At 41.8% G+C, this 53,786-nt stretch overlaps 1 long non-coding RNA gene across 1 annotated transcript; it reads right to left on the bottom strand.

Annotated features, from left to right (window-relative positions):
* Positions 1–11,793: 11,793 nt before the first annotated feature.
* On the bottom strand, positions 11,794–50,932 carry LOC134586581 (uncharacterized). The gene is made up of 4 exons (XR_010086580.1): positions 50,827–50,932; positions 26,619–26,706; positions 14,153–14,177; positions 11,794–11,868 (listed from the first exon to the last, which is right to left on the bottom strand). It is a non-coding gene; the product is annotated as an uncharacterized LOC134586581 (long non-coding RNA).
* Positions 50,933–53,786: the final 2,854 nt, after the last annotated feature.

Raw genomic sequence — 53,786 nt, 5'->3', positions numbered from 1 at the left:
ATGAAAAATTTTGTTTTTTTTTACAGTTTTTGCAATAATAATGTGTGCACAATTAGTGCAGGTTAAGGAAAGTAATTAAAAATAAATTAATTTAGTTGTTCTGATTTACAGAATATATAATGTGTCTGGGATTTTAAGTTTTTTTTTGGTAGTTACAGGTCACAAAGCACAAGGAGTAAATTAAACTTTTAATGTGGAGCGATTTTATAATTTGGTATGTTTGTCTTGTAAGCCTAATAGCCACAAAAGAAAACAAAATTGCCACACAAAAGTATATATTTATATAAAGTAGCTATTTACCTAAGGTTGTTTTGACACTTTCTACATAGCCATTTCACCGCCAGCCTCTGGAGTCAAATTGTATTTTTTGGGGGTTTTGGCACACAAACTTATAACAAAGAACTTCTCATGTGTATTTTGTAAAGTTGGTGTGTGCTATTCCTGTACAAAGTTTTATTTTGTATTCAGTTACATCTGCTGAGTAAAATGACACCCCCATTGTATGTCTTTGGCACTATTGTGTGAAGCTACAGTGCCATATAGGAGACCTGTCCTTTTCAGTATTCACAGTCGAATTTTGAGAGACGGATTTAATGAGCCTATGCTTCCATTTGGGGTATTATAGTAGTTTGACTGTTCAAAAAAACAAAACACAAAGGCCTACCATTTGTAAAAGTAGACACTCCAGGGTATCTCATAAGGTGCATATTGTGCCTTAACATGCCCCCATTATTTCACCAATATATGACAAAGTATGTGGTAAAAAATAATTTTGTGCATTTTTTACATACGGATTGCATTTTTGCTGGGCATTTTGTATATTTCATATGTGCCACTAAGTTCAAACCCCCCAAATTATGCTCAGCTAAGTCTTCTGAGTAAAAGGACACCCCCATTGTATGTCTTTGGCACTATTTCGTGAAGCTACAGTGCCATACAGGAGACCTGCCCTTTTCAGTATTCACAGTAGAGTTTTGAGAGACGGATTTAATGAGCCTATGCTTCCATTTGGGGTATTACAATAGTTTGACTGTTCATAAAAACCCCACAAAGGCCTACCATTTGTAAAAGTAGACACTCCAGGGTATCTCATAAGGTGCATATTGTGCCTTAACATGCCCCCATTTTTTTACCATTACATGCCAAAGTATGTGGTAAAAAATTATTTTGGGCATTTTTTTACATACGTGTGCATTTTTGCTGGGCATTTTGTATATTTCATATGTGCCACTAAGTTCAAAACCCCCAAATTATGCTCAGCTAAGTCTTCTGAGTAAAAAGACACCCCCAATGAATGTCTTTTGCACTATTTTGTGAAGCTATAGTGCCATATAGGAGACCAAGCCATATCAGTTTTTACCGAACTTTGAATTTTGACGCTGGGCCTATGTGCAATTTCCAAGCATCTTCACAGGTTTTCAATTCAAACTACCCCACAAAGGCCTACCATTTCTTAAAGTAGACACCCCAGGGTATTTCAAAAGGCATATTTTGAACCGTAGTGGTAATAAGCATTTCTTCTGCCTTTTTGTCACACAAAGTGAGTTTGCACAGTATATTTTGCAAACCTTATGTGTACTATCACTGTATAATACTTCATATGTTGCTCTGCTGAGTACAAAAATACCCCCGTATGTACCTTTGCCAGGTATATGTGGACATCGGAGGGGCACATTTGGAACACAGCCATTCCATTTTTTTTCAAACTTTACATTTTTACGCTGTGCCCATGTCCCATTATAGAGTTTTTTTACCAGGCTATATATATATAATCCAAATACCCATAAAGCCATACCATTTCTTAAAGAAGACATCCCAGGGTATTTCAAAAGGCATATTTTGAACCTTAGCGTGGGATCATTTTTCCGCTAGCTTGTACCAGGTGTAGTGGTAATAAGCGTTTTTTCTGCCTTTTTGACACACAAAGTGAGTTTGCACAGTATATTTTGCAAACCCTAATGTGTACTACCACTGTATAATACTTCATATGTTGCTCAGCTATGTCTGCTGAGTACAAAAATACCCCTATATGTACCTTTGCCAGGTATATGTGGACATCAGAGGGGCACATTTGGGACACAGCCATTCCATATTTTTTCAAACTTTACATTTTTACGCTGTGCCCATGTCCCATTTTAGAGTATTTTACCAAGCTATATAATCCAAATACCCATAAAGCCATACCATTTCTTAAAGAAGACATCCCAGGGTATTTCAAAAGGCATATTTTGAACCTTAGCGTGGGATCATTTTTCCGCTAGCTTGTACCAGGTGTAGTGGTAATGAGCGTTATTAAATGTATTTTTTTACTTTTTAAAACTTTTTTTTACTTTTTAAAACAATTTTTTAAACTTTTGTTTTGCGATTGCGGCGATCTGGGGTTAATTTTAACGGGTGACAGACGAGGTCCGTCACTCGTCGTTAAGGCAATCCTCTGAGTGACGGACCTCGTCCGTCACTCGTCGTTAAGGGGTTCATTAATTCATTTGAGAATGCACTAGGTTTTTAGAAATGTAAACATGTTTACCAAAAAAGAAAGAAGAAAACTATTAAAATAAAAAGTGATTTTTTTTTTTATTTAAAATACATTCTTTATTTTAAATACATTATTACATACATTAGTTTAAAATTTGGGGAAGATTTCAGTCACATATATTCCATGTTGGTGAATTGAAAGTACATTTGAGGGAATTGGAGAGAAGTTATAATGTTCAGATAGTGCGGTTTACAGACACACCGAGAGGTGGGATGGTCATAGCTCAGACAGTATGGTGTTTAGAATGAATCCAGAACTGGTGCCAGCATAATGATCAGCTTGTGTGAGTTTTAGAAGGTGTTTAACCCCTTAAGGACCAAGCTTCTGGAATAAAAGGGAATGATGACATGTCACACATGTCATGTGTCCATAAGGGGTTAAAGATGAAGAGAACATAGTGCTAAGTTTGTTTGGGTTTTAGAAGGCGTGATGTTCCACAGATGTGGACAGCGCTACGGAATTTGTTGGCCCTATATAAATAATAAAATAATAATAGAACATGCAGAATGGGGGAAGTAAGCAAACCTTTCAGCTATTGTGGGTTATGGAAGTTGTGTAGAGCTGGGCACAGATGTAGAGAAGTGAAGTGACCAAAAGAAGATGTCAAGAGCTGGAGTGAGAATAATGCTTTGGTAATGTATTTTTATCCTGCTAGTTTTAGGTCCTGATTTTTCCCAATATATCATCAATGTATAGCGTGTATGTTAACTCTAAGTAAGTCTCAGCACGGGAGTCTTCAACCATCCTGATTTACTACTGCCATCCCACAGTCTATTTTCCTGCTCAGTTGATTGTTAGTAATCAATAATCTATTAATAATGAGTTGTAAATAATGTAATCCACCTAGCATATTTATAGATAGATAGACAGAGACAGACAGACAAATATATAGACAGACAGACAGGTAGCTAGACAGATAGATCGATAGATAGATAGATAGATAGACAGAGACAGACAGACAAATATATAGACAGACAGACAGGTAGCTAGACAGATAGATCGATAGATAGATAGATAGACAGAGACAGACAGACAAATATATAGACAGACAGAAAGATAGGTAGCTAGACAGATAGATAGATAGATAAATAGATAGATAGATAGACAGAGACAGACAGACAGATAGGTAGCTAGACAGATAGATAGATAGATAGATAGATAGACATAATTTACATTTCTATACATTTATCCCCTTAAGGACACACCTGCTGAAATAAAATAATTCATGACGGAATATTCTGTCATGTGTCCTTAAGGGGTGCTAAATATGACATAACGTCTAAGATCCATAAAAATCAGCTTCCCGATTCTAGCTTCATGTTTTTTTTCTGGATCAGCTCACAGGAATGGAACAGTAGACAGTATTAGCTCTCTGAATGCCGCCAGCAGCCGGAATGGAACAGTAGACAGTATTAGCTCTCTGAATGCCGCCAGCAGCCGGAATGGAACAGTAGACAGTATTAGCTCTCTGAATGCAGCCAGCAGCCGGAATGGAACAGTAGACAGTATTAGCTCTCTGAATGCAGCCAGCAGCCGGAATGGAACAGTAGACAGTATTAGCTTCCTGAATGCAGCCAGCAGCCGGAATGGAACAGTAGACAGTATTAGCTTTATGAATCCAGCCAGCAGCCGGAATGGGACAGTAGACAGTATTAGCTTCCTGAATGCAGCCAGCAGCCGGAATGGGACAGTAGACAGTATTAGCTTCCTGAATGCAGCCAGCAGCCGGAATGGAACAGTAGACAGTATTAGCTTTCTGAATGTTGCTACCATAAGGTTCTAGGTCTTCTTTAGCCTATAAAAACACAGAGAATAGTGTAAGTAATTAACACATTAAATATAGATATTAACTAGGATAGTGTACATTTTTTTCTTTACCCGGTATAGACAAGGGCATTGATATGATAAGTCAATACATAAATATATGGGAAGTCATACACTATATGACACAAATAAAGAAAAACACGAGCACACAGTAAAGGGAAAAATAATATTAAAAAATTACATAAAAGCAAAGGCGAGGTATGTGTCGCTACCCCCAAGGAAGGGAAAATTAAATAAAACTGCACTACACTCACTACAAGGCTACTCGTTCGCCGGATATCTCTTTTTTTTTTTTTTTTTTTTATTCCATTAAATTATTTTGAGTGCAGTACTGCTTTCTTCTGAGTATCTTTTTCATCTATAATCAAATTTGATTTGTAGTACACTTGCACAAGGTGAAAAAAATAAGTTTTTGTTCAAAACGATTCATAACAAAAAAATAAAGTGTCAGGCAATTTGGGTTTTGTCCATTCGTGCAATAGTTTCAGGAAGAACGATTCAGATGAAGCAAAATTTAGCAAAAATGCAAAATTCAGCGTGTGACGTTCCTTGCATATTGTATGATACGATATATTCTATCTTCCAAACTATTTGATGTATTACATGCACGTAGTACTCGCCTGATATTATTTTCAAGTTATGTTCAGTTATTCCGAATGCCATGTTCTTTCTGCTCATACCTGTTATCTGCAATGCTAACTTATTCTGTTGGGGCATTGTAAGCTTAGTTGTAATTCCATGCACAACAAAATGAAAGAATAAAAAAAAAATGTGCCTATCAGTGTTCTACAAAATATAAATCGTTTATATATATTTTACAATACACTGATCACAGGCACATTTTAACACAATTTGGTTCACGGATGAAGTGAGAAGAAGAAACTAATAGAGGGTGAGAAAGGAGGAGCAATAAAAATACAATATTTATTAAATATATAATATATAAATATCTAAATATAGATTGTTTTACTGCACCTTATTTTTGGTAATTTCTCACTGGATCTGTAAATAAAATCAGTCTTTCATGACGGTCCCCTAATCATTAATCATCTTTTTTTCCATCAATCGTATTGTTTTGGCAGCGCACATGGGACTGAACAGCTCTTTCATTGTCAGTTTTATTTGTTTAGTGATTCGTTCATATGAAGATTTGGAATATGGAATTTTAGACCATTGGCCGATCGACCATAATTCAGCCAATGAATTCAAATTTACCTATAGGACCCTGTTAAACTTTCAACCTGCCTTGTAAAACAGGTAGGGATGGCTCCATGGGACTCCTAGCAGCATAACCACTGCAGTCTGCTGTGGCCATTATTGTTCTTGTTATAAAATGGTGCAAATTAAGGAGGGCTAATTGAGTCTGGACCTAGCCCCCAGCAAGCAAAGGTATGTTCTGGTTTTACTGTGTATAGAGAACAGGCCTTTTGTATATCTTTCCTGGTCTCTTTACTTCTTTACTGTGCGCATACCTGCTAACAGGCTTCTTAAATTATACTCTAAGCACCAAAAACAACTTTAGCTTCATGAAGTGGTTCTGATGTTTAAATATGCTCCTGCAGTCTCACCTATCCTAACCTTGCCTCTAAGCTCAGTCCCACAATAACTAACAACAAACAGCTTTAACCATAACCCAGCATTAGACACTATCCTTACCCTTACACTAACTCTAACCCAGCATTAAAAGCTATCCCTACCCTTACACTAACTCTAACCCAGCATTAAACACTATCCCTACCCTTACACTAACTCTAACCCAGCATTAAACACTATCCCTACCCTTACACTAACTCTAACCCAGCATTAAAAGCTATCCCTACCCTTACACTAACTCTAACCCAGCATTAAAAGCTATCCCTACCCTTACACTAACTCTAACCCAGCATTAGACACTATCCTTACCCTTACACTAATTCTAACCCAGCATTAAACACTATCCCTACCCTTACACTAACTCTAACCCAGCATTAAACACTATCCCTACCCTTACACTAACTCTAACCCAGCATTAAACACTATCCCTACCCTTACACTAACTCTAACCCAGCATTAAACACTATCCCTACCCTTACACTAACTCTAACCCAGCATTAAACACTATCCCTATCCTTACACTAACTCTAACCCAGCATTAAACACTATCCCTACCCTTACACTAACTCTAACCCAGCATTAAACACTATCCCTACCCTTACACTAACTCTAACCCAGCATTAGACACTATCCTTACCCTTACACTAACTCTAACCCAGCATTAAAAGCTATCCCTACCCTTACACTAACTCTAACCCAGCATTAAACACTATCCCTATCCTTACACTAATTCTAACCCAGCATTAAACACTATCCCTACCCTTACACTAACTCTAACCCAGCATTAAACACTATCCCTACCCTTACACTAATTCTAACCCAGCATTAGACACTATCCTTACCCTTACACTAACTCTAACCCAGCATTAAAAGCTATCCCTACCCTTACACTAACTCTAACCCAGCATTAAACACTATCCCTACCCTTACACTAACTCTAACCCAGCATTAGACACTATCCTTACCCTTACACTAACTCTAACCCAGCATTAAAAGCTATCCCTACCCTTACACTAACTCTAACCCAGCATTAAACACTATCCCTATCCTTACACTAATTCTAACCCAGCATTAAACACTATCCCTACCCTTACACTAACTCTAACCCAGCATTAAACACTATCCCTACCCTTACACTAATGCTAACCCAGCATTAGACACTATCCTTACCCTTACACTAACTCTAACCCAGCATTAAACACTATCCCTACCCTTACACTAACTCTAACCCAGCATTAAACACTATCCCTACCCTTACACTAACTCTAACCCAGCATTAAACACTATCCCTACCCTTACACTAACTCTAACCAAGCATTACACACTATCCCTACCCTTACACTAACTCTAACCCAGCATTAAACACTATCCCTACCCTTACACTAACTCTAACCCGGCATTAAACACTATCCCTACCCTTACACTAACTCTAACCCAGCATTAAAAGCTATCCCTACCCTTACACTAACTCTGACCCAGCATTAAAAGCTATCCCTACCCTTACACTAACTCTAACCCAACATTAAAAGCTACCCTTACACTATCATTACACTCAGCATTAAACACTATCCCTACACTATCATTACACCCAGCATCAAACACTATCCCTACCTTTACACTAACTCTGACCCAGCATTAAACACTATCCCTACACTATCATTACACCCAGCATTAAACACTATCCCTACCTTTACGTTAACTCTAACCCAGCATTAAACACTATCCCTACACTATCATTACACCCAGCATTAAACACTATCCCTACCTTTACGTTAACTCTAACCCAGCATTAAACACCATGCCTACCTTTACACTAACTCTAACCCAGCATTAAACACTATCCCTACCCTTACACTAACTCTAACCCAGCATTAAACACTATCCCTACCCTTACACTAACTCTAACCCAGCATTAAAAGCTATCCCTACCCTTACACTAACTCTGACCCAGCATTAAAAGCTATCCCTACCCTTACACTAACTCTAACCCAACATTAAAAGCTATCCCTACCCTTACACTATCATTACACTCAGCATTAAACACTATCCCTACACTATCATTACACCCAGTATTAAACACTATCCCTACCTTTACGTTAACTCTAACCCAGCATTAAACACTATCCCTACACTATCATTACACCCAGCATTAAACACTATCCCTACCTTTACGTTAACTCTAACCCAGCATTAAACACTATCCCTACACTATCATTACACCCAGCATTAAACACTATCCCTACCTTTACGTTAACTCTAACCCAGCATTAAACACCATGCCTACCTTTACACTAACTCTAACCCAACATTAAAAGCTATCCCTACCCTTACACTATCATTACACTCAGCATTAAACACTATCCCTACACTATCATTACACCCAGCATCAAACACTATCCATACCTTTACACTAACTCTGACCCAGCATTAAACACTATCCCTACACTATCATTACACCCAGCATTAAACACTATCCTTACCTTTACGTTAACTCTAACCCAGCATTAAACACTATCCCTACACTATCATTACACCCAGCATTAAACACTATCCCTACCTTTACGTTAACTCTAACCCAGCATTAAACACTATCCCTACACTATCATTACACCCACCATTAAACACTATCCTTACCTTTACGTTAACTCTAACCCAGCATTAAACACTATCCCTACATTATCATTACACCCAGTATTAAACACTATCCATACCTTTAAACTAACTCTAACCCAGCATTAAACACTATCCTTACACTATCATTACACCCAGCATTAAACACTATCCTTACCTTTACGTTAACTCTAACCCAGCATTAAACACCATGCCTACCTTTACACTAACTCTAACCCAGCATTAAACACTATCCTTACCCTTACACTAACTCTAACCCAGCACTAACTACACTAACTCTAACCCTACCTTTACACTAATTCTAACCGTACCACTAACCCTAATGGTTTCCCTCTACTAATGCCATTACTGATATCTGTCTGAAGTCCCACTATCGTCTGTCTGTTTGCAGCATGAGAGGGAGATCTTCCTATGAAGCTGTACCTCTGGCATGCTATCTCTGTGATCGCACTGTGATCGGTGCTGGGCAGCTGACAAAACCCAGCACAATATGCAGGAGGCATGCGGGGAGACAAGGTGTCAAGGTTTTTTCAGTCCCTGTAGATCTTCCTCAAACCGCATGCAGTATCATCATGGCTGAATGCGATAGCTCAACTACATAATTTAGATTCCATTTAAGGGGTTGTGTGCAGCACTCACTTAAAGAACCCTTAACACTCATTGGTCAGTCTGAGTTTGTTAAATATGGCTCCAGCTGATATTATTATTTATATTATTTATAAAGCGCCAACAAATACCGTAGCGCTGTACAATGGCTCCAGCTGACAGAGGGGAGTCCCAGATATTGAGTGTGAGCTGGAATTTAACCATTACACAATAATGGCTTATGAGTCTTGACTAACCCTGTTGGCTACCTCTGCTTCTGGATACCAGCTTCAAACCTCAGCCCTTTTTGTTTTGTTTGTCCTTCTTAGCTGTTGTGTTTAATGCTGTGCTTTTACTTGTTTCCTGTTTGCCTGTCTGATTCCAGCCCATCCCTGGTGGCTATGTGTAGAAATGGCTGCACCTTCCTTTGGTTTGTTCCAGCTCCGACACAGAGAGGGTTCCAAACAGTGACAGAGGACTAGATCTACAACTATAAGCTGCGTTAACGTTTAAAAATATTCAATTCATGGTATCTGAAACTAATTGCATAAACTCGTATTACTGTGCGAACTAACATTGGCCAGAAATAATCCCCAACCTGTCCTCTCTCTTGCTTGGTTTACTGTTCCCAAACCAATATACTGAAAGCTCTCTGGTTTTTGAGAATGCTATAGAATATTTTAATATACACAACTAAACAAGTAACCTAATAAGAAACAAGAAAAATATTAAAATAAAACATAATTTATTTTAATTTACAATACATTCTTAATCTTAAATACATTGTTTAGGGTTTGTGAAATGAAAGTCCATTTGTAGGAATGGGACAGAGGTTATAGGAGGTCTAGGAAGCTGGAGCAAGCATCCTGTTCATATAGCGTGAGTTACAAAAGACACAGAGTAAAGTGAGAAAACGTTTTGGCTGTTGTGCATTATGGAGCATTCAGTCTGCACTGCTAACTAGGAAACAGGAGGTGTGGAGAGCTGAATGGTCACTCCGCCATGCTGGTGGTTGTTGTAGTGGGCATTGTGGTTAGAGGCGGCATACAATTCAGCTAGTGTAGAGTATAGAGGATTTAGAGAGCTAGAGTGAGTAGAGGGATAAATAGATATAGTGACAAAACAGCCCAACTAGAGAGATAGTTATTGAAGCGTAGAAAGCTGGAGTTAGCGTACCGCTCAGACAGTGCAGGTTATAGATGGTGTGGGATATGGTGTGCACACTGCTCACTCAGATAGCGCAGGTTATAGACGGGATGGGATATGGTGTGTACACCGCTCAGACAGTACAGGTTATAGACGGGGTGGGATATGGTGTGTACACTGCTCAGATAGTGCAGGTTATAGACGGGGTCTGATACGATGTGTACACCACTCAGACAGTGCAGGTTATAGATGGGGTGGGATATGGTGTGTACACTGCTCAGATAGTGCAGGTTATAGACGGTGTGGGATACGGTGTGTACACTGCTCACTCAGATAGCGCAGGTTATAGACGGGATGGGATATGGTGTGTACACCACTCAGACAGTACAGGTTATAGACGGGGTGGGATATGGTGTGTACACTGCTCAGATAGTGCAGGTTATAGACGGGGTCTGATACGATGTGTACACCACTCAGACAGTGCAGGTTATAGATGGGGTGGGATATGGTGTGTACATTGCTCAGATAGTGCAGGTTATAGACGGGGTCTGATACGATGTGTACACCACTCAGACAGTGCAGGTTATAGACGGGGTGGGATATGGTGTGTACACCGCTCAGATAGTGCAGGTTATAGACGGGGTGGGATATGGTGTGAACACTGCTCAGATAGTGCAGGTTATAGACGGGGTCTGATACGATGTGTACACCGCTCAGACAGTGCAGGTTATAGATGGGGTGGGATATGGTGTGTACATCGCTCAGATAGTGCAGTTTATAGACGGGGTGGGATATGGTGTGTACACCACTCAGACAGTGCAGGTTATAGACGGGGTGGGATATGGTGTGTACACCGCTCAGATAGTGCAGGTTATAGACTGGGTCTGCTACGGTGTGTACACCGCTCAGACAGTGCAGGTTATAGATGGGGTGGGATATGGTGTGTACACTGCTCAGACAGTGCAGGTTATAAACAGTGTTGGATACAGTGTGTACACTGCTCAGACAGTGCAGGTTATAAACAGTGTTGGATACAGTGTGTACACTGCTCAGACAGTGCAGGTTATAAACAGTGTTGGATACAGTGTGTACACTGCTCAGACAGTGCAGGTTATAGATGGTGTGGGATACGGTGTGTACACTGCTCAGACAGTGCAGGTTATATATGGTGTGGGAAGTGGGATAGGGTGTGCACACTGCTCAGACAGTGTGTGGAAGAAATGATCTAGGGACATGGAGTGGTCAACAGACTCAGCTAGAAATAATTACAGAAGATGTGGAGAGCTGGAGTGACAATAATGCTCGGGGTAATGTTAAAGAATGCTCGATACACATCAGTAAACAATAACAAAAAATTAAATGTTCTAACTAATATTTGTTTTACATCATTCCCATTTTTACACATTTCAAAATGACATAAACGCTTAATAAAAATCAGTTTTCATTTATTTAAAAAAAAATTCTGGATCCTTCTATTTGCTCACTGGTACAGAACAGTAGATGGTGTTTACTTTCTGAACGTAGCTTTCATAAGGTTCTAACTCTTCTTTAACCTGCAAAAACACAGAGATTCGTGTAAGTAATCAGCACATGAAACATTAGAATAGGGTCAAACTTTTTTTATTTAGTATAGACGAGGAACGTCGTATAATCAGTGAATACATAAAATACTATATATTAGTATCTTACAAAAGAAATAAAAAAAAAATACAGCACACAGTAGTTTAAAATATTATCAACACGGAGAATAAAATATATATATATGACAGATATACTAACAAGATCCCAGGTACTAACAGTCCCTAACATTGCACAGGGGACTGGTCTCTCCAATCACAGATGACAAGTTGCACGTAGTGTTCAGAAGCCAGATGATAATGGATATCGGAGATAATCTGGCTCATTAATGCTCAACTCAGCTTGCTGTGATCAGACAGACCTCTCCCCAATGGAATGTTACGATCTGTCAGTGTCAAGGTTCTTGCTAATGTATATTTCACATATTTATTAAAACAATTCTGATAAACTGTACTCTAGCTATTGGTTTTCCCATAATTACGCAAAACTGAATGATTGAAACAATAAACAAAAAGTGGATTTTTGGTGGATAGTCCGTGAAAATTAAACAGGAGAGTTGCCGTACCACCGGTCCAGCCCCCTTTACAGATATCACTAAAGCTGCAGTTCTTATTTCTACTTTTAATGGGATTCTATTGCTCAGAGCATTGGTTGATCTCTCAGCTAAGGAATCTAGTCCGAATAAGGACAAATGTATTGTATCTAAAGCAGAAGCAGAATTCCCAGTTCATCTATATGTTTTTAGGAGGCCAAATTGGAGTCACCAAAGAGACCCAATACGTTTCCAAACAGTTTGAAAACGCATTGACTACTTAACCAGGGATGGAATAAAGAACGTGATAAAATCTAGGCACACCGCAGCTCCGGTGTAAAACAGCTTCACCAAGCATCTTCATTCAGTAAACATCAAGGATCTATGATTTGTTATCCTATGTTTACGGATAAAGAGGTTTGGTGAAGCTGCTTTACATCAGGAAGTACTTGCCTACTAGTATTGTTTTAACTAAAATATAACATTTAATATATTGATTAAAAGTATTACTGTTGATAAGTTAACAGGTGAACTAGAAAGTATTAATTGATAATGAGACTATCAATAGTATAAAACAAAGAATATAAAGAAAAACCCAAATAAATCCAAAATCATATAAGATGACAGATGATTTTAAATGGAAAAACATATATAGGAATAGTTAAAGGGACACTATAGTCACCTGAACAACTTTAGCTTAATGAAGCAGTTTTGGTGCATAGAACATGCCCCTGCAGCCTCACTGCTCAATCCTCTGCCATTTAGGAGTAAAATCCCTTTGTTTATGAACCGTAGTCACACCTCCCTGCATGTGACTTGCACAGCCTTCCATAAACACTTCCTGTAAAGAGAGCCCTATTTAGGCTTTCTTTATTGCAAGTTCTGTTTAATTAAGATTTTCTTATCCCCTGCTATGTTAATAGCTTGCTAGACCCTGCAAGGGCCTCCTGTATGTGATTAAAGTTCAATTTAGAGATTGAGATACAATTATTTAAGGTAAATTACATCTGTTTGAAAGTGAAACCATTTTTTTTTCATGCAGGCTCTGTCAATCATAGCCAGGGGAGGTGTGGCTAGGGCTGCATAAACAGATACACAGTTATTTAACTCTTAAATTACAGTGAACTGGGCAGTGAAATTTCAGGGTAATGATCTATACACTAAAACTGCTTTATTTAGCTAAAGTAATTCAGGTGACTATAGTGTTACTTTAATAATTTGTATATAGCTGGATTTAGAGGCTGAGCCCAAATATAAAAAGCTTCTAGTGTTTCTTAAGGGATGACAGTAAAGCCAAGACTAGCATTCCCAGGAGACACAAGATATCAAATAGAGTAAATATAACGATGTGATCGATCGGTAGTATACAATTGTTGCAATATTCTTGAAAGGAGCTATTAATTTCACTATGTTAAGGGTTATAAACTGTAAAAGAAGGAATTTAGTCTAGATTATCACTAATCCCAGGTACAAAGTAAAATCACTAAGTAGATGACTAATATCCAAATGCAATGCTTTTGGCTATCGTGCTATAGACTACTAAGCTGTGCCTTCAAGAGCACCTGTTCTGTATAAGAAAGCTATCTGCTAGTCTAAGATAAGCACCATTTAGGAAAGGATAAGTCATGCACGTGCCCTGCCTATACAACTCCGAAAAAACATCATATCCGAAGTCTAATTGAAAACAAAAATAACATCTTAAATAATGTATAGAGTTTAAAAGTTACCTCTTGTTCCAATTTTGAACAACATCTGAAAATAAACAAATAGATATAAAACATACACTTCTATTTTTGTTTAAAATACATATTATACAATAAGAATTATTGAATAAGAAGCCATTCTGAAGGATTTCATGTAAGCTTGTCCTATATTTACGGAACAATAGCATGAAAAATAAAAAAAACAACAACAAACAAACAGAATAAGAATGCATAAATGAAAACCATGACAAGTGTTGGTTGGCAAACAGATACCAAAGCTGCATTGTTTGAGTATTAGCAGGAAATAATGTTGGGTAAAATAAATCTGTAAGCATAGTTTGCAGAATTAACCTAACAGTAAAGTGTGAAGATTTGTGTTTATACCCTTCCTAGCCTTAACCACCAATCCTTAATGTGGTCAGATTTATATTGGAACATTTACCTGCCTTGGTGAACTTAGTGTTAGTGGTATATTGAAAGAAGGGATAGTGTGAGCAGTTAGTGTTAGTGGTATATTGGAAGAAGGGTTAGTGTGAGCAGTTCGTGTTAGTGGTATATTGAAAGAAGGGATAGTGTGAGCAGTTAGTGTTAGTGGTATATTGAAAGAAGGGATAGTGTGAGCAGTTCGTGTTAGTTGTATATTGGAAGACGGGTTAGTGTGAGCAGTTAGTATTAGTGGTATATTGGAAGAAGGGATAGTGTGAGCAGTTAGTGTTAGTGGTATATTGGAAGACGGGTTAGTGTGAGCAGTTCGTGTTTGTGGTATATTGGAAGAAGGAATAGTGTGAGCAGCTAATGTTAGTGGTATATTAGAATGATAAGTGTGAGCAGTTAGTGTTACTGGTATATTAGTGTAACAGGAGCCCTCTGTATTCCCCCCCTTTTTGTTTTGCTGTAGTAAAGGGCACTTCACCCCTGGATTATGGAGAGAACTAATTGACAATATTTTACCTTGGAACTATAACCCCTGTGACTTATTTGGTCCTAGGACATTATTTCTGCCTGCTGGGATTTTTACCAATACCACTTTGAACTGTTGAACAGCCGAAGTACCCGACCACCCATACTTGGAAGTGTGCTGCTTGTTAACCGCTCAGAAGCTGTGATTAACCGCAGCCTAATTGGCGAACAGCTGGGTGGTCACCATTCGTATAGCTGAACACGTGGCGGCGACCATCTTGTTTAGTCGAACGCGGTCAGCAGTGTTTTGTCGTTGAGTGCATGGAACTAAAATCGGACACTCGACGGCACGAACACCGCTAGAACTTCCACCTCCAGCTAGCTTCGACTAAATCCATACGAACAGCGCGCCGTTCGGTAAAATTAATCTAACGAACGTACTTCGACATTGACTTAGTGCACAAACAGTCCCGTTCGAACATTCGAAGTACATTTTAATAATTGGAAATATACCGACCGCACAGCCTAATTCTCTGGAACTATTTTGGGCATGAAAACATGCGTGCGATCGGTCAAAAGAGACTTTCATAAAATTTCTGAACCCCTGCTCTGATCTGGGTGAATTTTGGATATGTTGTTCACCCAGATCAGGGCTATCAGGGGATGTAATAATTGTGAGGTTCCCATATGTTTTTGGGGTGTTTTCAGAAACTGTGTAAAAAAAATTATTTTTCGTTTGGAGATAATTGAGTTGATACAGTAATTAACTCAATTATCTCATAAACAGAGAGGAAGGTTTGTATACACTGTATGGGAGTGTCTGCGTGTAAGACTCTGTTTTTATTGGTTTGTTAATGCTGTGTCCTGTGCCCCACAAGGTCCACCTGGGCATCAACCTTGTGGGGAAAATCTGGCTGAAAATTCAAGCTGTTCAATAAACCTTCAGTCCTTCTTACCCTCAACTCGCAGCCTCGTCTCGTGTTGTAGGGAAATGTTATACCTGCTTTAATCACTAGCTCTTTTCAGAGCTCTGAAGAACTTGCTCCTCATAGCAAGCTACTAGGTTGTCATATTGGTACTCCACAGCACCCTTCCAGATTGGGGAAAAGGACATCTAGGCGGTAAATACCCCGACTAAGCCAGGGGTGACCATCACAATTAGAATAAGAGTTAGTGTGAGCAGTTTACTTTTCCTTACTAAAAGCTCTTTTGGAAGAGAAATAATTGTATTTTGCTAGTGCAGTGAGTAGTAGGGTTTTCTGTTAATGTCCGCTTTTTTGTTTGGTGAATGTAAATTTTGTTTGTAACATATTTTGTATTTGTATGCACTGTGACTAGTGATGTCACTAACAAAAAATTTTCGGTTCGCAAACCGCGAACGCGAACTTACGCAAATGTTTGCGAACGGGCGAACCGCCATAGACTTCAATGGGCAGGCGAATTTTAAAACCCACAGGGACTCTTTCTGGCCACAATGGTGATGGAAAAGTTGTTTCAAGGGGACTAACACCTGGACTGTGGTATGCCGGAGGGGGTTCCATGGCAAAACTCCCATGGAAAATTACATAGTTGATGCAGAGTCTGGTTTTAATCCATAAAGGGCATAAATCACCTAACATTCCTAAATTGTTTGGAATAACGTGCTTTAAAACATCAGGTATGATGTTGTATCGATCAGATAGTGTAAGGGTTACGCCCGCTTCACAGTGACAGACCAAACTCCTCGTTTAACGCACCGCAAACAACCGCAAACAGTCCATTTGCACAACCGCAAAATCCCCATTTGCACAAGGTTGGATACCAAGCTAGCCATGTCCTGTTCCTTGTCCTCACTGATGTCATTGAAGGTCTCTCTTCCTCCACCCAGGAAGCAAGAGATGGAAAAAGATGCTTGGTCGGTCCTCCTACTTCAAATTTGGGGCACTGCGCGTGCAATCTAATGTGCCACCAGATAGGTGTAGTGTGTTAAGTAGTACTATTCTTATCAGTTTAATCCCTGTTACGTCCCCTATCCGGGGACGTGTATATAAGGCATCGATTTTAGGAAGCAGGAGATGGAAAAAGATGCTTGGTCGGTCCTCCTACTTCAAATTTGGGGCACTGCGCGTGCAATCTAATGTGCCACCAGATAGGAGTGGTGTGTTAAGTAGTACTATTCCTATCAGTTTAATCCCTGTCAGTCCCTTCGGGATCCATCCCTCATTCATCTTAATAAAGGTGAGGTAATCTAGACTTTTTTGACCTAGGCGTCTTCTCAGTGACAATACCTCCTGCTGCACTGAAGGTCCTTTCTGACAGGACACTTGAAGCGGGGCAGGCCAGAAGTTCTATCGCAAATTGGGATAGCTCAGGCCACAGGTCAAGCCTGCACACCCAATAGTCAAGGGGTTCATCGCTCCTCAGAGATTCGATATCTGCAGTTAAGGCGAGGTAGTCTGCTACCTGTCGGTCGAGTCGTTCTCTGAGGGTGGATCCCGAAGGGCTGTGGCGATGCGTAGGAATTAAAAAGCTCTGCATGTCCTCCATCAACAACATGTCTGTAAAGCGTCCTGTCCTTGCCGGAGTGGTCGTGGGAGGAGGAGGATTACTTTCACCTCTTCCCCTGTTAGATTCCCGTTGTGCTGTGATATCACCCTTATACGCTGCGTAAAGCATACTTTTAAATTGATTTTGGAACTGCTGCATCCTTTCCGACTTGCCGTAATTCAGTAACATTGTTCTTCCCCCCAGCCACGTACAACACCACGGGTACCAGATAGGTGACAACGAGCACCCTGGGATGCCTGTTGTGGTTGGTCCTCCTCCTCCTCAAAGCTACATTCCTCCTCTGACTCCTCTTCCTCACAATCCTCTTCCAGCGTTGCCGCAGGTCCAGCAAGCGATGCTGATAAGGCTGTTTCTGGTGGTGATGGTGACCACAACTCTTCCTATTCATGCTCATCTACGGCCTGATCCAGCACTCTTCGCAGGGCATGCTCCAGGAAGAAAACAAATGGTATGATGTCGCTGATGGTGCCTTCGGTGCGACTGACTAGGTTTGTCACCTCCTCAAAAGGACACATGAGCCTACAGGCATTGCGCATGAGCATCCAGTAACGTGGCAAAAAAATCCCCAGCTCCGCAGAGGCTGTCCTAGCACCCCGGTCATACAAATACTCGTTAACGTCTTTTTCTTGTTGGAGCAGGTGGTCGAACATTAGAAGTGTTGAATTCTAATGTGTCAGGCTGTCGCAAATCAAGCGCCTCATTGGCATGTTGTTTCGCCGCTGGATATCGGAAAAGTGCGCCATGGGCGTGTAGGCACGCCTGAAATTGCCACAAACCTTCCTGGCCTGCTTAAGGACGTCCTGTAAGCCTGGGTACTTATGCACAAAGCGTTGTACGATCAGATTACACACATGTGTCAACTTGCCCAAATGCAATGCCGCCAACAAATTTCTTCTGTTGTCACAAACCACTTTGCCGATCTCCAGTTGGTGCGGAGTCAGCCACTGATCCACCTGTGCGTTCAGGGCGGACAGGAGTGCTGGTCCGGTGTGGCTCTCTGCTTTCAGGCAAGTCAACCCCAAGACAGCGTGACACTGCCGTATCCGGGATGTGGAACAGTACCTGGGGAGCTGGGGGGGTTCCGTTGATTTGGAGCAAGACGCAGCAGCAGATGAGGACTCAGCCGAGGAGGTTATGGAAGAGGATGGAGTAGGAGGAGTAGAGGAGGTGGCAGCAGGCCTGCCTGCAAGTCGTGGCGGTGTCACCAACTCCTCTGCAGAGCCACGCATTCCATGCTTGGCAGCCGTCAGCAGGTTTACCCAATGCGCAGTGTAGGTGATATACCTGCCCTGACCATGCTTTGCAGACCAGGTATCAGTGGTCAGATGGACCCTTGCCCCAACACTGTGTGCCAGACATGCCATTACTTCCTTTTGCACAATCGAGTACAGGTTGGGGATTGCCTTTTGTGAAAAGAAATTTTGTCCGGGTACCTTCCACTGCGGTGTCCCAATAGCTACAAATTTTTTGAACGCCTCAGACTCCACCAGCTTGTATGGTAAAAGCTGGCGGGCTAAGAGTTCAGTCAAGCCAGCTGTCAGACGCCGGGCAAGGGGGGGACTTTGTGACATTGGCTTCTTACGCTCAAACATGTCCTTGACAGACACCTGACTGTGGGCAGATGAGCAGGAACTGCTCAAGGCGAGAGACGGAGGGGCAGATGGTTGAGAGGGGGCAAGGAGGACAGCAGTGGTTAACGTGGCTGAAGATGCTGGACCAGGAGGAGGATGGCGGCTTAGAGTTTGTGTGCTGCTTGTACTCATGTGTTGATCCCATAGGCGTTTGTGATGTGCGATCATGTGCCTTCGCAAAGCAGTTGTACCTAGGTGGGTGTTGGACTTCCCACCACTCAGTTTCTTTTGGCACAGGTTGCAAATGGCATCGCTGTTGTCGGAGGCAGACACACAAAAAAAATGCCACACTGCTGAGCTCTGCAATGATGGCATTCTGGTGGTGGCAACAGCATGCGTTGATTGGTGTGCTGTCTGGCTGACCCTGGGTGCAGATGCATGCTGTCTGACTGTGCCACTAGCTCCTTGCGACGACGTCTCCCTGCTTCCAACTCGTCTCCTACTCCTCCTTTCTGTCTCCCAATCTGAATTTTCGGGCACCCACGTGACATCCACGGACGCATTGTCATCATCAACCACTTCACTTGTATCTGACAACTCAGCAAAGGAAGCAGCAGTGGGTACAACATCATCATCATAACACCGTACGTGTGCAATGCTGCCTGACTGAGACATATCCCTGTTATCTACATCCTCTGGCAATAATGCTTGCGCATCACTCATTTCTTCCAGCTGATGTGTAAATAACTCCTCTGACATACCAAGTGAAGCGGCTGTGGTGCTAGTGTTGGTGGTGGCGGCAGGCGGGCGAGTGGTAACTTTAGAGGTGCCCGAAGCTAAGCTGGAGGAGGATGGTGCGTCGAGATTCCAAGCGGAAGCTGTAGAAGATTGGGTGTCCTGTGTTAGCCAGTCAACTATGTCCTCAGAACTTTTCAAGTTCAGGGTACGTGGCCTCTGAACACTGGGCATTATTCTAGGGCCAAAGGGAATCACAGCACCACGACCACGACGGCCCCTGCCTCTGCCTGTCATTTTTTTTTCGATTAGTGGTACTATGCGTGCAAGCTACTGTGACAACAGATATGAGTGGCACTGGTGTGACACTGTGCCCTGGCAGGCCCTGAAACGCACACTTGTGAAGGAAACTGACTGCTATTATATTACAGTCCAAAAAGTTTAGTTTTTATTAAATGCAAGCTATTGGGAAACCAGATATGAGTGGTGGCAATGGGCAGGCCCTGAAACGCACACTTGTTAAGGAAACTGACTGCTAGTATATTACAGTCCAAAACGTTTTTTTTGTTAAATGCAAGCTATTGTGACACCAGATATGAGTGGTGGCACTGGGCAAGTGGGCACAGTATACGCTGTGAGCCTTACACACGCTGGCAGACAACTAACTGCTATTCAATCTATTACAGTCAAAATTGTATTTTTTTTTTTAAAAAAATGTACACTACTGTTACACCAGATATGAGTTGCACTGGTGTGACACTGTGCCCTGGCAGGCCCTGAAACGCACACTAGTGAAGGAAACTGACTGCTATTATATTACAGTCCAAAAAGTATTTTTTTTTGTTAAATGCAAGCTATTGTGACACCAGATATGAGTGGTGGCACTGGGCGACTGTGCACAGTATACGCTGTGAGGCTGACACACACGCTGGCAGACAACTAACTGCTATTCAATCTATTACAGTCAAAATTTTATTTTTTGTTAAAAATGTACACTACTGTTACACCAGATATGAGTTGCACTGGTTTGACACTGTGCCCTGGCAGGCCCTGAAACGCACACTAGTGAAGGAAACTGACTGCTATTATATTACAGTCCAAAAAGTTTTGGTTTTTTTAAATGCAAGCTATTGTGACACCAGATATGAGTGAGTGGTGGCACTGGGCAGGCCCTGAAATGCACACTAGTGAAGGAAACTGACTGCTATTATATTACAGTCAAAAAAGTTTAGTTGTTTTTAAATGCAAGCTATTGGGACACCAGTGAGTGAGTGTCCTTCAGGACTGTAGTGGACACTGAATACACTAGCCTAGCTATCAATTTCCCTAGCAAATCAGCAGCAGCTACACTGTCCCTACTCTCACTAAGAATGCAGCTTCACAATGAATGTAAAATGGATGCTGTCCAGGAGGTGGGAGGGTCTGGGAGGGTCTGCTGCTGATTGGCTGGAATGTGTCTGCTGACTGTGAGGTACAGGGTCAAAGTTTACTCAATGATGACGAATGGGGCGGACCGAACAGCGCATGTGTTCGCCATCCGTGACAAACGCGAACAAGCGATGTTCGCCAGGAACTATTCGCCAGCGAACAGTTCGGGACATCACTAACTGTGACTATTTCTTGTTCATAATAAATGTTATTTTATTAAGTTCTGCCATTGTCTAGTAGAAGAATAACAGTACCAAAGAGTCTTAGATGACAGTTTTGTGGTTTCATATATATATTTGTCTAAATTAAGTTTTGTGGGTTTTTAATCTAATATGGTTGTGGTAACCTCAGACACGGTTATAAATTGTTTTGGTGGTGGCTGTTTTTATCCTAGAGTAGGTGTGCATAGTGTTAAGAGGGATGTTTGATCACTAATGAGGTCTGAGGCAGGGTGATGTTTAACCCTTCCACCCAGAGAAGCAAGTCACGTGCCCTCTTAGAGTAGGGTGTCAGTAATAGAAGGATTAGTCTGGGTAGTTAGCATTAATTTGAGAAGTTAATGCTTGTACTAGAAACACAAAGAGAGGTTATGGTGCTGGACTTGCCAGCATCAATCCCTCGGATATGGTTACCAGAGGTAATAGAGGGGCTTAACCCCAATAGAACCAATACCACATTTTTTACACTTGTAGGGGATCGGTATTTAGTTAATTTTTTTCAGTTTTTTGTACTAATAAAGGTTCCTATTTTGTTTATGTGACGTATATTAGGAGGTAATTGTGAATGAGAGCGGTTTCCACACATTATTTGTGGGTGGATCCCCCCTCATTTTCTTGTTTTATTTTGTGTATTTCTATTGGGGTTAAGCCCCTAAGTAGTAGATCATTGAATACCACAGACAAGTATCCCTGGGCACAAGAAGCGAACAGTATAAGATCCTTTCACTAGGGGTCAAATTGCAGACAAAATGGTGCCCTAGAACAATGGTATAAGACCTAAAGGTAACAACATGTAATCAATTCCATACAGGACTATTGACATATAAAGGTGGTCTGTGAAGAGAGAGTATAACCTACTGGAACCAGCAGACGTATAGCGGTAAATAGAATGCAGGTACCGTCTGAAATAGAAAGGTATCTACAAAACACCTGAATACAGGAGATTTAAAAATGATTATATATCCCCCTACATAATAAATATGTCCAGATTCGTGCCTTGGTACAGAGGAACTCTCTGGTGACACAAAAAATAGGTGTAATAATAGAGACGAAGGAAGATAGGCCTGTGGCCTATGACCCGGTGTGACTGAGATGGAAGCTGAGACCTTGATCAATAATCGGTGGGCCCCCTCGTCCCTCCTCCTCCCCCCTCCACTACTTTTTTCTTCTTCTCTGCTAACTGTGGCATCGCCCTCGTCTCTCTATACTCCTCTCTTCTCTTATACCTCTGGGGGTGAACCCCCCTCTTTGTCCTACTTCTCTTTTCTTTTTTCTTTTTATTGTTCTTTCCCCTCTTCTCTCTAGCCTGATTAAAGGGTTTGAAGGAACAGCGGAGCCTTTTGGCTAACCCACTAGGATGTCATAGATCACTTGCAAACCTGATACTAGGCTCATAAAGTTTAAAAAATTTCCTCGATAGGGTGCAAACCATAAGAGGCCCGGAACCGGGTTAGAATCGGGAATTCCGTTATGTATTACTCCGAATACGTATGATTGTCTCATGATTCTGTACAACGAGTTGGCTTCTGTGTAGGCATCACAGTTAAAGTATACTTGCTCTACCTGACGAGTACAAATGGAGAATTAAAAAACACAAAATCCTCGATGGGAGGCAAGTTGTATAGAATTTATAAAGTGGTTTGACATCTGGGCTGATGTCAATTATTGTATTTACAAGACTGATCTTTTGTATTCTGGCTTCTGCGCAAGCCTCAAAGTTGTAATATTCTTGCATTGCCTATCGTGTGCAAAAATAAAGAATTAAAAAAAAAAAAAAAAAAAGGTGTACCGAGTGCCAGCTAGTGGCTGGGTGTGCTCACTGCAATCACTAGTAAGAAAACTTTCAAAGTCAGAGGCGGTAACGCTCCCCTTAAAGTCCCTCAAACAGTAAGGACAGTTACACTAAACAAAGCTGCCCCCCACCCCCTTATTTGAAGATAGGAGAAGTGGGCAGAAGTATTGGGGAAAACGTCCTAGATAGAGTACCCCCCAGTAGAAAACAAACGGGGTTGTGAGGGAGAGCGTAACTTTCAAGGTACAAAGAAGGATAAGCAACACCCTAGTACGCCCTAGACTGGCTATCTAGCCCAGAGGAAAACCAGAATAACTGACTGCTGCTTCGAGGCAGCCTAGTGCTCTCTCTATAGATCTAATGATCCACTGAAGTGGAAGCTGGAGTCACAGACATTGTGGGAACCCAGGTGAGTTATTAAAAACAAAGATAAATAACTAACTCCTACTAAAGGGACAAATGGACACACCCCTTGTCTCGATCGTGGCCAGCCCCCATTGGCGAACCATAGAGGGCTGACCAGAGACCAAACACTCCCCCTAGCCCCTCAACCAATCAGGGAAAAGTAGGCGTGAGGATACCCCGATCTACCCAGTATGAAATGTCAACACTATATTTATTGATAGTCACACATATTAGGGGGTCCATACACTGGTGATCATCTCACATGGCCCGAGGGTATAAATGAAAAATATGTATATATCCCCGTGGGGAAAGGAGAAAGGGGGCGGGGGGCATAGATGCCCATCGACTAAACAATACATGATTAAAATGCACGATTTGAGTGCACCGTGAAAGGGTCGGACAGAAACGCTGTTCCCTCCCCTTGTAACTATCAGCCAATCAAATTGTGATGGGCGTACACAGATATCCCTGTCTACCCAATGGGGGAATCAAGTGTCTCCATTCACTAGTGTTAGCAAGTCTACGCCGCCCATGGAGAGGGTCAAAATGGATAAAGTAACAATATATCAAAACCGGGGAAAGTAGCAAATTACGGGAACTGAGTCTAGTGTGGAAAGACCACCCTCCACATAGAGTGGGAAACAGTTCACAACCTGGGCATATATTTAGTGAAACGAATATTACAAAGTTCTAAAATAAATGGGTATAATAAAGTCTCCCCAAAGGACAAGTGTACATAGGATGTAACCTTATTATACATAATAGAAGTCTCCAGGTCGGAGTTGAATGGAGTCTCCCCAGAGATCGAGTATACCTAGGATGTAGCCTTATTGTACATAATGAAAGTCCCCGGGGAGGGGGGGGGAGGGTACCAATAAAAATGTCCCGAGACCTAGGTTCCTAAAAATCTGAAAAATGTGTACAAAATAGAATCACAAATTTATAAAGTTGTCACAGCATCATAAGAGTGCCGGTCAGGGAAGAGTTGAAAGGGGCTAGCAATACAATTAAGAGTTAAACAATATGGAGAAGTATTTACACTGTATACTGCTATATTTACACTATATACAACAGAGGAAAACAGCCTTACTATCAAATAAAGGGGGAGAAGGAGAAACCTTCATTAAGACCCCCTGGGGATAAAGTTTTGAGTTTATAAATCCATCTGCACTCCTTCTGGCGTAGAATTTTGTCAAAGTCACCCCGTCGTTGATCCCTTTGGACTAGTTCCAACCCACAGAAGCGTATGTTGGACTATATTGAAAGAAGAGGCGATATCAGCAGTTGAGGTTAGTGGTATATTGTTAGAAGGGTTAATGTGACCAATTAGTGTTAGTAGTATTTTGGGAGAAGGGTTAGTGTAACAATTTAATGTTAGTGCTATACATTGGGGAAAGGTTAGTGTGAGCAGTTAATGTTAGTAGAATTGTAAGAGAAGGGTTATGGTGTGATGTGTTTAGTAATAGTTATATAGTTATATAGTAGTATAAGCATTACTTACTCAAGGGATATATTGACCCTAAATTGTGTTTTTGTGTGTTAGACAACATCACGATGGCTACATTTACATGCAATGTGAAAAACTAAAAATGGATTATAATTAGAAGTCTTTTCTGAAGTTACCGTAATTATAAAATGGCTACAACTAAAGTGTCAAAATGCCCCATGATAAATATCATGGATAGAGATATATTGGGGATTATATAATGTACATGTTTTCTGCAGGTATTGGATTCAAAGAGCACTGTTAAACATATTATCCCAGCATGCCAAACTTTGCAAATGTATGTTAAGTATACCTTAATACTTTCAAGAATTGACTGCCATCCTAAACATATTTATAAAGTTAGGACAACTAAATTCATTTAATTTGATGTATTTTTCTTAGACGAGCAATGTTATAAATAAATACAGTTATTTATAAGGTTGACTGGTGAAGCGCGACCCCCATTTGTCCTCACAATATCTGTAAATAATAGGTTAATTTACCACTAATCCAGCAGAGAGAAAAGGCCTTAATGAGGAAGTGACTCTTCTGGCTGTATGGCTGTCATTTACAGAAGTGTGTTTTCACACAAATATAAACATCACCATTTCTCAGAAACAGTAATATTTTACCTTGTAATAGAAATGGGGCAGCAACTATACACTACAGCAAACACATTGATATGTAGTGGTTTTGGAACGTAGTGTTTCCATTTGTTGTACCTTAACCAACAGAATATTTATATTCTGCCGATGTTGTAGTTTTTTTCCCCTGCAAGTACTGAGGAGAATGTTGGAAAACTAGGTTCTCTATTATTAGACAGTGCTCACAGTCTCTTAGTCTCTATAGGACTCTCACAGCTCTGTGTGAGCAGTACATTAAAGTATACAGTGATGGGCACACTCAGCAAAAGTAGGTCAAACAAATCTGAAGTGAGAACACGCACTGCTGCGTGAGGAACCAGCTGCTATGATTCATTTACCTAACCTAGCTTCTCTTTATTCATGTTAGCAGTTGCTGTGCAAGAATTAGGTTTTTTTTTATTGCTGTCTGTAAACATGTTCCAAGCAGAGCACGAAACGCGTCAGGTATTTTAAAATATTTTTTATGCTGGTTATGTTCTTTAGCATATAAAAATGAAGTGATAATTTGAATAAAGGAGTGGACATTTTAAACCTTTACCCCACGAAGGATGCTCGACTTCTTACTAGTCCCTAGGAAATAAGTATAAACTTTTGGGCCTCTGTTTGTTTTCTAAGGGCCAAACTTTGCAGAATAGACATAGGGTTTAATACCTGCACTCAGCAATTGAAATAATATTAAATCTGCGTTTAGTCCTTTTGACTCAGATTGAGGTTTCAATTATTTTTGTGATAAAAATTTTAACAAAGAATATTGGAAAAATTACCTGAAAATGTGTCTTGTCCAGTAGACAGTTAGCCCTAAAACAATGCTGATAACGATGGGAAACACAATCCACCACTGAACCGTTTTTTCTACAGGAAGAGAAAACAGCACATACATGAAAATCACAAATACTGTCCAAATAAAGCTTTTTTTTTTTTTACAAAGTCATAACAATCATCGAACACCTTCACTGTCAATCCACTACTGACACTCAATCATTTATAGCACTATTATTTCTACAGTAATGTCAACAACTACTATATATTAGTGATGTCGCGAACACAAAATTCCAAAGAACTTTTCCACGCTGTGTAAAATGACACAGAGCACTCTGATTGGTTAGATCCCAAGCCCACCAATCAGAGTGCTCTTTGTCATTTTACACAGCGTGGGGAAATTCGAAAGAACTTTCCCACGCTGTGTAAAATGACACAGAACACTCTGATTGTTTAGATTCCAAGCCCACCAATCAGAGTTCTCTTTGTCATTTTACACAGCGTGGGAAAATTCCAAAGAACTTTCCCACGCTGTGTAAAATGACACAGAACACTCTGATTGGTTAGATTCCAAGCCCACCAATCAGAGTTCTCTTTGTCATTTTACACAGCGTGGGAAAATTCCAAAGAACTTTCCCACGCTGTGTAAAATGACACAGAACACTCTGATTGGTTAGATTCCAAGCCCACCAATCAGAGTTCTCTTTGTCATTTTACACAGCGTGGGAAAATTCCAAAGAACTTTCCCACGCTGTGTAAAATGACACAAAGCACTGTGATTGGTGGGCTTGGAATCTAACCAATCAGAGTGCTCTGTGTCATTTTACACAGCATGGGAAAGATCTTTGGAATTTTCCCACGCTGTGTAAAATGACAAAGAGCACTCTGATTGGCTTTAACCAGACAATCAGAGTTTTCTTAGCCTAATTGCAGGGCGTGGCAAGGCTTTATAAGCCTTCCCCCGCCCTTCAGAGCTCAGTCTGCGCGGAGCCCTCCATGCGTTGGTTCTTATGACTTTTTTATTTGCCCTTTTTTGGGGGCTGAAAAAAGAAGATTTTAGAAAAAAGAAGACATCAAATGGAAAGTTGAATTTTTCTATACAGGTAAGTTATTTTTATTCCCCCATCACTATTTTTTAGGGTGAGGGGGGTAGGTAGGGGGTAACCTTTTTGGGGTGGGGGGGTGGGTGACTAGGGGCTTGGGGACCCCTAGTCACCTTTGATTGGGGGGGAATTTTTATTCAGGGCCCACAACCCACCACTAAGGGGTGGGGGCCAGGGGGGAGGACAGTAGGTCCCCCCCCTCATTATTTTTATGGCCCCCACCCACCGCGCAGGGGTGGGGGCGGGGGGAGGACAGTAGGTCCTCCCCCATTGTGATTTTTGGCCCCCACCCACCGTGCAGGGGTGGGGGCCGGGGGGAGGACAGTAGGTCCCCACCATCATTATTTTTATGGCCCCCACCCACCACGCAGGGGTGGGGGTGGGGGGAGGACAGTGGGTCCCCCCCCAGTGTGTATCAGAGTCCCTGAGGACAGGTGTCAATCCATATCTGCCAAGTGACCCTATGTAGGGGGAACAATCCCTATTCTGCTCTGTGTCAGTGTGTATCAGGGATCCTTAGGATAGGTGTCAATCTATATCTGCCAAGTGACCCTATGTAGGTCGAACAGTCCCTATTCTGCTCTGTGTCAGTGTGTATCAGGGATCCTTAGGATAGGTGTCAATCCATATCTGCCAAGTGACCCTATGTAGGGGGAACAGTCCCTATTCTGCTCTGTGTCAGTGTGTATCAGGGATCCTTAGGATAGGTGTCAATCCATATCTGCCAAGTGACCTTATGTATGAGTAACAGTCCCTATTCTGCTCTGTGTCAGTGTGTATCAGGGATCCTTAGGATAGATGTCAATCCATATCTGCCAAGTTACCCTATGTAGGGGGAACAGTCCCTATTCTGCTCTGTGTCAGTGTGTATCAGGGATCCTTAGGATAGGTGTCAATCCATATCTGCCAAGTGACCCTGAGTAGGGGGAACAGTCCCTATTCTGCTCTGTGTCAGTGTCTGGGGGGAGTATCTGCAGTAACACATGGTGTCTGAAGGGAGTATCTGCAGTAACACAGGGTGTCTGGAGGGAGTATCTGCAGTAACACAGAGTGTCTGGAGGGAGTATATGCAGTAACACAGGGTGTCTGTAGGGAGTATCTGCAGTAACACAGAGTATCTGGAGGGAGTATCTGCAATAACACAGGGTGTCTGGAGGGAGTATCTGCAGTAACACAGAGTGTCTGGAGGGAGTATCTGCAGTAACACAGAGTGTCTGGAGGGAGTATCTGCAGTAACACAGGGTGTCTGGGGGGAGTATCTGCAGTAACACAGAGTGTCTGGAGGGAGTATCTGCAGTAACACAGGGTGTCTGGAGGGAGTATCTGCAGTAACACAGAGTGTCTGGAGGGAGTATCTGCAGTAATACAGAGTGTCTGGAGGGAGTATCTGCAGTAATACAGAGTGTCTGTAGGGAGTATCTGCAGTAACACAGGGTGTCTGGAGGGAGTATCTGCAGTACTTCAGAGTGTCTGGAGGGAGTATCTGCAGTAATTCAGAGTGTATGGCGGGAGTATCTGCAGTAACACAGAGTGTCTGGAGGGAGTATCTGCAGTAACACAGAGTGTCTGGGGGGAGTATCTGCAGTAACACAGGGTGTCTGGAGGGAGTATCTGCAGTAACACAGAGTGTCTGGAGGGAGTATCTGTAGTAATACAGAGTGTCTGTAGGGAGTATCTGCAGTAATACAGAGTGTCTGTAGGGAGTATCTGCAGTAACACAGGGTGTCTGGAGGGAGTATCTGCAGTAACACAGAGTGTCTGGAGGGAGTATCTGTAGTAATACAGAGTGTCTGGGGGGAGTATCTGCAGTAATTCAGAGTGTCTGGAGGGAGTATTTGCAGTAACACAGAGTGTCTGTAGGGAGTATCTGCAGTAACACAGAGTGTCTGTAGGGAGTATCTGCAGTAACACAGAGTGTCTGGGGGGAGTATCTGCAGTAATACAGAGTGTCTGGGGGGAGTATCTGCAGTAATACAGAGTGTCTGGGGGAGTATCTGCTTGTAACATTTATATGCACTGATAAAAAAAAAATAATAAATTGAAAAAATAAAATAAAATGGTTGCAGCTTCCGAATGAATCTAAAATGGATGCTGTCCAGTAGGTGGGAGGGTCTGCTAGGGATGGTGTGCTGCTGATTGGCTGGAATGTGTCTGCTGACTGTGAGGTACAGGGTCAGAATTTACTCAATGATAAAAAAAGGGGGGCGGACCGAACATCGCATGTGTTCGCCCGCGGTGGCGAACGCGAACATGCTATGTTCACCAGGAACTATTCGCCAGCGAACCGTTCGGGACATCACTACTATATATGTATCAAAAATAATATTTTACTATATATAATTCAGACCTGACTAACCAGGATCAATATGTAGGTGTGTTTGATTTAAAGAGTGAGGGTTCATTTTCAGTGGTTTCTAAAATTAGATATAAAAGAGCAGGTAGATAAATGAGGCCAAAACATGTGAGTTTGCTTCCAATCTCCAGTTCCACTTCTTAGTGTCTCCTATCAACGCGAACGTAAAGAAGTAAAAGACACAGTTTATCACCGTGGCAAGCACAATTTGATGGTATAAAAGTCATACACTGGGTATGTTCACTTCACCAATTATCGACATTAGTGGGAAAGATGCAGGAAATAGTGGAAATGGTTGGAGTTGGTTATAGAAATTAATATCATGGGAGGCAGGTCAGAATATTGATTCAGATTTATAGGTCAATATAAGCTGGTACGTACACACAAACATCAGTCAGTACGTATACACACATTATTTTATAGTCACAGGTCACTCGACACACACATTATATTTTATTAATATAGAATTTTTCTATTTCATCTCCCATGCGAATTCTTCTCCCCATGTAATTAACTTTAAGAACAAAAAATCCACTTTACTTACATAAAGTTATATTACTTTTTATTTAACTCATGTTAGCTGTGAATATAAAAAGTTATTATGGTGCTTAGAGTGACCCTTTAATTATTGAAGAATGAAGAATTCAAAATGGTGACTTATATTTTAGATATAGCAAAAAAATTTATATTTTTGCTAGCTGTACTGAAGAGGCGACAGACTGAAAGGAGAAGTGAAGAGAACGTCCGCCTCTCACTCTTTCTTTACGAAAATAACAGCTGACTAGGTACACAGGGATCTAATAATTTGGTTCAGAGAGTAGTTAAAATAGCAGTATTGATCTACTTTCCAGCAGAGATGGCAGGTAATTAATTTACTTTCTAACACAAACAAGTATATTTTTAAGACAAAATTGGCTAGTTTGACTATATTTAAGTTTCTGTTCTGTTTTATTTTTAGATTTTTTGCCCCACAAAAATTGCAAAAGATACTGAACGCTTGGGAAGAAATCCAAAAATGTGCTTTAATGCATTTTATTGGCTTATTATGACAATCACACCAGGAATTATTGGGATTCATATAGATCAGACAGTCAGCAGTCATTGGGGCTCACAAAATATTTGTAGTATTTACTCAGATTATTTTACTGGCGACATAGATCAGGGGCTAAAGAGGTTTAGGGTAACGGGACTTCCATTTAATGTCAAATCCATATTTTGCTATAGGCACATAAGTACTCTACATGAACTGCCTGTTATCTCAAAGTACACATCATGTTTTCAAATCCAGACCTGCACTATGGGTGACATCACACAGAGCATTCAAACCATACTGCATAGTTTGATTGACACTATGCTGAGGGAGTCCCTAAACTCAGGACAATACTGGGACATACGTGGCCCATCCTGCCATAGATTAGGGGGATTTACACTCCTGGGCACAAGCTGCAATTTTAATGTAGCGCCAGTATTGGCATCGGGTATTGTGTACGTGTCTGAGAGAGGGTGTATGTGTCTGTGTCTGGAAGCTTGACTCTGGGGGTTACCCATTAGTCTATCTGGAATGCATATATTTATGTGGGTTTGTGAGTGTGTATCTGTTTGTTAGTGTGTATCTGTCCCTGTTAGTAAGACTCACAAACACAGATAGGCTCACACTCACAGACACAGACAGATACAAACTTGCAGTGTAAGTGTATATCTGTATGTGAGCGTGTGCCTGTCTGTGTCTAGGAGCGTGTATCTCTCTGTGAGTGTGTATATTTCTGTGAACGTGTATCTGTCTGTGTCTAGAACCTTGTATCTGTCTGGGAGCGTGAATCTGTCTGTGAGCGTGTATCTGTCTGTGTCTGGAACCTTGTATCTGTCTGGGAGCGTGTATCTGTCTGGGAGTGTGTATCTGTCTGGGAGTGTGTATATGTCTGTGAGCGTGTATCTGTCTGTGTCTGGAACCTTGTATCTGTCTGGGAGCGTGCATCTGTCTGGGAGTGTGTATCTGTCTGTGAGTGTGTATCTGTCTGGGAGTGTGTATATGTCTGTGTCTGGGAGCATGTATCTTTCTGTGAGTGTGTATTTGTCTGTGTGGGAGCATGTGCTTGTGAGTGTGTGAGGCTGGAGTCCTAGCCAGTGGTTTTGTAAGGTACCCCAAACTGTTATAAAGTCAGCACTGTCTTTAAAACATGGCAAATCTATAGCACCACCCAAGCACCAGGCTTCTGCTAGCCATTTTGACACCATGTACCATCATGCCGCTCAATAAAATGACATGAAATCAACCTGTGTGTGAACAGTAATGTAATTTACAACACAAGTCTTCCAACCAGGACTGCTCATACCGGAGAATTGCAGAATCACTATGGCATGAGTGGAAATGTCAAGGATTGACCTCAGCAGTCACAGAACACGCTCCCTCTGTAGTTCATACAAACGCTGGGCACCAAAGCAAACACCAGGCACAACAGAGATTGGGTCCCAAATATTAGATGGATGGTAAACATGTTTTATTTATTTATACATTAAACAATGTAATTATAAAACTGTCAGGTAGTGTTACTGTGCAATGCTATATTTAGTCAATGTATAAAAGCTTTATATAAGGAAAGATGTTATCATTCCCTTATTCCATTCAGAGCTGAAAAACCCTGATGAAAATTAATTAGTCAGAAAAGAAGTTGCTGATTGTGACAACATTATAAGATGTTTGTACCCAATAAGTAAATCGAGATATTACTGAATCACTGAATGCAGCATGAATTGTTTGCAAAAAACAAACAAAAAACAACACACTACTGTGTACGACGTATGAGTCTTCTGATCGGTTGTGATTACTTGTGTGACAGTTGTATTATTGTGGTAAAGAGCACACAGCGGTATAAAATCACTGACCACCAGCTAGTTACAAAAAAACGTATGTGAGAAACCTCGTCTGACAGCAAGTCTGGGCCGCTCACATATCACAGATGACTGGTTCACGACAATCACAGGGCTCGAAAAATAGACTAATTCCCGTGCTTTTTTTAGACTTAGACGTTTTTGTACTTTCTTTCTGCCTGATGCAGACTTAGAGAAAGAAAATGTGATTCTCTGTCAGACAAAAACTAGCACTGGGGGAGTAGAAAGTAAGTGGGAGATTTTTTTATTTTTATTTTTTTAATTCTTTATTTTGAAGAATGAGCAATACAGAGACACAGAGAAGCCATCCATAAAATATTATTATTATTATTATTATTATTATTACTATTGTTGTTGACATTTATATAGCGCCAACAAATTCTATAGCGCTTTACAATGTTATGAAGGGGGGGGGGGGATTTAACTATAAATAGGACAATTACAAGAAAACGTACAGGAATGATAGGTTGAAGAGGACCCTGCTCAAACGAGCTTACAGTCTATAGGGTTAAATGCTCAAAATTTTGTACAAATGTTATGATGAGGAATAAGGGGGCGAGGGGGAAAACAAAAACAGGAAGGAGGAGGGACCGCTGTGATGATTCTGCCTTAATAACAGTAATTGTTAAAGAGTCAGATGATTTCTAGATGATTTCCATTTTAACCAACCTAATCGGTTGGACCATAGTGCGCAACCATGATGCTGCTAGAACTCTCCTTGCTGCTAAAGTATTTTATTGAACAGCTTTTGGGCTCCTTTAGGAGAGCCCTCTAGAGGGCAGTATAGTAAAAACAATCAGGGAGCTAATTTGAATGCTCTTTTAAATATAGTCGCCAATAATCAGGAGACTTTGCTCCAAAATGGACTACCAGTGGGCACGTCCAGCACATATGCAAATAGGTGAAAGTGGGAGTTTTTAATCAGTCAGGCCCTACTGTTGGGTGAATCCGCCGTTTGACTGGGGCCCAGATCCCAGGGGGAGTTATGACCTGCATTAGGGCCAATCACAATATTTTCCCTTTTACATTTATTTATTTTTAAATCCATGATCACTTCTGCCGTAGCATTGCATTAATTAAATTATTTGTTCTGCCTCATATTCTGAGGCATTGCAGTCAGTCACATAGGTCCTATCTCCACCCACAGAGGAAGGTTTCAGGAATGCCAGGTCAGTACACGATCACACAGTGTGAAGCTTCGCATGGTTACTGACGGATATTACATCTCAATTAAGTGGTCTGGTGTGGTGGTCTTGTCATTTTAACCCTTCAATATTAAACATTGCAGGTTTTTTTTAGAAACAGAGACACTTATATTGCAGGGTTAAACAGACCTCTAGTAGACGTTTTGTGACTGTCTTCCTGAGAGCCACTGGAGACGCAGCCATCTGCAGAACAAAACAAAAAAATTCAATCTCTGTCCTGCAATCAAATGCTGGTTATAGCAGAACTTCATTGGAGTAATGCGGTGTTTCGCCATGCATGCATTTAAATGAGAAACATTGGACTGGACCAGATCGTGCTGACATCTTTGGTAGCTGAGCGGGTAAATGCAGCAGAAGAGTCTCAGCATGGGAAAGTGAGTAAACTTGATTTAACTTTAATTTTTACTACAAACGTGGGATGGACAGTGGTCACAGAGAAAGAAGAGAGCCTATTGTCCGATTGTTACTTTCGAGACTGCAGGTCTCCATATTAAACATGGATACCTTGTAGTTTATGTTTGCTGTATACAACAGTTTTAAAACACAACTCAGGAAGAGATGCAAAGCCAGTGAGTTATAAAATAATGAGGCAAAAATGTGATTCTTTGTGGAACTAATTTGCATATGCCCACCCAGAATCCCTTGCCATAGTAACATCACTGCAAATTTGTGATTGCTGGGGGCAGGGCCGGCCTTAGGCATTTTGACGCCCTGTGCGAAAAATCTTCACAGCGCCCCCCCCCCTCCCCCCCCCGTCATCCATGTATGCTGTAATGTTTGTGTTGTCTGTGTATGTGATAGTAGGTGTGATGACTGTGTGTGATATGTATGCTATGTGTGATATTTGTAATGGGTGTATTAACAGTGTGTGATATGCGTGTATTGGTTGTATGTGACACACACACACACACACACACAGGCAGACAGTCTCACACACACACACAGACACACACAGAGGCAGACAGTCAGTCATACACACAGACACAGACAGTAATACACACAGACACACACAGAGGCAGACAGTCATACACACAGACACACACAGGCAGACAGCCATACAGCCATACACACAGAGGCAGACAGCCATACACACAGAGGCAGTCATACACACAGAGGCAGTCATACACACAATCACACACACAGAGGCAGACAGTCATACACACAGAGGCAGACAGTTATACACACAGAGGCAGACAGTCATACACACAGAGGCAGACAGTCATACACACAGACACACACACAGAGGCAGACAGTAATACACACAGACACACAGTGGCAGACAGTCATATACACACACACACACACACACACAGGCAGACAGTCTCACACACACAGACACACACAGGCAGACAGTCAGTCATACACACAGACACAGACAGTAATACACACAGAGGCAGACAGTAATACACACAGACACACACAGAGGCAGACAGTCATACACACAGACACACACACAGAGGCAGACAGTAATACACACAGACACACAGTGGCAGACAGTCATATACACACACACACACACACACAGGCAGACAGTCTCACACACACAGACACACACAGGCAGACAGTCAGTCATACACACAGACACAGACAGTAATACACACAGAGGCAGACAGTAATACACACAGACACACACAGAGGCAGACAGTCATACACACAGACACACACAGAGGCAGACAGTCATACACAGACACACACACACAGGCAGACAGTCATACACAGACACACACACACAGGCAGACAGTCATACACACAGACACACACAGGCAGACAGTCATACACACACAGACAGTAATAAACACAGGCAGAGAGTCACAGTTACCTGGCTCCTGGTGACTGTTTGGTGGGGAAGCAGGGACTCCTTCCTGCTTCCCCTGCAGCAGTTTTCCGGCGCTTTTAGCTCCGCCCCCGCCGCACGGTAAGCTCCGCCCCCGCTGCAAATTTAAAAAAAAAAAAAAAAAAAAAAATTTTTTTTTAAATCCACGGCGCCCCCTGCTCCATGGCGCCCTGTGCGGCCGCACAGCTCGCACACCCCTAAGGCCGGCCCTGGCTGGGGGAAATGCAAGTGTTATGGCTTGACTGGTGTGTGCAGAGCTGTGTTTAACAATGTATTGACTATCCACTTATTTCAGGTGGAAGTGGTTTTAAATCACTTTTCTCCCCACCATAACTTTCTTGGTTTGTGCTCAGCAAGTAACGCCAAGCCTCAATAGCAGGCCAGTAACCAACCTCATGCTGATGAGTTGCATTAACAATAAAACAGTGACCATAAGTGGTTCCCAGGCTTTGTAAGGCATATGCAGGGAGGTGTGACTAGGGCTGTGTAAACAAAGTGATTTAACTCCAAATTGGCAGATAGTTGAGTAGTGAGACTGCATGGGGCATAATCTATACACCAAAACTGCATTAAGCTAAAGTTATTTTTTTGTGTCTATAGTGTTCCTTTAAGAATCACAGTGTGCTTCAGTTTTTGAGAGCTATAGATAAGGCAAATTTACGGTTTCATTTTCTGTAGTGAGACAAAACTTGACAAACTTGCTATATTGGATCATTGTGAAAGCTTTGGACTTTTTAGTGGGTTTTATAAAATTTTTCGCTGCATTGCTTCTTCTGATCTTTCACGGTTATATGCCCATTTTTTCTTTTGGTTAACATTAAGTATTGTCTATGGATATATGCAACATAGGTGTGCACAGCATATTTCATTAGGGTGTTCAACCAGAATGATTCTCTATGTTATTTTTTAAAAAAACACCTAAATGGTGTAGCTGTAATGTGTGTCGTGACTGTGTGTGATGTGTGTGTTTTGGCTGCATGTGATGTGTGGGTAGCTATTAGTGTGCTGTGTGGGGAGGTTTAATTTTTTACTGCCACTTCAGAAATTACAAAACATAAAAAAAAAAAAAAACATACACATTTTCTCCACCTTCCCCTTATATTTGAGCAAGAGGTCTATGTCCTTCTCCCTATAACCTGGTGGTCTAGAGGGTCAGTATCTGGCTCCCTGGGGGTCTAGTGGTAATCCAGTCTGGCTCCCTGCGCAAGATGTCAGGGAGGTATTTTGATAGAGCACTGTAACAACCATATATCCTCACAAATGGCAGCTCTGGAGTGAGAATCTGCAGGTTAGTAACAATATAACGCCTCCCAATGCAACAAACCATATATTCAGTATCATTGGAGCTAGTATCACTCATGATCGGTTCACTTTAACGTCAATATTTTCATGATAGGAGGGAAACGGAATGAGTCATTCTAATTACAAATAGCTCTGCAGGCCTTATCAGAGGGTTTCTTATTAACTGACTCATGCTGGTAGCTAACAGGAAACTCTACAGAAATGTAGAAACAAAACAAAAAAAGCAAAAACAATGGCTTCTTTTTGAAAGGATACGGTTTCTAGCATATATATACACCCGAAATGTAACCTAGATTTAATTCAGTTTCAAAATCACAAGCAGCAGTTGTGTACTAAAGTTAAAAGTGATATTCAAAGGTGTGTTTTCACATAATACAGAACTGTAGTACAATAAAAATTAAATAAAATTGCGAAATTTAGCCAAAAATAGCTAAAAGTGCAAAAAAATTGTTAGAATAAAAGAATTGTGATGCAAATCACAAACTAATCACAAAAATATTAAAACCACAAGAGACACAGAAAGAAAAAAACAAACTATTAACAGTTTGCAGAGAATCTATAAGAATCCCTGTCTACCTTTAGAATGAACCTGACTCCTGTTCTGATAGAATTCACATTTAAATCCGAGGCATCCTCGCCTTTTACTCTAATTCTCCAGTCAGGTTCTTCCCCAACAGGTGGATCTTCTACCGGCGAAATGTGTCTTGGTAGAAAAAGTATTTTATCTTCAGTCTATTTCCTTTTTATTTATTTATAGTAAAATCACAATTGATTTAGTACCTACCTCTCCTCATATCATCATCTGTATCCTAGCTCCACGGGGTAGAGTCACCTTATAAAATGACACAAGGTCTGCAAACCTGGAGCCAGTTATCTACAGACTCCTGAAAAAGTTGAGCAGACACTTTTTAAGAAGTGTTTGTTTTTATACACTAATATTTCAAATACTACACCTAAATTGATCCTTTTCTGGGTTTTATCCCATCATATATTATGGACAAATATCCTGAAAATCCACATGAAGAAGGTATTGCTTGCCGCCTTAAAGGCACCGAAGTTCTTGTGTTTAGAGCATATTCCCTCAAAAAACATTTTTAAAAAAACACTGTTTCTATCTATTTTTGTGTAATTACACACTTTTGTGTCCCCCCCCCCCCCTATATATACCAACCCCCAAAATAATTGAGGGGTAAGTGTAAGACTTTTTCAGCACTGCACTAACACTATGTTTTTTTGGTGGGACTTATCACCTAAAAGCTGAGTTACAGTTTTTTGGGATTATTTTATTTATTTGTGGGTGTTTTGGATGCCCACTGAGTGTTGACAACTGCTTTTTTTGTTATATTTCACCAATAAACTCCTCTTAACTAACAATTGTTTGTTACAGATAATTGACACTTGCTGAGTCACTGGAGTCAAACTCAGATACTGGAAGATTATCCTCCCATCCCAGGATCCCTGGCTGGGACTGTCGCCTGGGGGCAAGTACAAATCAATGGGCTTTTTTGTGCTTGGAACTCACAGATTCACAGTGGGTTCTCCTACAGACACGAAGCATTATGAGATAGATAGACAGATAGACAGATAGACAGACAGACAGATAGACAGACAGACAGACAGACATGACAGTTGCTAATGTCAAGGTGTGCCATTATATATCCCTGCACCGTCACTCAGTGTGTTAGCATGAAGGAACATTCACAGAGATCTGTTCATGCCTTCGAGACGCAGACTCTGTTTCTCGCCGATGTCCTCGCTACTACTGAAACCCAGCATGTTTTATGAATGTCATGGACACTGTCCTATTTCACCAGGTGGTCAATAGTGACCGCCTCCAGGGACATTATGCACACTCAGTATAGTCTGGCAGCCAGGTCAGCCTCAGACACCGCAGTACACAGGAAATATCTCAGTGGGCCAGCACAAGCCTGAGAGCATTGAGAGCACGGACCATCAGTGCATGTACAATGCCACACACACACCGGTCTTACTTAGTATTCCCTAAAATAAAATAATCAATTGCATAATCAGCTAGTTACTTACTCAATAAGAGACAATAATACCTATTTAGAGGTGAAAAGTCTAATATCCATTTCATGTCTGTGGACTTGGAGAAATACAGGATTCTAACTGAATTAATTTTGAATATACGTCAAAGTTCTTAATCTACCTGAATACAGGTTTATGATCTGTATTTCTATATGATTTGGTTTTCCATTGTTTTAAAAAAAGAGATGCTAATAATAATAGTTCAATCCCTATTTCATGTAAAAAGCTATTTTTTTGTTTCTCAGCTACATAATTACTACTCATATAACTCGGTTTTCAGAGTCCCATTGCTACATCTGCATTGTGTACGAGGTCTTGTAACTAAACAGATAGTTGTGGTGAGATGACAGCCGCATTTAGCTTAATGGCTATTATCTAATCTTAGGAACCTGCGTGCACTCGGGATGAAATGCCTTTGCATGAAACACATATTTTCTGTATATTAGACTCACACATTAACCACCCCAGATTATACATTTCTCTCCTATATTTATTTTTAGCATTACTAGCACACGTTTTCCCCTATTTTCTAAACGTGAATTAAATGTGTATTTTTTTTCTGTTTATTAGTGCCTCTAAAAACTAGCGTAAGCAACAAACAAAAAAATAATAATAAGCACTTGGATTTCTATATAAGTACACTCATAGCCAGACAAGTACATCTAAAAGTAGCATAAATGTACAGCTCTAGTGTAGTCATTGCCCTGGTGTAAATTTGTCAAAGGAACAACAATTTTAGATACATAAAACTAGTCTTATGTACATGAAAGGGATTACAAAAATCCACCATAACTACTTCGCCAACAGCGTGACTACACGTGTGATCAATAAGTAATTGTGAGGATTAGGAGCAGTCGATAAAGGTAGTGAAAGGGTTGAAACCAGTCGCTAAGGTCCTTCTTCTATTTAGAATATGAGATCTGTTTTTAGTAGCAGTTGCTGGTAACTCCCTGACCCTTATTATAAAATTTGGCAGACGTTAAACAAAAATAAATAAAATAATTAGCAATAAGTAGCAGCCGGCTGGTAAAAAGTAATGACAGGCATTTAGATTTGCCAGCCCTGCATCTTATGCAAGTATAGAATATTGGCACAAACTGCTTAGTCTATCAAGGGAATATAATTCTCCATCACTCCATGTTTCTTTATTAGAGTTTTCAACAAACTCTGAGAGTTTTCTACAACAGCTTAACTAAATAGATATGGACACTAATAAATGCCATTTTCACGTAACTTTTAAGTAGGGCTGAAAATATTTTATTATAAATAAATAGAGGGGGATATTGGGGTTCACTCACTAACCGATGTTGCACAAACGTGGAAATGTAAGTGCATATTTCAGACCAAAATATTTGAATTGGAAAAATTATCCAACTGGGTTATTTTTGTTGCCAGACTATTTTAAATGAAAAAAATTTGACTTCCTTCTCTAGAATTTCTGGTTTAATAATTTTGCCTGCATTGCAAAGTTTGTTTTATATATTGATTGCATTGTTTTTTAAAAACCAAAACAATTTTTTTAAATAGACACTTTGGGGAAGATTTATCAAAAAGTTCTGTTCTCAAAAGTGGAGTAAAATATAAAAGTGGATGAGTTCCACTGGTTTCCAAAGTTATTGACCAAGGTTAAGTCCTTTAGACCACGGTTTACAGCAGAACACTTAAATACTCCCCCCCTCCCCCCCCCTTATATTTCAGCATCTCTGACATCCTGGATACCCTAATCTTCCTGTTACGGTGTTATTTACTGCAGGTTAGTATTGCATATTATATACAGTCATTGTTAAACCACCGTGGGAGGATGTAGCATTATCTCACAGCAATCCTTTGCTATTATCTCTTAATCATCAGAAAACAAGATTATCTAGAAGACTAAAATAATCGCATCAATGTTATCAGCTATAACCACATCTTACCATATCCCAGATATTATCTTACAGATCTGTTCATGTAAAATAACATTTTATTTTAAATTTTTTAAAAATTATCACCAGCAGAATTTTTGTCAACCTATTAATAAAAAAGTGCAATTCCAGAATACCATAATTGTATGCATTAGATTAAGGTGACCCAATGCTTCTATCAGAAGCGTGACATTCAGTGCCCATATCACAGGCAGACCGTAACGGTTTAACACCCCAACAATCAAGCCAAGGAGCAACAAGTACCCGGTACTGTAAAATAACGTATTATCGGGCTTTACAGTGGCCAGACTTAGAGTATAACAGTATAGAACACTGTGTACATAGAGTCAAGAGTAAACACAGCCAAGCCAAGGTCAAGGATTGGAGAAAATGGACAAATGTCTAAACAGAGCCAAGGTCAAGTAATCAAATGTCAAAGCCAAGTCAATACCAGAATAACATACCACAAGTCAAAATACACTCTTGGGTAACAGAAACCATTGGAGGGTGAAGAAGAGTGGTCATAATGGATATTAATAGCCCCAAGTAGACTTCCATTGGCCTATGTCAAAAGCCAAACACATATGCGACCTGCATCATTTAGATGACTCAGATTGGCTCGGTGTCAAACTATGAAGCACTCAGTATCATTATTGATGATGCTCAGTGTCAGTGGACATGTTTTGGGTCCTGTCAAAAATCATGCAAGAAAACATACACCCGGCCAATTTGGAACGCACGGAAGTCCATCATCCAGGAAGTGTGATGATGTTCCTGAGCAGGTCAGAGAGGAGACAATTGCCAGGGTTATTGGTTGAAACTTTGTCTTTTTAGACATAACAATTTACTTGAAAGCAAGAATTAAGACAATATGCCACAAAAAGGATACTTTGAGAGTTAAAACAGAATAAAGGCAATATGTCCCAAACAGGATATCTTGAAGTAAATTAATAAAGTATTTTAGATACAAGTAGGTTTTAAGTTAGGTCCAAGTAGATTAATAGTTTGTGGAATGTCACACTGCAGCCAGGTTCAGGATGATACAGGGTTGAAATGGTCAAATCTGGTAAGTACTTTCAGTGTGATATAGTACAAGTTGCTTAAAGGATTATGCAGAGTTGCAGCAGTTGAAACAGGTAAGTAGATTCCAGTATAATGAAATACAGGTTGCTTACAAGATCATGCAGTGTTGCAGCAGTTGAGACAGGTAAGTAGATTCCAGTATAATATGGTACAGGTTGCTTACAGGATCTTGCAGAGTTGCAGTAGTTGAAGATAAGAGTTCAGGAGGATTCCGGCGACGGGACACACGGAATCTCAATAGAGGATCAGGATGTTTTCAGGAGCCAGGATACAGGATGTTTTCAGACAGAACACTGACTTCAATGTCAGAACACTAACTGCAGAAGTTCCATGTCAGAACACTGACTTCAATGTAAAGGCCATGAGAAGAGTTGGGTGTGGCCTTTTATAGTAGACTTGGAAGATCATATGAGGTAGGTGAGGGCAACTGAGGATTGACTAGTGGCTAGGGAGGCCACCAGAGGCGAGAAACAGGTATTGCAGCAATAAAATAAAACAATACCTTGGTTGTCAGGATAGTATCCTGACAGGAAGAGAGAGACTATAGCCGGATACATCTCAAGGATCACTCAAACAAAATCAATGGTAAATGGTAGCACCTGGAAAAGGGGGAGTCGACGGCAGAGGAAAAGGAATAGGTCAGGAGATCTACCAGGCACCCAATAAGATTGAAATATGGAGCAACACCCACCGCACCACCAATGGACCAATGGATTATTGTATTAAATTTTGTTTTTGGTCCCTGGGGAAGTCCTCTACGGAGGACGAAATGTGTAGGACTAATTTTTGTTTTAGTTATCATTTTAATTTATCAATTTTATTGTTTTTATAATCATATCCCAATAAAGCATTTTTTCTACATTACACCAGAGTTTCTGAATCCTTCCAATTGGGACCACCAGCAGGAGAATACCACAACCCCCAATTACAACCAGGGGAGGCACCCCGAAGGCCTATATATCACATCCAATTTTGTGAGTGCAACCATGACGTGTCTTGCTATTTAATAACAACACAATATTACACTATGTTTTGTTTTTGTTTGATTTATCTTTTGTAGTGATAACAGCTGAATCCCTCAACTGCATATTATGTCTATATCTTGGAATTGGTTACTATATTGGGAGGTAACCAGAGGGAAGTTGCATATCCAAAGTTAGGTTTCCACTAAACACGGATGAAAAGGTGGAAGAATTGTATTGTATAAGAAGACACACGGCATTGATACTCATGTAAAGGCACTTAGAATTTGCAGAAACCATGACCATGACAATGACAAATTTGGACTTTCACAAAACCATATGTAGAAAGTGTCACCTGTAAACAGTGAGTAATCATATAACGTTTGATGTACAGCCTGTCAATACATTAAAATATATACCTATATAAAAACTGCTTCCTAACATTTCAACAAATGCTATGAAAATAGACGTCTCCAAACAAAGTGAGTGCTATTGCACAAATTTACAGTTTGCCAGACCACCACTTTGGAACTGTTCCCCACACAGAATTACTCCATGGCAACCTGAATTACCTTGCACATATACAATATAAAACATACATGCAGCTATAAACTTCTAAGCATCACACATACATATATATGCTCACCTACTTCAAATGAGCAGCAGTAGAGTTCTTAAAACTCCCATGCTCTCTGTTTTGGAGCTGGTTGTGATCCTAGTAGGAAAGATGGTGTAACGGAACGCAGTATGATAGTCCACGATCTCCGTTGGTATCTTAGGTAATCCACAGTCAGAGTTAGAAAGCACGGCAATATCCCCAATCCTCCCAATAACCGGACGAAACACAGTTTGGGAGTCAACTACCTCGCTTTATTCATAGACTTCCATATTTATGAAGTTCCCCTTGCAAGGGGTTTCCTTACAGATGTTTCCTTACAGAGTGGGACTTTGGGTTTTACCTGTCCGTATATGGAGGCAGTAACAGACTCTGCCCTAGGTGGTGTCTCTGGTGTGCGGTTTGCCATCAGATAATCATGCACATCTGACATCAGCACGGTCATTATCTCCATGGGTACTGGCTGTGGCAGAAAAGCCATCCTGGTTCTCAGCTCTCTCTGGTATGGGGTCTCTTCCATGGCTGGTGGAGGTGTAACGCTGCGAGCTCCGTCTCCCTCCATCAGTTCAGCGATCAGCACAGCTTTGGATTTGTTGCTGGCTATCTTACCCCTGGCTTCCAGTAGCTCCTTTAAAGTCTGCCGTTTCAGTACGGTATAATCAATCTCCATACGAATTGCCCTTGCTTTCCTCGTTCGGTAGTTTCCGTTTACACGAACACTGCTTTTCGGCTGTAAGGTTCGGATCCCACCGCTACCACCAATTGTAACGGAACGCAGTATGATAGTCCACGATCTCCGTTGGTATCTTAGGTAATCCACAGTCAGAGTTAGAAAGCACGGCAATATCCCCAATCGTCCCAATAACCGGACGAAACACAGTTTGGGAGTCAACTACCTCGCTTTATTCACAGACTTCCATATTTATGCAGTTCCCCTTGCAAGGGGTTTCCTTACAGATGTTACAGGGGATTTCTCCCATCAGGCAGCATGATTATCCCAACAGGCATTGCTGCACGAGAGGGATCCTCCCACTAAAATGGACGATTAAGTGGATTATCCCCTCGTGCAGCAAAACTGGCAATTCACATAGAAATCCATATTTCACACAATATTACTCGCTTTCATACGAATGACCATTCGGTAGGTAGCTGGGGTCTGCGGGCACATTTAGTGAGAATACCGCTCAGATCCCAGCTAAACTAACCGAACGCCGCACAAAATACACTTAACCATCGAGTTCGGTTTAAAACTACCGAACATCGATGGGGAACAGAATGTGGCGAACGCGGAACTCCCGAACGCTCTGGAAGTCCAGCGGTGTTCGGATCATTGAGTAGCCGTTTTCAGTTCCAGGCTCTCGACGACCGAACACCGCTGCAGAGACAAAGGATCCAAGATGGCCGACCGCCGCATGGTCGGTAGCCGAACGACGGCCACCTAGGAGAGCCTTCAATTACCGATTGCAACATTGTTCGTACTGACTCCGGGACCCGATATGGAGCCTGTCGCATAGGTAGCTGTCCCGGGGTTTCAACTCGGTGGGTGGCCAGCGGAGTGTACCCAGGTAAATTGGAGAAGGTAGCCCCTTTAGCTACAATCAGCGCTTGTACCTGTGCACGCTCTTGAAGGCTTAGCCGCTCCCCCAGCTGAACCCCCCGTGAGGGCTATATCGGCTCTTCCGGTTCTAGCAAGTCAGGTAGGGGCAGATTCTCCTGATCTTCTGAGGCGGAGGCACAGATCGCCGTCACATCCTCTATCCTCTCATGGTAGGGTTTGAGCATGTTCACGTGGAGCATGCGTCTCTTCCCTACCCCTGAGCAGGGGCCAATCACATAGGTAGTGTCGCATCGCTGCTCTACTACCTGGTATGGGCCTTGCCAGATGGCCTGCAGCTTGTCTGTGCGGATGGGTTTTAGAATCAAAACCTTCTGTCCCACCTGAAAGCTGCGGTCTCTGGCTCCTCTATCGTACCAGCGCCGCTGGCGTTGCTGGGCCGCCTGGAGGTTGGTGCGCACAGTCTGAGTCAGCGCCTCCAGACAGTCCCGGAACTCCAGTACGTATGATACGATAGGGGTCCCGTCTGTATTACTCTCTCCCTCCCAATGTTCCCTAATCAAGTCCAAGGGTCCCCGCACCCTCCTCCAAAACAGTAGCTCAAACGGGGAGAATCCTGTCGACTCCTGGGGGACCTCTCTATATGCAAAGAGTAGGTGAGGTAGGAACCTCTCCCAGTCTTTGTGGGTTTCCCCGAACGTACGAAGCATCTGCTTCAGCGTACCGTTGAACCTCTCGCATAGTCCATTGGACTGGGGGTGGTATGCGGAATTGACTATTGGCTTAATGCCACATACTTTCCACATATGTTGGGTGACCTCGGCAGTGAATTGGGTGCCCCGGTCAGATATTATTTCTTGGGGGAACCCTACTCTGGAGAATACTTTCATTAAGGCCTCAGCTACGGTTTCAGCATGAATGTTAGTGAGGGCTACAGCCTCTGGGTACCTGGTGGCGTAGTCCACTACAGTTAGGATATACTTTTTACCAGAGGGGCTGGGCTTTGGCAGGGGCCCCACTATGTCTACGGCTACCCTGCTGAAGGGCTCTGCAATAATGGGTAGGGGACATAGCTTGGCTTTGTGGCGGTCCCCTCGTTTACCTACTCGCTGGCAGATGTCACAGGAGGTGCAATACTGTCGCACGTCCTTAGAAATTCCGGGCCAGAAGAAAGCATGCGTTAGGCGATATCTGGTGCGGGTCATCCCTAGGTGTCCGGACAAGGGAATATCATGAGCGATCCTAAGTAGCTCCTGCCTATATTTCTGGGGTACCACTAACTGTTTGGTTGTCAGGGTGACGGACCCTCCCACTTCCCTTGCCGCAACGCGGTATAATAACCCTTTCTCCCACGTGTACCGCTCCCCCTCTAGCCCTGCCTGGTCAGTGTGTACCCGGTCCCTATATACTTGTAGGGTGGGGTCTGTCTTTACTTCTGTCGCAAAGGTAGTCGGGGTATCCCAGGACATGTGAGTCGTGTGGGGTTCATGGTCTCTTACCTGAGCCTCAGAGTGTATCGGTGTAGCCGTGGTGCGAGCCTGCTGCCGGGTAGTCACTGGATGGGCTTCCTGGTATGGAGCCTGGGTTATAAAAGCAGAAGTCATCTGGCCCAAGTCATTCCCCAGTACAACATCTGCGTGTAAATTTTGCATAAGCCCCACTTCCACAGTTCCCTCTCCCACACCCCAATCCAAATGTACCTTGGCAGTGGGTAGCCGGTATACTGCTCCCCCTGCCACCCGTACTGCCACTGATCCGCCAGTGTGAGTTGAACCTGGGACTAAATGCGGTGCAACCAAAGTTAGTGTGGCTCCCGAATCTCGGAGCCCTTGTACCTCCTTCCCTTCCAGGGTCACTAGCTGACGATGATGCTGTCGGTTGTCGGTGGCTCGGACCGACATCACCTCGTGGAGTACTCCCAGAGGTTCCTCGGTCTGGGCGCTCAGCATTTCCTGGGTGGCTGGTGCTACTTGATAGTGATGCGCAGCAGCCCTTGGTGTCAAATTTTGTCGCACCTGGTTCCACGCTTGTCTGCTCCGATTTTGCGTGCACTCTCGGGAAATATGTCCCCACTGTTTGCAGGTGTTAGCCCGGCCATTGTATCGAGAGGGGGGTGGTGGATTATTTGGTGCGGGCCTGGACAGGGTTACTGTGGGGCCGGTAGGAGAAAAGTTACTGGGTGGCCCGGTAATTCGAGGGAAAGTCTTACTTTGGAGTCCGTGATGCCTCCTGGCATCAAAATGTTGATCCGCTAGTCTAGCCGCTTCGGTTAGGGTGAGTGGTTTTCGATCTCTCACCCATTCTTGTGCTTCTGGGGACAAGCCATTAAAGAATTGCTCCAGCAGCATTAACTGCCGTAATTCTTCCATATTGGTAGCGTTGCTGGCTTGTATCCAGCCTTGTGATGCTTGATCCAGCTTGTGCGCCCACTCTGCATGGGAATCTTTCTCAGGTTTGCGCAAGCCCCTGAACTTGCGCCGGTACGCCTCTGGGGTAATGGCATACCTCTCCAAGATCGCCCTCTTTACTTTTGGGTAATCTTTGCTGTCCTCTCGGGGCACAGCGCGGTAGGCTTCGGCTGCCCTGCCCGATAATTTGCCTGCCAGTAGGGGTACCCATACTGCGGGTTCCAAGTCGTGCAAATCACACAGCCTCTCGAAATCCTGTAAATACCCGTCAATCTCGTCCTTTTCTTCACAAAACACTTTAAACGCGTGATGTGGGACTTTGGGTTTTACCTGTCCGTATATGGAGGCAGTAACAGACTCTGCCCTAGGTGGTGTCTCTGGTGTGCGGTTTGCCATCAGATAATCATGCACATCTGACATCAGCACGGTCATTATCTCCATGGGTACTGGCTGTGGCAGAAAAGCCATCCTGGTTCTCAGCTCTCTCTGGTATGGGGTCTCTTCCATGGCTGGTGGAGGTGTAACGCTGCGAGCTCCGTCTCCCTCCATCAGTTCAGCGATCAGCACAGCTTTGGATTTGTTGCTGGCTATCTTACCCCTGGCTTCCAGTAGCTCCTTTAAAGTCTGCCGTTTCAGTACGGTATAATCAATCTCCATACGAATTGCCCTTGCTTTCCTCGTTCGGTAGTTTCCGTTTACACGAACACTGCTTTTCGGCTGTAAGGTTCGGATCCCACCGCTACCACCAATTGTAACGGAACGCAGTATGATAGTCCACGATCTCCGTTGGTATCTTAGGTAATCCACAGTCAGAGTTAGAAAGCACGGCAATATCCCCAATCGTCCCAATAACCGGACGAAACACAGTTTGGGAGTCAACTACCTCGCTTTATTCACAGACTTCCATATTTATGCAGTTCCCCTTGCAAGGGGTTTCCTTACAGATGTTACAGGGGATTTCTCCCATCAGGCAGCATGATTATCCCAACAGGCATTGCTGCACGAGAGGGATCCTCCCACTAAAATGGACGATTAAGTGGATTATCCCCTCGTGCAGCAAAACTGGCAATTCACATAGAAATCCATATTTCACACAATATTACTCGCTTTCATACGAATGACCATTCGGTAGGTAGCTGGGGTCTGCGGGCACATTTAGTGAGAATACCGCTCAGATCCCAGCTAAACTAACCGAACGCCGCACAAAATACACTTAACCATCGAGTTTAAAACTACCGAACATCGATGGGGAACAGAATGTGGCGAACGCGGAACTCCCGAACGCTCTGGAAGTCCAGCGGTGTTCGGATCATTGAGTAGCCGTTTTCAGTTCCAGGCTCTCGACGACCGAACACCGCTGCAGAGACAAAGGATCCAAGATGGCCGACCGCCGCATGGTCGGTAGCCGAACGACGGCCACCTAGGAGAGCCTTCAATTACCGATTGCAACATTGTTGCAATCGGTTGATTAGTGCCACACGACTGTGAGTGTGTGGTCTACCTGGGGAGCCCGCATTCGTTTGGCGAACGGCCCGGATAGCCGTGTTTCGTCAAACGAAAGGTTTGCATGCTGGTAGCGTACGGCTGCCAGCATGCGAACGGTCATAATATAGTACAGACACAAACAAGGTACACAGTAACACATTCAGCCTACGGACAACCTTCGTTACATATAGTTCAGAAGTGGCTAGGTTTGCCACAGATGGCATTCAGGCTACAGGTGGATGGGATGTAAGTTCTGGTGGTGGGTTACTTTATATAACAGTGTAACCAGTACATTAGATCATGAAGACATGCAGCACAGAATGTGTAGTGGCCACTCAGTTATTTGTTTGTTTCAGTTTTGCCTTTCCTGCTTATTAATGAATGTTATGTAACACGGCAGGTACACATTTTTTTTTTAAAGTACTTTATTTATGATTGAAGCGCTTGACATATACATAGTAAACAGTATACATTGCCACAGTTATGCTATTACAGTCAGATTCCTTGGTATTGATACATTCCACGGTTTTCCTCCGTCATCATTGGCCTATTGTTCGCAGGTACACTTTTAACAAAACATACTTACCAGAAAAAAACAAAAAAAACTTCCACCCCCTCCAAAGTCCTGCCATAACTTTGAACTTTGATAAATGCATCACTGGGGGTATTTTTTGTAACTTTTTAAAACTATAATTTTGCTGGAAAATTGCTGGCAAGGTATAGGTTCAAACATAGTTGTCAGGTTTATACACTTTAATGTCAATTCCAAATCTGGCATTTCCTAATCTACAGACTTAGAGAAGGAGAAATAATTCTGCAGTCTACAATCACAGGACCCAACATTTCATTACCACGGCTGGATACCCTTTAGGTACTAAGATAACAAGTCTGATGATTTACATGAATGCCCTATAATAATGGAGTCTATAGGTTAATTCAGTCAGATAGGGAAGAAATGCAAAATCGCTGATGGCTGAATTTGGACTATGGGTCTCTAAAACAATACCTGACAAACTATAATAAAAAGAGGATACATCAGAGAGAAAAGTGAATTAATTACCTAATCAGATATATTTGAATTTTTATGCAGTTGAGAGTATTAATCATTACCCTTTCCTCCATTCACATAGCCTAGTTGCCCCTTGTTACCCTTTATAACCACAGTTCATTATTCCTGATTCTTTATTTAGTGATGTTTAATTACATACTGGCTGTACTCAGAGTGATACAGACATGCTCCATCACCAGTTTACATGCCGCAACCTATGACTGTATGTCAGCAGCTTGGTTCCTACTTTTAGGTCTACTCTGCTTATGTACTTATACAAGACAAACGTTATCTCACCAACACATACAAATATTGTCCAATTATTCAAACTATTGCCTTATTTCTTCATACATGAAGGTAATTTATAGTCAATTGCAGAAACAAAGAAATAACTGCACAGGAATGTAAACTTACCACCAGGTATTAGAACGGACATTATCTGAGGATGAGTAAATGCAGGATGAGAAACATTACATTTCACTTCACTCGCATTGATTCCGTGTTCGCTGTATGTACTAATAACTGTCCAAGTATTGTCCGGCTCCATTCTACTGTTGGTAGCAGTGTTATTTGATTCCGGAATCCAGGAAATATCAGCTGCTGGATTTCCACCAACAGCACGGCACTCAGGAAATCCATCTCGGTTTATCATCAGAGACACGGAAGGAGGAGCTGGGAAAATAAATGGTTTAAATATTTTTTTTTTAATGTATTTAACTTGGTTTTATTTAAAAATAAAACCCTTGATCAACTACAAGAGGGCTTCATAAATATAAGACTGTGCCAGACAGTAAGGTTGTTAGATGTGTTCTGATTGGGGAATGTGAATGGAAGCTCTTTAGGTGGAGAATTTCACATCTTTATTGTTCTTACTATAAAGAACCCTTTCCTATGCTGTAAGCTAAAACTCCTTTCTTTCAGTCTCAATTAATCACCTCTTGTCTGTTGTATATTCCTGCTAATGAACAGGTTAGCACAAAGCGGTTTGTACTGACCGTGTATATATTTGTATACAGGGCCGCCACCAGAAATTTTTGGGCCCCTAACTGAGCTCAGGGTCTGGGCCCCTAGGGCCCACCTCCAAATACCGCCCACAGGGTCCGCCTCCAAATACCACCCACAGGAATACACACACAAACACACACACTGATACAAAAGGACACAGATACATACTAACATACACACATACTGAAACAGACATACACGCATACAGACATACATACTGACACACACATACTGAGACATACACACATATACAGACACACAGGCATACATAGTGACAGACAGACACATACTAACATACATACAGACACACATGCATGAGGAAATAAAGACACATACATACATACAGACACCGACATACATACAAACATACACACATACTGACAGACATACAGACACCGAGACATCCATACACAGACATACATTCATAATGACATACAGACATACACAGACATACATTCATAATGGCATACAGACATACATACATTCAAACTGACATACATGCATATATACAGACGTACTGACAGACAGACATACATACATACTAACATACATGCATACACACAGACATGCCTTCATAATGATATGCATACATACATTCATACTGACATACAGACATACATATATACATACAGACATACATTGATACTGGAATACATACATACAGACAGACATACATACATATATACATATATACAGACAGACATATATACATACAGACATACAGACATATATACATACAGACATACTGACAGACATACATAATGACATACATTGATATATGCATACATACAGACATATATACATACATAGACATACATACATAGACATACACACTGCTAATTTTCCAGCCACCCTCCTGTCTCTTACCTTTTCGTTGCAGGAGGGTGGCTGGGGCTGTTGAGAGTAGTCGGCACGGCTCTCCCTCACTGCCTGGCTGGCGGTCCTCCCGCTCACAGTGACCTGGGCGTAAGTTACCTCCCAGCAGCAGTTGCTGCGTTTTTTTTTTTTTCCAAAGGGGCCCGGTTGCGCTATACTGCGGCCACAGTGCTGACCGGGCCCCTGAAGATATAGGGCCCATTGGGTGACCCTAAGTGCGTGGGCCACCCGATGGGCCCCATCAGCGTGCGGGCCCCAGTGCAACTGCATAGGCGGCAGTTCTGCCGCTACACGTGGGGCCTGGGCGGCCGGGCCCCCCCAGGGCCACCGGGCCCGTGACAACTGTTATGGTTGTCACCCCCTGATGATGGCCCTGTTTGTAAAGTGTTATCATATCCCTCTGAGGTGTCTTTTTTTCTAAGGAAAACAAATGCAGTTTTTCTAGCCTTTCTCTGCAACTAATGTTTTCCATCCCCCTTATTAACTGTGTAGATCACCTATGCGATTTTTTCTAAATCTACAATATACTTTTTTAAAATAGGTGCCCAAAATTGCACCGCATATTCTTTTCTCATCAGTTCACTGGACTAACAGCACTTACTCCTTTCACTCTCCCTTCTCTAAAGATGGGAATTTTTTTGTAATCAGGGGTTCCGTTGTACATTTTGTTTTACAGCTTCTGAAGTTGATCTCCAACACTAATTATTAGTTAATTAAAACCACTCACAAATGAGCGTTTGAAGAGCTAGGCCCTACAGACAACATAGAGAATGTAATATAAAGCTTGGAGCTTTTGCTAAAACCTATAGGCTGCCCTGTATGAGTCAGGAGCCAACATTTGGATATGATCAAGCTTTACTGTTTTAGTCATTTATTGCTGTGTTGGTAATATATCGAAGAATTATGCTTCTTTTTCAAAATAGATAATATGATCACCAAGATTAATGTAAATATGATTTTATGATAATCATTAAATCCAATCCCTTCCTTCCCAAAGATAGAGATGGACTAAAATGGACAAACTATTTTACTATAAAAAAAGAGGAACTTTGTATAGAAAATCTTACTGAGATGAAATAAAAACAAAAAAATGTTTTTTAAGTGTTTTGTGCAATTCACAAACTTCAGACAGCCCTCCCTATTAACTTGTAGAATTAAGTATATCACAATCCTAACAATCACAAAACAGCAGTATATCATTACCTGGCCGGTCTGGATAGATACAGCTGGCAACATACACTCAGTCTCACTCAATGTAGATGTTTTAATGCATTCTGCTGTAACCTCCAGTCAGTTACTATGTCACACTAGTGACATCCTAAAATGTAACCACAATGTAATACAGTATCTCGTTTAAGCAATATAAGGAAAAAAGACCAGCTCGCTCCTTTTTCTGCAGATGTCAAAAACCTACATATTCTTTGCTAAAACACATCTCAAATTAATAGTTCAAATAGCAAGGATACCTTTACGTGTCCCATGTTATCCTATGCACA

The sequence above is a fragment of the Pelobates fuscus genome, chromosome 1, assembly GCF_036172605.1.
Source record: "Pelobates fuscus isolate aPelFus1 chromosome 1, aPelFus1.pri, whole genome shotgun sequence".
Classification (NCBI taxonomy): Eukaryota; Metazoa; Chordata; class Amphibia; order Anura; family Pelobatidae; genus Pelobates; species Pelobates fuscus.
The sequence above is the reverse complement of the archived record's forward strand: the minus strand, read 5'-3'. Positions and strand labels throughout refer to the sequence as shown.